The sequence below is a fragment of the Nicotiana tomentosiformis genome, chromosome 3, assembly GCF_000390325.3.
Source record: "Nicotiana tomentosiformis chromosome 3, ASM39032v3, whole genome shotgun sequence".
NCBI classification, from domain to species: domain Eukaryota; kingdom Viridiplantae; phylum Streptophyta; class Magnoliopsida; order Solanales; family Solanaceae; genus Nicotiana; species Nicotiana tomentosiformis.
The window spans coordinates 43,712,960-43,785,048 of record NC_090814.1 but is presented as its reverse complement, the minus strand read 5'-3'; the positions used below and the strand labels follow the sequence as shown (position 1 = coordinate 43,785,048).

The 72,089-nt window shown below is 38.8% G+C and overlaps 3 protein-coding genes across 4 annotated transcripts; 2 read left to right on the top strand and 1 right to left on the bottom strand.

Moving 5' to 3' along the window:
• Positions 1-35,933: 35,933 nt before the first annotated feature.
• LOC104093437 (putative clathrin assembly protein At1g03050) lies at positions 35,934-38,927 on the bottom strand. 2 transcript variants are annotated; one of them, XM_070196892.1, is made up of 3 exons: positions 38,740-38,927; positions 37,653-38,371; positions 35,934-37,334 (listed from the first exon to the last, which is right to left on the bottom strand). In XM_070196892.1, exons 2-3 carry the CDS (start codon positions 38,290-38,292, stop codon positions 36,226-36,228), a joined length of 1,749 nt encoding a protein of 582 aa, XP_070052993.1. In that variant the 5' UTR covers positions 38,293-38,371; positions 38,740-38,927; the 3' UTR covers positions 35,934-36,225. The 2 variants fall into 2 exon arrangements, with proteins under 2 accessions (XP_070052993.1, XP_009597476.1); XM_009599181.3 differs by having other exon boundaries at positions 37,653-38,351.
• Positions 38,928-49,852: 10,925 nt separating this feature from the next.
• LOC138907716 (uncharacterized) lies at positions 49,853-50,472 on the top strand. The gene is made up of 2 exons (XM_070198323.1): positions 49,853-50,093; positions 50,318-50,472. The coding sequence occupies exons 1-2, from the start codon at positions 49,853-49,855 to the stop codon at positions 50,470-50,472; spliced, it is 396 nt and encodes a 131-aa protein (XP_070054424.1).
• Positions 50,473-63,455: 12,983 nt separating this feature from the next.
• Positions 63,456-63,941, top strand: LOC138907715 (secreted RxLR effector protein 78-like). The gene has a single exon (XM_070198322.1). The coding sequence runs from the start codon at positions 63,456-63,458 to the stop codon at positions 63,939-63,941; it is 486 nt and encodes a 161-aa protein (XP_070054423.1).
• Positions 63,942-72,089: the final 8,148 nt, after the last annotated feature.

Genomic DNA, 72,089 nt, shown 5'->3' with positions numbered 1-72,089 from the left:
GTTTCAAGGAACCTTTTGATTCGTGGTACCACGGCTTACCATCTGGCTCTTCATCTACATGGAAAAAGTATGCATGCTAATCCCTGATCTCTATCTCAGTTGGGTCAATGTAATTCTTATCTAGATGCTGGACCATGGATGACAAGGTAGCGAGAGCATTGGCAAACTCGTTCTGGATCCTGGGAATGTGCTTGAACTCGATCTTTGTGAACTTCTTGCATAGTTCTTTTATACAGTACATGTACGAAAGGATCTTGACGTTCTTGGTAGTCCATTCTCCTTGAACTTGATGTATTAGCATATCAGAATCTCGTATGACCAGAAGCTTCTTGATGTTTATGTCAACTGCCATACTAATCCTGAGGATGCATGCTTCATACTCAGCCATATATTGGTGCATGGGAACCTTATCTTTTCTGATGCCGGATAATGTTGTCCTGATTCTGAAATTAAGACTGCCCCAATTCCTACTCCTTTAAAATTTGCCGCTCCATCGAAGAACATTCTCCATCCTGTGTATGAATCTACAATGTCTTCTCCGACAAACAACACTTCTTCATCCAGAAAGTATGTAGTGAGCGACTCGTAATCCTTGTCCATTGTATTCTCTGTAAGGTGGTTGGCTAAGGTTTGTCCTTTGATGGCCTTCTACATTACGTACACAATGTCAAATTCGCTAAGAAGAATCTGCCACTTGGCCAATTTTCCTGTAGGCATCGGCTTCTGAAAGATATACTTTAGCGGGTCGAGCCGGGATATTAAATGTGTGGTGTATGCTGGCATGTAGTGCCTTCACATCTGGGCTATCCAAGTCAAAGCACAACAGGTGTATTTGGATTCACATGGTGTAAACTTCTTACTTAAGTAGTAGATAGCTTGCTCTTTTCTCCCGGTCTCATCGAGTTGTCCCAACACGCATCCAAATGCATTATCCAGAACTGATATGTATAACAACAACGACTTCTCGGGATCAGGAAGAACCAACACTAGTGGATTTGACAAGTACTCCTTGATCCTGTTAAAGGCTTTTTGACACTCTTCTGTCCACTTTGTAGTGGTATTCTTTTTCAGCAGCTTGAAGATAGGCTCATAAATTACCATGGATTGGGCTATGAATCGGCTGATGTAATTTAGCCTACCAAGAAAACTCATCACATCCTTCTTGATTTTAGGCAGCGGCAAGTCTCGAATGGCTTTAATCTTTAAAGGATCAAATTCTATCCATTTCCTGCTTACGATGAAACCTAGTAATTTTCCGGTAGGGACTATGAATGCACATTTTACAGGATTCAACTTCAAACTATACCTCCACAAGCATTCAAAAAACTTCTTCAGGCCGTCAAAATGTTTTGCACTCTTTCGAAATTTGATAATGACATCATCCATATATACCTCGATCTCTTTGTCGATCGTGTCATGAAAGAGGGTTATCATGGCCCTCATGTAAGTAGCACCAGCGTTCTTGAGGCTGAATGGCATGACTCTGCAGTAATAAACTCCCTAAGGTATAGTGAATGCTATCTTCTCTGCATCTTCTTCATGCATCAGGATCTTATGGTACCTGGTAAAACAATCCACGAATGACTGCAGCTCATACTTCGCACAGTTGTCAATGAGGATATGAATGGTTGGTAAAAGGAAATCATCCTTTGACTGGCCTTGTTGAGATCTCGATAATTCACACATATCCTGATCTTCCCATTATTCTTTGGTACCGGTACAATATTTGCCAACCACGTGGGATAATTGGTGACTCTCACCACGTTTGTCTTTATCTGCTTGGTTACTTATTCTTTTATCCTCAAACTCAAATTTGGCTTGAACTTTCTAGGTTTTTGTTTGACTGGTGGTCTGGCAGGATAGGTAGGCAATCAATGCGAAATGATGTTGGTGCTTAATCCAGGCATGTCATCATACGACCATGCCAATACATCGATGTACTATCGGAGGAGCTCGACCAATTCTTCTTTCTGCTCTACTTCTAAATGGATGATGATACGAGTTTCTTTCAGTCTTCTTCGCTTCCCAGGTTTACTACTTCTGTCTCTTCAAGGTTAGGCTTTTCCTGGCTTTCCAACTGTTCGATCTCTTATGGGAGATTATCTACCATCATGCTTTCGTCGTATTCTTCATAATCTAGAATACTTTGCTCGAGGGTTTTGTTACATGTCATAATTGCGGAACGCCGGTTTTTATCATTTTTATCGGTTGTCATAATCGCGAAACACCGGTTTCAAGGAGGCAATTGACAAAAGAGTTATGGCACGGTTCAAGACTCAATTGACCATGCAGTTTTTTACAAAATATTTTACAATTACACACTACCAAGACTCCTGTGAACCAAAGGCAGGCTGGCGGTCCAATTCTGCAAGTCCTTTCCTGGTTTGGCATTCTGAGTGGTTAGTGTCTTGATTTCAACTTTGTCGCATCATTCTTTGATCATGGTCACGAACAGCCTTCACATCCCATCGACGATGTCGTCCTCTAGTGTTGAGCTTTGACCCGGACCCGGAATACGCTCTGGCACAAAAGCTTTCTTCCCGAAACCATTGGTATAAGTCTTTCTAGTTGGAGGCTAATACCCTATGTCGGCTCTACCTTTCTGCCCCCTTGGCTCAATTGGCTCTGTTATCCCATCTGATCGGGCTCCGAGCCCGGTCCCTTGTCGGTACCCGTATTTCATCATTTCTCTCATAGCCATCTTTGATCTGTTTGGTGACTACATACCCAGATTTTACTCGGTCTCCTCTATTTCCATGGTCTACATGATCTCAACCGCATGAAAAGCGACCCCGTCTAATCCTTCTATGAATGGAACTACATGTTCCAGAGAAGCTGACTGACTCCATTCGCTGTGAACTACAATTTTTTGACAACCCTACTCGAACTTTATGCACTGATGAAGGGTAGACGGGACTGCCCCTGCCACATGTATCCAAAGCCTTCCCAACAACAGGTTATATGAGGATGAAATGTCCATTACTTGGAACAATACAGGAAACTCAACTGGTCTGATTTTCAGAGCTAAATAGATTTCCTTAATGACGTCCTTCTGTGACCCGTCAAAATCTCTTACCCTCACATGTCTTTCTTTCACTTCTCTCGGATGGATACCCAACTCTTGTAGAGTAGAAAGCGGGTAGATATTGACTCCAGATCCTCTATCTACAAGTACTCGGGACACCACCTTATCTCCACATTTGACGGTGATGTGTAAAGCTCTATTGTGACCCACGCCTTCTATGGGAAGTTCATCTCTTCGCAAGGTAATCATGTTTGCTTCGACCATTCAATAGTCATCGCCAATGCCTCGCTGGTAGTGTTACTCGGCACTCTCACTCAAATTAACACTTTCATCAAGGCATCTTTGTGATTGTTAGAATTCATTAGCAGATCCATGCTCGATATATGCACAGGGGTTTTCTTCAATTGTTCCTACATGGAGTATTCTTTAGTTGACATCTTCTTCCAGAATTGTACAGCCTCCGTGTCTGTTATACTCCTCCACTGAAGTTGTTCCCTTCTCGGATTCCCTCAGTTTACCTCCTCCGGAGCGTAACATCTCCCTGACCTAGTCATTCCATGAGCTGTTGTGGAATCTGTCAATTTGCCTTTCCTTTTCTGCTGATATGTCCACGGGACTATTTTGTATTCCTAATCCTCCTCATCCCTGATAGTAGCGGTGCACTGTTATTGGTATGTGTGGACTATCACTGGAGGTTTTTACTTTGCAGTGATAATCAGAGTCTTTCTGGGTGGAACCCTTGCAGCCTCAATATTTCCTATTGTGACGATGTATCCTTTCAAGTCATACTCTTCATCCAGGATGATCACATTAGCCCCTTGATTTCATGGTTTGGCAATGGGTTACGGTTCACATTGGGCAGAGTTGGGTGCACTGAATGGCTCCACTTTTGATCAGTGACTCAATTTCATTTTTCAGTCTAAAACAATCCTCGGTATTATGCCCCGGTACGCCTGAATGGTAGATGCATCGTTTGGTTGCATCAAAGTATTTTTAAGGATGCTTAGGAATCCTCCCTTCTATCGTCTGTATCAAGTCATCTCTCCTCAGTCTTTCAAATAGTTGAGCTAAAGGTTCAACAATCAGGCTGTAGTTTCTAGGACCTCTTTCTTCAAAATTTGGGTGTGGTCGGGGTACATAGGTGGGTCGATTTTGATGAGTGGTAGTTTGAATTAGAGCGTATGGTCATGGTGGATTTACATGTGTATGGGCACGAGGTGGGTTATATTGAGGTTGGGGATTATAGTATGGTTGTGTGTTGTACACTAGAGCATAGGTAGGTGGATGTGGGGAATGGGTGTTTAGAGAGTAAGAGTTGTTTCCATGGTGTGGATTTGATTGGTAATAGGGAACGATTGCTGATACCTCTTTTTTTTTCTTCTTTCCACTGCCTATTGAACCGGATTGAATTGCCTTGCTAGCTGCTTGCAATGCGGCCATAGATTATACCTTGCTAGAACTTATGCCTTCCTCTGAAATGTTTCCCATCTTAACAAGTTCGGGGAACTTCTACCCCATTATACCCATTATTTTTTGAAAGTAGATTCCTTCCTAAGCTCTGATGAAGTATTTAGTCAACTCACTATAATCTAACGGGAGTTATGCTCTGGCATCCTCCTACCTCCATCGACGTGCATACTCTTGAAATGATTCTGACGGTTTCTTCTGTAAGTTTACTAGAGCGAACCTATCAAGGTTAATTTCTATGTTGAACCGAAAATGGTTCATGAAATCTTCTGTCATATCCTACCACTCCCTCTAGTTTCTGGGATCTTGGTGAGTGTACCAGGTGCGTGCCTCCCCTGTCAGACTCCTTATGAATAGATTCATCCTCAACTTCTCATTCCTTCATACTACCACTAGCTTATCGCAGTATGTTCTCAAGTGTGCATGGGGATCACCTGTCCCATCAAAGATGTCAAACGTTGGAGGCTTGTACCCTACCGGCATGTCCATATCAGGGTGTATACATAGATCCTCAACGCTCGCAACTGTTCGAATACCGGCTCTTCCTCCTTATACTTAGCTTCCCTTTCCATTTCAGCATATTGATCAACTTAATAAGGCAGCTTGACCATGATGGCCCCTGCGAAAGCGGTTCTGAAATGGCATACATGGGAGGAACATATCGCTCGTGTGTAGCGGTATGTGCCATAGGTATGTGTTAGTTTTGATTAGTGGTGAAGGTGACGCCATCACGAGGATGGGTATGAACTGTGTTGGTAGCATTTGGTGGGCCTTGCGATGTCTGAACATAGTTTGGTACATAAGGAGTGTGTATAAAAGGGTTTGGTGGGTTTGTAGGTGTTATTGGGGCTATAATTTGGGTTGTGGAGATTGAAGTCGGGGTATTGTTTGCTTGGCGAGTAGTTGAAGGAAAGTGACCGGGGATCGAATCTAGAGCAAAATAGGGTGGTTGTGGGAGCTGCGTCACGGCCAGATGTGCCAATTCCCAAATGTGTTCTACTTTTTTCCTCAATGATTCCATCCCTTGGGCCATCCTGGCACCATGTTCGTCATTTCGAGTATCATCCTTTTCTCCTGATCGCCCCAGGCTATCAGCTATTTCCAGAGCATGTTCGGTGGAGTTATTTGTCGCAGATATCTTCCCTTTCATTCTCAAGTTGTATGGTGGTTCCGCCAGTTTTCGGGTCAACACAAACCAACTTCTTCTTTTGGGGAATAATAATAAAGTGATTAAGAAAGGAAAAGAAAAGAAAAGAAAAAAGAACAGAAGTCAGTTTTAGTGTTTGCACAAATAATGGGCGCACAGAGTTGTTAGTTCACGTATTAAAGCAAATGTGTTTACTAATGTTCGAGGGACCTCACTTTACCGGAGTTAGGCCTATGTCGCGAATTTTGACAAATAATTAGATTCAACACATTCAGAATCGATGCAAATTTGGTTTTCACTGATAATATTTGGATTGTAACAGGTGGGAGCAAAGGTTACGACATTGTTTTCAACATTTATAAGATTACATGGGCTCAACAGACTTGCTCCTATTCCAGCTCCACTTCTGGATCTTCTTCAAATTCTTCATCTTTATCATCATTAAACTCGGACTCCTCTTCCGGATCATCTTCTGGTTCTATCTCAAATTCAATTTGTATATACTCGATCACTCGATCATCATCTTCTTGAGGTGGCAGCATATGGTCAATTGACCCTGGGACCACTTGGCGGTGCATGGAGGTAGTCACAAGGTAGTGCGGCAGAATCTCATGATAGATTTGCAAGGCTGCCACTCTATCTTCCAGCCAGGCAATTCCTTCTCTACTTGGTCGGGCCAGCTCATCCTCTTCATTGATCCATACATAGTATTCTGGAGTGCACCACGAATTTTGACCCATTGGCATCATAATCAGATCATTCCACTCCTCCTGAAGCCTCCTTATCCTTGGTATCGGGATCTGCCCATTGTACTTGTCTTCATACAGTGTCGTCCTCATAAAGAGAGGTACAACCTGAATCAACCGAACTGACTGAGAACTCATAGGGGTGCATATGGCTGAATACCCTCGAGTCATATCAGCTCGATGAAATACTTCTGAGGAGTCCTTAGAATTGCCATGCCTCTCAGCCACGATAGCTTCCAGTTTATCCACTCTCCAATTAAGTTGGTCAGCATCTCTCTCCATTCTTCCTGTCCGTGTGGGGAGACCCAATGCCTCATACTCTCACTGTAACTTCGAATCATGTTGCTAACGCCCACAAAGTAATCAATTGTGGCCTCTCGTTCAAAGAAGTGCTCTGTGGCCCATATTTGGAGCAACAAGTTGCAGCCCTTGAAGAAATCGTACCCCTGGGAACATGCAGACAATGCTCTGAGAATTTCTGCTAACACCATAGGTACCAAGGTAGCTTGGAGGTTACCCCGGAATGTTGCCAAAACCACAGACAACAAGTTGATATTGATCCGTCCTCTCCTTTGTGGGAAACCCAGCAGTCCTAGCAGCGCCAAAGAGAAGGTTATGGGTCGGAGACCTTCCAAGGAATCTTGACCACATTGAAACTCCCCTAAGTACCATTCATAGCTCTCACGATGTCCAAACCTGTCGACCAATTGGTTCAGGCTTACCCATACATCTTTAATATTTCTCAAATCTCGATTGTTTGCTAGACCCAAAGCATCAAGAAACCTGTAGCCGGGCATGGTGACCGGAAATATCGGCTTCCTCCCTATAAATGGCAGCTCTGTGAAGCTGGTAACTTCTTCCAATATTGTGACCAACTCACGGTCAACGAACTTGAAAACCACTTTGGCTGGATACTAGAATTTTATCAGCAGGCGGGTAAGCACCCTATCACCCCGGATGTTCAGTATGGCAGTCAATGCGCCAAGGTGCATCGTGATTTTGTCTCCATGCTCTTGACGGATGTTCTTCCACCATTGCTTTAGCTTGGACAGTGCTCCCATGACCATATTGATTTTGGGGATGTTGTGGTTGATTTCCATTTCTGAAGAGGGTAGAGAAAAGGGTTTGATAAGTGTTTGCTTCGGATATATAGTGTCTTATCAAGGTTGGTTCGTCGTTCCACAAAAGTCATGTCGTTGGGTGCATGAGCCATTGACATTAGGGTGGCTTTCCTAATTGTATGTCGATACAAAGGACCGACTCACCTAAGGTTTATGCAATATGACCTATGTTTACTAGAGTAGAGTGATTCTTAATTTTGAGTTTGACTGACTACTACGAGCAATTATGTCAGTTGACCTGATAAAGACATTCTCTAAAACTAAAGAATTTTGAGAGGGTTCGGAGGGGTGTAAAGACAACCCTCGTATTCCATTATGTGTGATAGTGTACGGCCAAGACTCGATAGGAAAGAGTGTGATGACAACATATATAAAGCGGTAACAGATAGTGAAATGTTAGTAATAACATTAAAGCAAGCTGATAAGTACATAAGGAACAAGTAAACACATAGTTGCAAATTAAGCACAGTTAAAGTAGTATATAAACATTCCTAAATTCCAGTCTAGTCTAAGTCTGCTAAGGTCAGAACATAAGGGGTTTCCCCAGTAGAGTCGCCTTGTTGTTGCACCCTATTTTGCACGAGTCAAAATAAGATTCAACTAGTGATTTCTATATCGATGATAAAAGAGAATCACCACCTAATATTTAAAGGTATATTAAGGTACCTATTTAATTACTACGATCATTATCCTATTAGTCTGCTAGCTAGCGAGATTTGGGTAAGGGTTCTTGTTCTTCTAAGAGGAAGGTGTTAGGCACCCCCTAAAATCTACCTGAGGTAGCTCCATAGGATTTAGACTATGTTTATGAAATTAGATGTCTATATTCTGCTTAATTAGTGCTTAAAGGTATGTGGCTTACCTTATGTTATGTTTTAAAACCTATTAATTTTGAAAGAGAATTAGTATATATGCTTTGAAAAGGTGTAAACTTTATTTAAGAGGAAATGCCTTAAAGAATATCTATACAATTGAAAGAACATTTAGAGGAATGAGTTTATAACACTTGCTTTACTAATAATTGGGGGGGGGGGGGGGGGTAAGTTTAAGAACATTTGACGTTCAAACAAAGTGGCTATTTGTATAAAGTGAGGACCATTTGAGAAAACGGGGTTTAGATATACCTTGGAAATTTGATTTTAAACCTCATACTTGAATTCAAAACATTTAAAAGATCCTTAACTGCAGCAGTGTTTGATTCGCAGAAATAGCTAGCTATTTTTTGGAAATCATTTCTGGTTTGCTTCAGTTGTCTTCTTGTTTTTAAAAAGAGAAAGTTGTTGACTTTTTGCAAATCTATCTTTATTTTCAAAAACTTAAAAAAAAATATTGTTAGTAAGAGTTAAGAACTAAATAGAAGTGATCGACAATTCGAATCGCTTACTACTAGGTATCATTACTACTTTCAGTTTTACCTATGTTTTAAGAGCTTGCCAGGTTGTTGATATAACTCAAAGAAATAAAGAAAGCATTTAATCAAATATCGTCAGTGTTGGATACATAACAAACAACAGCAAACTATTAAAGCGATAGAGGAAAATAGATGGACTCTTGCTTTGGGCCTGAAGGAAACTAGGCCCAGCGGACAGCGAAAACAAACAACAACGGCTCCAATGACTCCAAGGTTCAGGCTAAGAATTTGGGCCTGAGTTCTTTAAGAACTCGGCAGGCCCAATTTAGACACATGTACAAAAGAAAGAGAAATTCATTAGATATGTGGCCCAATATACTATTTAAACATAAGTAACACCAATATAGGCCCAAGATAAACTGTAACAATCCACAGTAATTAAGAATGCAAAATTATTGTGAAGTCATATATAGTAAAGCAATTTATAGTGAAAACCTTTGTTTCCATTGAACACTAAACCTAAAGAGATTATCAAATGTCAATTGATTAAAGGCTTAGTGTAAAAGTCCGTTCATGCCCAAGATACCCTTTGGATCCCTGACACTTCAAAGTTTACAAGGGTCTCAAGGACCCTGAGCAGTGCTTGTGTCAGGGAGAGTATCTCAATCAAGAAATAAATTCTACTCCCAAATACCCCTTGACTACTCACACTTACTCTTCCCTGCAGATTTAGGTGCTAATGAGGCATTCAATGTAAACCTCAATGCCACAGTGGTAACCATACATAAGGAAAGATATATTTCTTGCAAATAACTGTTCAGAACACCAAAATATCATCAAACATATCATGGTTTGCACACAAGCATATGATACACTGTCATGTACTTTTATCAAGCTTCAGAGTACTCAACAGAATCAGTTATAGGTGCTAGCAAGCAATGAAAAGAGACCAACACGTTAATATAAGAACTCAGAATAAGTAAGTCATGTAGTTCAAAGAAGTATAGGAGATACCAGGAACCTCAATAATCCTACTAGCACGTTCATACTTATGAAGATCATTAGCTGTAATCATATACTTAATCATGTATACACTTAATGGAAATGTATGCACAGACTAGCACTCCACTTCTCACTAAGTGTGAGGGTTAACAATCCACTTCAAGGTTCTTAAGAGACAGGGGCAGGCAAATACATTAACAAGTGACCTCTAAAGAGATTTGTCATTCCATCTAGGTTGGTTAAAAGTTAAATATACAATCCTACATTGAAACAACATAGATAAACATCAAAGGGCCTCTCCTAAGTCCATGGGTAAACTGCAATAAACTTTGTAGGTTTCAATGATATGGAAACACAGTCACAAACATGATATACAAGCAGCAGTTCCCTTCTGAGACTGTGATGAGTACAGAACTTCAGATGGATGACATTCAAATATGTACATGTTACATTCTAATCAAGCTACAACATACAATATGATTGAGTACCAAACAATATGGGATTAGACTAATATTGTCATTATAGTGGTCCACACTAGTGAAAGTTTATACCAGGTAAGCATGTTTCAGTTATAAGCTAAGTATATTAGTCTATCATGATGAAGTTCTGTAACACTTGATTCAATCAGATGGAATTCAACTATAGCAGGTGCAATTTCAATCAGGTTTCTAGACATGACTTCAACTAAGTAGATAGCAGCAGACAAAATACAGAGGTTCATTAGAGCATAATCCAGTTATATTAAGGCATTATCTCATACAGTAAAGCTCACATATGTGATCAAACAATTATGGGAGTTGACAGAAGGTTCTTCCACTGATTTTCTAGAGTTATAGAATCACAGAAGAACACATTAAAGAAGAAAACAATGCAAGCATTAGAAACTGCAATGCTTAGATTAAATGATAGCTCCGTACTTAGCGTCATGTGTACATATCCACTTAGGCCAGGTATCAAGTGAATCATACCAATAACACTAAGGCAAACTAATATAGCACACATGAGATCTACAATAGAACACCAGAATATTAAGACAACTATTAAAATCATTTGAAAGTTCTTTTGTTATTCTTAGAAGCTTAACGATATATATATATATATATATAAGTTATCCAAAGACATGTTGATTAAGATTACTAGAATAACTAATTAGTACGTGACCCTGATTTCAGAATATTAAGAAGCTTATAATTCTAGAGTTCAGTGATCATTTATGGGTTAATGACGACATTGATGGTAGACTATAATTATGTGTTTGAGTCGGTTAGTGAACTCTAATTCACTACACTTTATTTGTGTTTGAGCTTTAATTGGCAGCGTTTTGCACTTATTATGTGTTTTATGCCTTGTAGGAGTGATTCCGAGCTATGTAGATATTGTGGAGCTAATTCGAGCTATTTGGAGCTTTGAAGTCTGAGTAAAAGCCCAATGGATTAAGTCGGTATCATGTTCGGGGGTCGAGGACCAAGTCTGGACATCAAACATCAAGCAAATATCTGTACTCTAAGAAAACTCCATAACCGCGGCGCGTGGTGCGCCGCGGCTTCCCAAATCCTGCTACCTGTCAATTGTTGAGCTCTCTGGATTTCTCCACTAATTCCCCGTATGGTGCGTTGCCCCATGCGGCGTGCCTTTGAAATTTTTATAGAGCCAATGTCCTATTTCAGCTAGGAGAAGGTGGTTTCATCTGGGCCCGACCCTACTTGGTATATATATATGGAAAAATATTATTTTCTGGACGTTTGACATACTTTCGACCTAAGGAGGCCAAGGAGGAGTTGGAAAAACACAAGCACAAGGATTTCATCATTCCTTCCTCATTCAAGACCCAAGTTTGGATTGAAATTATATTTTCCTATACTTTAATTTTATTTGTGATGAATTGTTCCATATCTATAGAGTAGTTCTCTTTAGGGTTTGATGGATTTGGTGTATTGATGATTGTTTGTGGATTATAACTCTAGTTTTATGTATTGAATCACTTTGGATGATTTAATTGTTGTATCTATATTCACTAATTCATGTAATCGAGAGAGGATCTTTGCATTATATTGTTGGTTGAGTTCATTAATTCTTCTTAGTAATCTAAAGAGGCTAGTTAAATCATTGATTAAACCTAGTTAGGAGAATAATTGAAAGAGGTTTTCCTAAAGACCAATCCACTACGCATTCTGGCATATCTTCACGTGCTGAAATTGGTTCATCTTGTGATATTAAGACTTAATCGAGAGGGGAGTTTTTGCTGAACGTTTGAACTAATAATTGAGTGAATTCGAGAGACTCACTTGAACATTAGAAGTGAATTATCTAGAGTTAGATCCCGAACAATTATCTTGCACCTATCCTATCAAAAGCCTATCTTCCCCCATTGATAACCTTCTTTGCTTATTCCTTGCTTCGATTGTCATTATTCAATAGCTTTAGATTCTTAGTTAATTTTAGTTAGACATCTTATTTTCATGACCTAATTTTCCCTCCGCTGGGTGTCATGATGGCACCTAGTCTTAGGGACTAGGTAAGCCTAACATTAGCCGAATAACAACAATAATTAAATAACATCTAACAATTTATGAAATATAAACCGCTATAAAATTTATAATTCCCAAAACTGGTAGTACATGTCATAAGCTCTACAGAGTTTGCTACAATTTTCTAAATACAACTGTTTGAAATAAAGTAAACAGCGTGAATACAAATCAGAAGGTGAGTCCAAAGCCTATAAATGCAGCATCAGGTTTACCTTGAGTCTCCATAGCAATAATCCACACAGCTAGCTAATGATTAACTGACTTCGAAATACCTGGATATGCACAAAAATGCGCAGAAGTGCAGTATGAGTACACCATGGCGGTATCCAGCAAGTCTCAAGACTAACCTCAGTAGAGTAGTGACGAGGTACAGTCAAAACACCTACTGGACTAAATAACCTTAAAAGGTATGAGCATAGGAACAACATAGTATGATATCTAAATAAAGACTACGCGAAATGGCAAATAATACGGTAATTGCAATAAGGAAGGAAAATAACTACTATCAGCGAAACACAATAATAATGACATAGAAGAATGAACGGAAACACAACCTAAATTCGATAATCACAGATAAAGAAAGGGCAAGTAAAAGCTCAACAAAATGACCGCTTTCACACCAGGTTTTAGTCAATAAACTCCACGAGGTACCAAACCTCATACTATTCACAACTCACGGGTCCCAATACCTGAACCCTAACACTTGGCATCTTGTGCCCTCATTACACTTCATAACCGCACTGACAACTCACGTGCCAAATAGAGCCATTCTCACACAAAATGCAAGTAAACAAGGGTGTGTATCTATACTCAGCAATATCAAGAAAACCTCTTAACCGATAAGAGTGCTCAACTACGTGTATGCTTGTGCAAGTGTCCTAACATGGTTCATGCCAGCTAGTAAGTATAGGAAAAGGAATGGACACCACGTAGAATGTTTTCTCATAATTTTCCACAAGATAAAGCTCACACAGGTAAGTGTACCACTACACAAACATCAACAACAACAATGCCGCCAGGCCATCACAAATCAATCCCTGACATAGCCCACCTTGTCTCGCCACGTGTGCAATAGTAAAGTAAATGCCCGCCTTGTATCGCCACACGTGCATAATAATGTTACCATCTTGTCTCGCCACATGCGCAACCCACATATATATAGCACGCCTTGTCACGCCACAAATATAAATATCAATATTAATAATAGCACGGCAGAAACCTCGTGCAACCCAATAAAACTCGCACGCCAGAAACCTCATGCATCACAATAACAACAACTGCACGGCAGAAACCTCGTGCATCACAATAACAACAACCGCACGGTAGAAACCTCGTGCTTCATAATAGCAAGTACAACATCAACAATGAAAATAATATAAGGGTACGACAATTAAGTCAACTCAGAGATACCAGAACTCAAAGAAACGGAGGAACTATGACACAAGGAGTAGCCACAATAGAGAATACTAGTCATAATAAGAACAGCTCAACAAGAAAGGAAATACTATGTAACAACAGTCCACAATATACAGTTCGACAATGAGGGAGCTAACACAAGTCGAATAATTCCAAATCAGGACAGTCAACTAAATTATAGGATATCTAACTTCTTTTAAGGTTGGGAAATTAGGAAAGAGATACAACAAATTCAATAAGGATAAGCAGTTAGGAAAGGATAACATGGCAATATAAGAGATAACAATTTCAGTTAAGGCACTGAAGAATCAAATAAGCAACAATAGTGGATCATGAAGCAATTAATTCTAATTAAAGCATATAGAGGTGAAACTAGCAATTAAGAGACGTATTCATAACATAACAACTGCATAATCAGTGAATACAAGGACCTAAGAATCCTAAAAGGCCAATTTTCCACAAATAAGTCCGAGCACGTACTTGTCACTTTACGTACGCGGACTACAATTGGCATAGAAGACTCAAATCCTAAGGGGTAGTTCCCCCATACGAAGTTAGGCAAGATACTTACATCAAAGAAGGAAGACCGATACTCAAAAATAAACTTCTCGAGTGAAATGGCCTCCAGACTGCTCAAATCTAACCAAAATAACTTCAAAGCACAAATAAAACTCATAAGAAACTATTCTGGATCATAAAGCCTCATTCTTTATCGAAATCCAAAAATCGACCAAAAAGTCGACCCTCGGGCCCACACCTCGGAACCCGACAAATTTCACAAAACCCGTACACCCATTTCAATACGAGTTCAACCATACTAAAATTATCAAATTCCGATACCAATTCGTCCCTCAAAACATGATTTTTCATTTTGAAATTTTTCTTCAAAAATCCCCATTTTCCTCACTCAAAAACACTAATTAAATAATAAAAATAAAGACATGATAATGGAATATAATAAATTCTAGGTGAAGAACATTTACCCAATCGATTTGCTTGAAAAACCCACAAAGAATCGCTCAAAACCGAGCTCTACAAGTCATGATATGATAAAAATGGCTTAACCCTCGATTTGGAAAATATGTTCTGCTGCCGAGGTGTTTGTACATCGTGATCGCGGAAGAGGAGCTGCGATCGCGAAGAGGAAATGGCTACTGCCCGGAATTGGTGTTGTGCGATCGCGAACAAGGAAAATAATGGCCCAGGAACTGGGCTACGCGAACGCGTGAAGCGGCACGCGAAGGAGGGAAAAGCACACCCACGCATTCGCGGATAGAACAGTGCAAACGCGTAGAGGAAATGGTCACCAGCTCCAAGCTCCTAGTTTCTACTACGCGAACGCGATGGAGCGGATGCAAACGCGAAGAAGGGGAAGGTAGGCTTCCACGATCGTGAAGAAAAAATAATTCATCCTCCAAAATTAGACTACGCGAACGTGGAGGAAGTGACGCGGACGCGATTAAGGAAACCAGATGACAAAAAATAGCAGTCCAAAAATAGGAGGAAATGGCCCGTAGCCCATCCGAAACTCACCCGAGGCCACCGGGACCCCATCTAAACATATCAACAGGCTCCATAACCTAACACGAACTCGCTCGAGGTCTCAAATCACATCAAACAACGTCGAAATTACAAATCGCGCCAAGAATCGAACTTATGAACTTTCAAATCTTCCAACTTCAAAAACGCGTGTCGAAACCTATCAAATCAACCCGGAATGATGTCAAATTTTGCAGGCAAGTACCAAATGACATAACAGAGCTGTTCCAACTCTCGGAATCGCATTCCGACCCCGATATAACCAAAGTCAACTCTTGGTCAAACCTCTCAACCTTTAAAACTTCAACTTTTCCAACTTTCGCCGAAATGCTCCAAATTACCCTACGGACCTCTAAATCCAAATTCGGATGCACGCCGAAGTCCAAAATCACCATTCTAAGCTGTTGGAATCATCCAAAATCCATTCCGGAGCCGTTCACACTAGAAGTCAAATTCCGGTCAACTCTTACCGCTTAAGCTTCCAAAACTTGAATCCTCATTCCGATTTGACTCTGAATCGTCCGGTAACTAAATTCAACCACGTGCGCAAGACAATACTCATAATACGAAGCTATTCAAGACCTTATGCCGCCGAACGGGACTTAAATTCTCAAAACGGTTGGCTGGGTCGTTACATCCTCCCCCTCTTAAACAAGCGTTCGTCCTCGAATGTGCCAAGAATCGCCTTGACGTGTTCAAATCACTGAATGCACATATCCAACATACACCCACAGGTGACCCCACGTCACCCCAATCCATATAAGCCTGACGACACCATCTCAACTGTAATTTATCCTTTCTACCAATACTGATAAGCCTTAGAGTCAAAATTCTCACCTTATGTTCATCTCCAAAGGACCCGATTCTAAATCCTTACCCGGTATCAGTCTCAACCTGCTGCAACAACTCATGCCTACAGCCACAAGGTACGACCACCCAACATGGCACACCACACATAGGCCCATAATGTTATTTCTGATCACAATAGCTGCCCGTAATCAAAACTAGCACCGGCAATTAGCCTCATATCTGTTAGAACCCTATTTCAAACCTCCACAACACTGACAATGATGTAAGCAACATGAAGACCTCTTAACTATACACTCGAATCAACAAGTCACAACTAACACCACCAGGCATATACCCGCAAGCTAAAACTCAAGAAGCACATAATGAAAAATGACTGAATATGTAAAGAAAAACACATAAGAGAAATATCAAAGCCCAACAGGCACAACTCTCTATGAGTACCATCCTACAAATCAATTTAAAAGGAAAAATTAAAGTATATGAACAAATCACAAGGATCTCATCCTGATATAACTTCCACCACGGCACGCAGCCCGACTCAAACATAACAAATCAAATGGAATCACTAGGGTCTCACCCTCAACTCTGAATCATAAGTCGAATACACATCATACCAATGGAAATCTTCCACTAACTCAATTCTGCCAATAAAATCACAACACTTACTAAACTCTCACCCCGGTAGAGTATCAAATCACAAATCGTAACCAAATTACTCAAGAATCACATCAAACCTACCATAATGGACAAGAGAAATTCAATTATAGCCTCGTAACTCTCAATAATGAATAAAAGCAAATGATAGACACGGGCTACCACTCATAGAATCTCCCAACAGGGGTAAACACATATATAGAATACTAAGTCATGAATTCACCCATAGGTGGAATCAATAAATAAGGGGACTCACCCCGATAAGAAGAACCGAATCAAAATGCAAATGGTGCCCCTCTATAACAAATCAAAAGCATACCTGTATGGCATCATTGAATACCCCGTTGTGACACATTTGTCTGGAGTCTGGGATAATCTCTCACCATGTGGATGGTATCTTTACACTCAAAGCAATCCCTCTGCTGATGTGGTTGTGGAAACTATGCAGTACGGGTAATCTGAGACCCATGAGTACCTGAAACACCGTGCGAAGCCTGAAGTGCAAGCTGAACTAGCTGACCCACAAAACCTCTACCATGCCGTACCCTGCCTCCAAAATAATGACCAGTGGATCTCTCCTGTCTACGAGGCCTCCTAGCCTCCCTATCCTCTCTCTCCTGACCCTGCCTGTCCTCTCTCTCCTGATCCCATATGCCTTCCACTCAGCAAGCGATCCCTACCACCTGCTGAAATGAAACATCCGACTCTAACTCCCGAGCCATGCTGAACCGAATATCATGCCTGAGCCCCTCAACGAATCTACGGACATGCTCTCTAACTATAGCGACCAAAGCAGTTGCATGTCCAGCCAAATCATTGAATCTAACGACATACTCTAACACTGACATAGTGCCCTGGCGCAGCTGCTCAAACTCCGCGCGCCATGCATCTCGAAGGGACTGAGGTACAAACTCTCTCAGGAACATCTCTGAAAACTGAACCCATGTAAGTGAAGCTGACTCGGCCGGGCTACCCAACTCATATGCCCGCCACCACTGATAAGTCCCCCCCTAAGCTGGAACGTAACAAAAGCAACCCCGCTTGTCTCCACAATACCCATAGTACGAAGAATGCAGTGACACTCCTCCAGGAAACCCTGGCATCGTTTGTCGCCAATCCACTGAAGGTAGGAGGGTGGTACTTCTTATACCTCTCAAGTCTAAGCTGTTCTTCCTCAGATGCTGCTGCCCTAACCACGGGCTGAACTGGGACCACAGGCTGTGTCGCAATGACACCTGGAACCTGAACAACATGAACTCGCTTCTCTGGAGTGTGGGCGGCAGGAGTTTGAGCTCCTTCCCCGGTCTGTGAAGTAGCTGGTGTAACCGGAATCAACCCCGCCTGAGCCAATGTACCAAATATGCTTAGGAACTGTGCTAAGGTCTCCTGAAGTCTGGGGGTAATAGCAGGCGCCTCTGGTACCTGTCCCCTAACCGAAGCTACTGGCGGCTCCTCAACTGCTGCTCTGGTGGATGCTCTAGCTGTGGCACGTGCTCCTTTTCGGCCTCTGCCTCTGCCCCTAGCGACACCTGCTCCGGGAGCAGCGTCATCAGTAATTGTAGCTCGTGTCCTCACTATCTGTGAGAGAATGGAATGATAAAAGCTTCAAACTTAGAGATCACTAAACTCGCACGATAGGAATGAAGGAAATGAAAATGTCCTAATAGTTCCATAGCTTCTCAAAGATAAGTAGAGAAGTCTCTGTACCGATCCGCAAGACTCTACTAAACTCGCTTATGACTCGTTGCACCTATGAACCTAGGGCTCTGATACCAACTTGTCGTGACCCAATTTTTCCTTCGTTGGGTGTCGTGATGGCACCTAGTCTTAAGGACTAGATAAGCCTAACATTAGCTGAATAACAACGATAATTAAATAACATCTAACAATTTATGAAATAGAAACCGCTATAAAATTTATAATTCCTAAAACCGGTAGTACAAGTCATAAGCTCTACAGAGTTTGCTACAATTTTCAAAATACAACTGTTTGAAATAAAGTAACCAGCGTGAATACAAATCAGAAGGTGACTCTAAAGCTTAGGAACGCAGCAGCAGGTTTACCTTGAGTCTCCACAACAACAATCCACACAGCTAGCTAATGATCAACTGACTTCGAAATACGTGGATCTGCACAAAAATAAGCAGAAGTGCAATATGACTACACCACGACGGTACCCAACAAGTATCAAGACTAACCTCAGTGGAGTAGCGACGAGCTGCAGTCAAAACACCTACTGGACTAAATAACCTGAACAAGTATAAGTATAGGAACAATAAAGTATGATATCTACATAAAGACTACGCAAAATGGTAAATATTATGGTAATTGCAATAAGGAAGGAAAACAACAACTATCAGCGGAACACAATAATAATGACATAGAAGAATGAACGGAAACACAGCCTAAATCCGATAATCACAGATAAAGAAAGGACAAGTAACAACTCAATAAAACGACCGCTTTCACACCAGGTTTTAGTCAATAAACTCCACGAGGTACCAAACCTCATACTATTCACAACTCACAGGTCCCAATACCCGAACCCTAACACTTGGCATCATGTGCCCTCATTACACTTCATAACCGCACTGACGACTCACGTGCCAAATAGAGCCATTCTCACATAGAAGGCAAGTAAACAAGGGTGTGCATCTATACTCAGTAATATCAAGAAAACCTCTTAACCGATAAGAGAGCTCAACTACGTGTATGCTTGTGCAAGTGTCCTAACATGGTTCATGCCAGCAAGTAAGTATAGGAAAAGAAATGGACAGCACATAGAATGTTTTCTCACAGCTTTCCACAAGATAAAGCTCACACAGGTAAGTGTACCACTACACAAACATCATCAACAACAATGCCCCCAGGCCATCACAAATCAATCCTTGACATAGCCCACCTTGTCTCGCCACATGTGCAATAGTAAAGTAAATGCCCGCCTTGTATCGCCACACGTGCATAATAATGTTACCACCTTGTCTCGCCACATGCGCAACCCATATATATATAGCACGCCTTGTCACGCCGCAAATATAAATATCAATATTAACAATAGCACGGCAGAAACCTCGTGCAACCCAATAAAACTTGCACGGCAGAAACCTCATGCATCACAATAACAACAACCGCACGGCAGAAACCTCGTGCATCACAATAACAACAACCGCACGGTAGAAACCTCGTGCTTCAGAACAGCAAGTACAACATCAACAATGAAAATAATACAAGGGTACGACAATTAAGTCAACTCAGAGATACCAGAACTCAAAGAAACGGAGGAACTATGTCACAAAAAGTAGCCACAATAGAGAATGCTAGTCATAATAAGAACAGCTCAACAAGAAAGGAAATACTATGTAACAACGGTCTACAATATACAGTTCGACGACGAGGGAGCTAACACAAGTCGAATAATTCCAAATAAGGACAGTCAACTAAATTATAGGATATCTAACTTCTTTTAAGGTTGGGAAATTAGGAACGAGATACAACAAATTCAATAAGGATAAGCAGTTAGGAAAGGATAACATGGCAATATAAGAGATAACAATTTCAGTTAAGGCACTGAAGAATCAAATAAGCAACAATAGTGGATCATGAAGCAATTAATTCTAATTAAAGCATGTAGAGGTGAAACTAGCAATTAAGAGACGTATTCATAACATAACAACTGCATAATCAGTGAATACAAGGACTTAATAATCCAAAAAGGCCAATTTTCCACAAATAAGTCCGAGCACGTACTCGTCACCTCGCGTACACGGACTACAATTAGCATAGAAGACTCAAATCCTAAGTGGTAGTACCCCCACACGAAGTTAGGCAAGATACTTACCTCAAAGAAGGCAGACCAGTACTCAAAAATGAACTTCTCGGGTGAAATGGCCTCCGGACTGCTCAAATCTAACCAAAATAACTTCAAAGCACAAATAAAATACATAAGAAACTATTCCGGATCATAAAGCCTCAATCTTTATTGAAATCTAAAAATCGACTCAAAATTCAACCCCTGGGCCCGCACCTCGGAACTTGATAAATTTCACAAAACCTGAACACCTATTCTGATACGAGTTCAACCATACCAAAATTATCAAATTCCGATACCAATTCGTCCCTCAAAATATGATTTTTCATTTTGAAATTTTTCTTCAAAAATCCCCATTTTCATCACTCAAAAACACAAATTAAATGATAAAAATAAAGATAATATCATGGAATATAATAAATTCTAGATGAAGAACACTTACCCAATCGATTTTCTTGAAAACCCCACAAAGAATATCTCTAAGCCGAGTTCTACAAATCAAGATATGATAAAAATGGCCAAACCCTCGATTTGGAAAATATATTCTGCTGCCCAGGTGTTTGTACATCGCAATCGCGGAAGAGGAGCTACGATCGCGAAGAGGAAATAGCTACTGCCCGGAATTGGTGATGTGCGATCGCGAACAAGCATGTGTGATCGAAAAAGAAAAATAATTGCCCAGGAACTGGGCTACTCGAACGCGTGAAGCGGCACGCGAACGTGAAGGAGGGGAAAGTACACTTACGCGTTCGCGGATAGAACAGTGCAAACGCATAGAGGACATGGTCACTAGCTCCCAGCTCCTAGTTTCTACTACGCGAACGCGATGGAGCGGATGCGAACGAGAAGAAGGGGAAGGCAGGCTTTCGCGATCGCGGAAGGAGTTATGCGAGCGCGGAGAACAAATAATTCATCCTCCTAAATTACACTACGCGAATGCGGAGGAAGTGACACGGACGCGATTAAGGAAACCAAATGACAGAAAACAGCAGTCCAAAAATAGGAGAAAATGGCCCGTAGCCCATCCAAAACTCACCCGAGGCCCCTGAGACCCCGTCTAAACATACCAACAGGTTCCATAACCTAACACGAACTTGTTCGAGGTCTCAAATCACATCAAACAGCGCCAAAACTACAATCGCGCTAAGAATCGAACTTATGAACTTTCAAATCTTCCAACATCAAAAACACGTGCCGAAACCTATCAAATCTACCCGGAATGACGTCAAATTTTGCAGGCAAGTCCTAAATGACATATCGGAGTTGTTCCAACTCTCAAAACTGCATTCCGACCCCGATATCAGCAAAGTCAACTCTTGGTCAAACCTCTCAACCTTCAAAACTTCAACTTTTTCAACTTTCGCCGAAATGCTCCAAATTACCCTACGGACCTCAAATCCAAATCTGGGCGTACGCCTAAGTCCAAAATCACCATTCAAATATGTTGGAATCATCCAAAACCCATTCCGGATCTGTTTACATAAAAAGTCAAATTCTGTCAACTCTAACCGCTTAAGCTTCCAAAACTTAAGTCCTCCTTCCGATTTGACTCTGAATCGTTCGGTAACTGAATTCAACCATGCACACAAGTCAATACACATAATACGAAGCTTCTCAAGACCTTATGCTGCCGAACGGGACTTAAATTCTCAAAACGACTAGTCGGGTCGTTACACTTATAAATCTCAACTATTGATTATCTTGGATAGCAACCAAGCTAGAAATTATGAGAATACTGTTTAAATCCAATCCATGTGGATACGATATTATACTATACAATATTTGATTAGCGAGCAGAATTTAAGTGTGTGTTTTGCGCTCATCAAATTTTTGCGTCGTGCCGGGGATTGGTAATCGATAGTGTTTGAAATAGTTTGTAGTGCTAATTTAGGAATTTTTTCTTTATATTTTATTTTATTTTTCCCTTTTTACGTTTGGTATTCGTTGATTGTGCGTAGGTTATAGGTTTAGATTGGTGCATGACTCGAGCTTCTGCGAAAGAAGTGCTACCATACGAGCCCGAGATAGAAAAACAACTGCGACAGCTGAGGATGGAAAGAAATCTCACTGAGATGTTAGAAAAGGTTGGGTAGTCCTCAACCAAGGAAACTATGGCTGGAAATGGTGATGATAATGTAGATTTGGCTGCAAGAGAGGCAGCCCAACAACGGGAAAAAGATGCACGGGATGCTGAGAAAGCAGCCATTAGAGAAGCACAGATCATCTATGAAGAAGAGAGAGGTCGGAGAATTGCTCAAAATCAACCCTTGGCTGCAGACCAGTTCTGAATGTAGCTCCCATGCCTAGGAGATCATTGGGCGATTATGCTAGACCGGTCTACAACCAAGGATTATCAAGTATGAGACCACCTCCGATTGCAGCTAACAATTTCGAATTGAAGCAAGGGTTGCTTCAAACCCTTCAGAATTATTATGTCTTCAGAGAGAAGATGAATGAAGATCCAAATACACATCTAATGGACTTCGAAGAGATTATGAACACCTTTCAATATAATGGTGTGTCACAAGATGCAGTGCACTTAAGGGCATTTCCATTTACACTCAAAGATGATGCAAAGCAATGGCTTTGAAGCTTACCCACGGGATCGATTAGAACATGGGATGAGATGACCATAAAATTTCTTGATAAATATTTCTCATCAGCTAAGACGGGCAAGTTTAGAAGAGAAATCCATAAGTTCTGCCAGAAAGAGACCGAGACTGTTATTGAAGTATGGGATAGGTTTAAGGAGATAGTTAGAAAGTGTCAGCATAGTGGAATTGAACTCTGGATGCAGCTCCAGGACTTTTGGGGTGGATTGACATCATCCTTACGTAGAATATTGAGCAATACAGCTGAAGGCCCGTTGATGAAGAAGACTCCAGATGAGATAGTTACAATTCTTGATGAGCTGTCTGAAGATGCAAATCAGTGGCCCTCTGAGAGTGCTGAAAGACGAAGATCAACTAGTGTTCACAAAGTTGATGCTAATACATCTGTGTAGGTACAACTTGATGCTATGGCTAAAGAAATAAGGAAGTTGACCTTAGCCTCGATACAAAATGAGCATCATGCAGCCTGTGATATATGTGGAAGATGACACCCTACTCATGAGTGTCAAGCCTCAACTGAGGAAGTGAATGTTGTGGGAAATAACAACTTTAATGCAATAGGTCAGAAGCACCCAAATTTTTCATGGACTTCACTTGGGGGTACCGCTAATGCATGGCAACAAAACAACCCCAGATTTCAGGGACAAGGAGCTCCTATTTTATGAATCAGTAGAGGCAGCAGTTTCAGCCTCAATAGCCAATCAGCCTAGTCTAGAAGATGTCATGAAGGCCTTCATTGTGAAAACTGATGAAAGATTTAAAGTACAAGGGGAAGCAATTCGAAATTTAGAGAAGCAAGTGGGACAGATTGCAACAATATTATCTGAGAAGGTTCCAAGAACTCTCCCTACTGATATCGAAAGAAATCCCAAAGAAACAGTGAATGTTGTAACTTTGAGAAGTGGTCAAGTATTGAAAGACCCTTCCCTAATCCAAAAAGATGTGATACTTGAAAAAGAAAGTGGGGAGTAGCTGAAAAGTGATGATGACAAGAAGAAGAAGAGCCTAATGAAATCTGAGAATAAGAAGAAGGAAGAAAAATTGAGAAGGGAGGAACATGAGGAAGGCAAGCATATGTCTGCGCTACCTTTCTCTCAAAAACTATGTAGAGAAAAGCTAGACAGGCAGTTTGGGAAATTTCTGGATATGTTGAAACAGGTTCATGTGAACTTACCATTCACAGAAGTGCTCTCACAAATGCCTTCTTATGCTAAATTCTTGAAACCTTACGAAGAAGAGGAAAGTAGAGGAGACCTCAATGGTCAAGCTCACATAGCATTGCCGTGCGATATTGCAAAATAAACTCCTACGAAAGTGTGGAGATCCAGAGAGTTTTACTATACCTTGCTCTTTAGGAACTATTAATTTTGATAAGTCTTTATGTGATTCTAGTGCCTCAATTAATTTAATGCATCTATCTATTTACAGGAAACTAGAGAAGGAGATTTGAGAGATAAGATCTGCACCAATATCTTTGCAATTAGCAGACCAAACAACTTTAATACCCGAGAACATAGTGGAAGATGTGTTAGTTCGGGTGGATAAGTTCGTATTTCCTGTGGATTTTACAATGGTAAATATGGAGGAGAATAAGAAGGTCCCCCTCATCCTAGGTAGACTGTTCTTAGCAATGGGCAGAGAGATACATGATATACATGAGAGAAATCTTATGCTTAGAGTGGGTGAGGTGACTGTGACTTTCAAGATGGATATAGAAAAGGGGGTGCAAAAAGGAAAACCAGCTGCAAGTGTTGAATGGAATGTGAAGGGCTCGAAAGAGAAGGCTGCGGTGAGTGAGAAAGATAAGTGTGGGGTGTACCCCAAAAAGGCTGAGAAGAAGTTGTCTGTATGGATGTGTGAATTAGTTCGAGCACGAGGAATGGAGCCCGACTTCGACTCAGACCCCGACTAGATATTTAGGGAAGTTCCTTTACCTTATGCTTTTTAATTGTGTGTCATGGGGACATGCCACAACTTAAAGTGTGGGGTGAGGGATATTTGTATGTATGTATGTATGTATGTATATTAGTTTTATTTTTGTAGTTTTCTTTTTGTTTGTTGTAGTAGTTGGAGATAGAAAAAATTGAAAACAAAACATAAAAATTTTAAATATCCCGATTTTTGTATGTATGTATGTATATTAGGTTTCTTTTTTATAGTTGTAGTAGTTGGGGATAGAAAAAATTGAAAAAACAAAACATAAAAAAAACTTAAAAAATTTAAATATCCCGATTTTTCCAAACGATGGATATCATCGACAGGTTTCTTGAGGGATTAAAGTAGAAAGAAAAAAGACAAAAAGATTTTCTTTTGTTAGGTAGTGTAACAATTCTCCCTTGGTTTTTCTTTGTGCCGTGGTTCTTTTTCAAGGGTTTTGTTTGAACCGGGTGTAATTAGTTTTTATTTTTGTTAGGAGTAGGAAGCCTTGTGCTGTGATTTGAATTAAAGCCAATATCTCTTAACTTTATTGTGCCTTAAGAATAGTGAATGCTTTAGTGTGAGGCTTAGGCTCAGTTTTTGAATCTTGTATGAGTACCTTAAAGTGTATGATCTTAACTTTGCTTAAGTGCTTTGACTAGAGTGTCTTGATAGTCTAATCCTGAGTGAGTTATGTGCCATGTGTGTGTGAGGTCTTGTGCTATTATGTACATTGCAGTTGATGTCTAGAAATTGCCCCGTGTGTTTGCAAAGCGAAAGTAGTTTTATTCAGTCTTGGAAGTGATATAGGCATTTCTTTGTTGAGCTAGATATATGTTTTACTCACCTAATTGTTATGTATCTTAGTTAACCCCTTTGAGCCTATGATCCTATTTCTTTGGCAACCACATCACAAGCCTTACCCATGTGTTTAAATTGACACTATTTGAACCTTGTACCTTTAGTGAGCACTTGAATTTGTTATGAACTTTGTAAAAGTTGAAGTGTGGGGTGGTTGGTTTGGTTTTTGAGTGGAACTATTGAATTAAGGAAAAAGGTACACTGTTTTGAAAAAGAAAGAGCCGCTTGAATTGAAAAAGAAAGGAAAAAATGAGTATATGATTGTGAAAAACAATATTCCTTGATAGTGGTAACTTGATGTAATTGTTCTTAAAGAAGTAGGGAATTAATGTATATTGATGTGAAGGTGGAGTTATGGTTTGACATAAGTATGGGGTTTTGAATGGCAAATTGTATGTGCTAAAGTGCTTAGGGAGGTGTAGTCACACTTATATCTAAATGCATCATACCCATCCCACAACCTACATTACAACCAATTAAAGTCCTACTTGATCGTTGACTGAATGAGCTCATTTAGTAGAGTAGTACACTACGGTCAAGCCTATGGTACGTCGTTTGTGGCATACGAATGTTATTTCTGAGAGTGAGTGAATTCTTTCTATCTTGAGTTCCTGATTGTTCTTAAATTTTATTGTTTTTGGTACTACTCTCTATTGTTGTGTGGGGGCACTTGATTCATGAAGGAAAGGTAATGTCGTTGACCTCTGTGTTAGAGTAAGTGAGCAGGTTGTGAAAAATTGCATGGTGCTTTTGAGGCAAATCTTGACGCGAGGATGTTATGGTATTGTGCTTAATATGTTTTAAATATTCTTGGTATGATGAGTTATTAGAGTTGTTGAAAAAAGTCGTATCTATATGAAGTGTAGTTTGATTGCTCGAGGACGAGCAATGGTTTTAAGTGTGGGGTGTTGATGGTAGGCTATAATTACGTGTTTTAGTCGCTTAGTGCACTCTAATTCACAGCACTTTATTTGTGTTTGAGCTTTAATTGGTAGTGTTTTGCACTTATTGTTTGTTTTCTGCCTTGTATGAGTGATTCCGAGCTATGTAGATGTTGTGGAGCTAATTCGAGCTATTTGGAGCTTTGAAGTTTGAGTAAAGGCCCAATGGATTAAGCCGGGATCGTGTTCGGGGGTCGAGGACCAAGTCCGGACGTCAAAAATCAAGCAAAAATCTGTACTCTGAGAAAACTCCACAATCGCGGCGCGTGGTAGGCCGCGGCTGCCCAAATGCTCTCTAGATTTCCCCACTAATGCCCCGCATGGCGTGTCTCCCTATGCAGTGCGCCTGTGTAATTGTTACAGTGCCAATGTCCTATTTCGGCTAGGAGAAGGTGGTTTCATCTGGGCCCGACCGTACTTGGTATAAATATATGGAAAAACATTATTTTCTGGACTTTTGACATACTTTCGACCTAAGGAGGAGTTGGAAGAACACAAGCACAAGGATTTCATCTTTCCTTCCTCACTCAAGTCCCAAGGGTGGATTGAAATTATGTTTTCCTATACTTTAATTTTATTTGTGGTGATTGTTCCATATCTATAGAGTAGTTCTCTTTAGGGTTTGATGGATTTGGTGTATTAATGATTGTTTGTGGATTATAACTCTAGTTTTATGTATTGAATCATTTTGGATGATTTAATCGTTGCGTCTATATTCACTAGTTCATGTAATCGAGAGAGGCATAACTTGCGATATCTTTGCATTATATTGTTGGTTGAGTTCATTAATTCTTCTTAGTAATCGAAAGAGGCTAGTTGAATAATTTATTAAACCTAGTTAGGAGAATAATCGAAAGAGGTTTTCCTAAAGACCAATCCACTATGCATTCCGGCATATCTTCATGTGCTGAAATTGGTTCATCTTGTGATGTTAAGACTTAATCGAGAGAGGAGTTTTTGCTGAACGTTTGAACTAATAATTAAGTGAATTAGAGAGACTCACTTGAACATTAGAAGTGAATTATCTAGAGTTAGATCCCGAACAATTATCTTGCACATATCCTATCAAAAGCTTGTCTTCTCCCATTGATAACCTTCTTTGCTTATTCCTTGCTTTGATTGTCATTAGTCAATAGCTTTAGATTCTTAGTTAATTTTAGTGAGACATCTTATAAATCTCAACTGTTGATTATCTTGGATAACAACCAAGCTAGAAGCTACAAGAATACTATTTAAATCCAATCCCTGTGGATACGATATTATACTATACTATATTTGATTAGCGAGCAGAATTTAAGTGTGTGTTTTGCGCTCGTCGGACATCTAGAGATAATCAACCATAACGTATTAGAGATAGAGCCATTTAACAAAAGATAATAGAACAAATATGCTTTCAATTAAACAATTAAAAAACAAGAAAGGTTGAGGTTCACTGACCTTCTTTTGGGCAGCAAACCAAAGAAGAGTCTTTCTCAGCCGTTAAGAATCGGAAAGAATCAGAAACTAGTTCGAAAGCCCTAACTTGATTTTTGCTACTCGAGATTAGAAATTGATATTTCTATGTTTGTTAAGTGATTTCGTATGTCCCTTTTCCTTTTAGGTGAGAGCATTAAAGCCCCTATTTATAGTGGCATTAAAATGTCTCTAGGGTTCAACATGATTCAAACTGGTAGAGGAAGGTGACGGAGGGGTGGTGATGCGAGCATAATCGAGTGAAAATCTAAGAAGACAAAGAGAAATCAGCGAGAATTATTACCTAAGAGGGGGAAAGTTGACCGTTGAAGGCAAGAACCATCGGGTAAGAGCCTCAATGTTCAGAGGTCACTTTGCTTGACTTCTGGACCAAGAATAATCATGATAACACTGAGAAATGTTCATGCATGCCACGGATTTAACAAAATATAGAAGGATCTTTGAAGACTTGACATTGCATTGTTTGGTCTTTTTTTTTTTGGGTTTTGGATTTGGGGATTCTAATCTCCAAAATGAAATGAGCAAACATTCGGCGAGAATCGTGGATAAATAGGACAAAGGGGATGATTTCTGGTCATGATTCATGACCTTGCACTAATTTGTGCAAGGTTCTTTGATTGATGGGGTATGGTGAGTTGAGATAAAATGAGAGAGAAGGGGGAAAGGGGGCGGCCGAGTCTGGGAGACGAATGATTAAGGTTTGAGAGGATTGGGTTGTCTCTAGGGGTTTAAACAGGTTGGAGAGATCTGGGCCATTGGATCTTTAGATCAACGGCGCTGATAAATCAGGGATTAAATAATTAAATTAGTGTAATATGATAACCGTTGGATTATTGGATTTGGACGGTTAAGGTTGAATCTGATGGAGTATTAAAAATAAAGGGGAAAACGAGGATAAACACGGGCCGTTGATATGAGGGATAGGCGGCTGAGATTGATTGTGCTTCTTTTGTGAGTGGTGTGGAAGGGGCGACGTGGAAAGTACGGACTGGTTCATTGAGAGTGGACCGGATTGCCAAGGTGGATAAGATGGGTTTTTTACTGGATCAGATTTGTTTAGGCTTGGGTATTGGGCTAAAAATGATTTAATAGATAGCCAAATTGTATTTAATTAGGTATTTTCAATTGTAGCCATTTCGGTCTTTAACTCCTTTTATAATTAATTTAATTAAACTTAAATAATTTTAATAAAATATAATATAAATTAAAATTATCAAATACATTACTAATTACTATAATTAGCTAATTAATTACTAAATATCCTATTTTCTATTTGAGGTACTAATTAAGGGTTTATTTTGAAATAGTAGGCTATTTTACCAATATTAAGATGTAACCTTATTAAATTAATTATAAACCTATGTAAAAGTTATTTTAATTGTTTAAAGGATAGTAAGAGTGATATTGTCATGACCCAATTTCTTCTCCGTATGACATCGTGACGGCACCTAATCTCTATGACTAGGTAAGCCTAACATTTGCGAAATAATGAAATGAAAACATGAATTAAACAACTAGCTGTTCAAAATACACAGTAATCCCAAAACTCGGAACATCGTAAGTCACAAGCTACAAAAGAAAACTAGTATCTCTATACACCAGAGTCTAATAACAGAAGTAAGGAAGGTAAATGACATAGGAGGGAATAGAGGAGGACTCCGAGGTTTGCGGACGCGGCAGATATACCTTGAAATCTCCGTACAGCAGCAAGCACTCTCAGCTAGTAGCGGGGCTGATAAGAAGTACCTGGATCTACACACAAAATATGTGCAGAAGAGTAGCATGAGTACACCATAATCAGTACACAATAAGTGCCAAGTCTAACTTCGGTAGAGTAGTGACGAGGTCAGGTCCGGGCCCTACTGGAATATGATAATAAAGCAAGGCAAAAATGAAATATTGTAGTAAAATAAAGACTGAAATTTAACAAGAAAGAATTTATAGAAGGTAACAGCTCAATACACAAAAATACAACAGGGTATCTCCCGAGATACCGTCTCATAGTTCCAAACGTAAATGTGTAGGGGATCTCCTGGAATACTGTTCCGTAGTTCCAAAGTAAATATGCAAGACAGGGGGATCTCTTGGAATACCGTTCCGTAGTCCCAAAATAAATATGCAATACAGGGGGATCTCTCGGAATACCGTTCTGTAGTCCCAAAATAAATATGCAGTACAAGGGGATCTCCCGGAATACCGTTCCGTAGTCCCAAAGTAAATATGCAGTACGGGGGGATCTCCCGGAATACCGTTTCGTAGTCCCAAAGTAAATATGAAGTACAAGAGGATCTCTCGGAATACCGTTCCATAGTCCCAAAGTAAATATGCAGCGCAAACAATAGAAATACAACTACATCACAAAATCTTACGATTTAGACTAAGTACCAGTCAAGGAAGAAGCAGAAAATTCACTAAGCATGCTGCACACAGTTCACATAAGCAGTTAAGACACGTAGACATGCTGTATTAGACTAAACATGATAGCTACACATATTGGAATGACTTAATTAAGAATGAAAATAGATTAATACTCATTAAAATAGTATAACTCAAAATAAAAGGAAAACAGGTTGCTGCTCAGTAAGACAATCGATTTTTTTTTCACAACTAGCCCGTGTACGTACTCGTCACCTCACGTACACGACGCTCACATATCACAATAGTTCCAAATCTTAAGGTGATTTCCCCCACACAAAGTTAGGCAAGCCACTTACCTCGAACCAAGCTCAATCAATCGGTAACAATGCCTTTTCCACGAATATCTGACTCCGAATGGCCCAAATCTAACCAAAAACAATTACATATCATAAATACAACTATAATAAACTAATATAATTAATGAAATCAAAATTTTAATAAGAATTCCGAAATCCGTCCTAAAACTTCGACCTGGGCCCACGTCTCGGAATCGGGTAAAAGTTACCAAATATGAACACTCATTCACTCACGAGATCACTCGTACCAAAATTAACCAAATCCGATGTCTAAATCCCAATGAAAACTCAGAAATTCGGTTAGGGAACTTTTTCCCTATTTTCCCAACTTTTCAATCCCAATCCAAAAATAAATGGAGAAAACAACTATAGATTAATGAAATACAACCAAAAACGAGTTAGGAATCGTTACCCCAAAGCTCTCTCTCAAAATCCCTCAAAGAATCGCCAATTTCCGAGCTCCCAAGTCCAAAAATGGAGAAATGAATCAAGCCCTCGAAACTCTCTCTTCTGCGGCTAGGACGCCGCACCTGCGAGTTTTTCATTAACTCCAGAGTCCGCACCTGCGCGCCAAAGTCCGCATCTGTGGATGCGCTTCTGCGTCTACTCGTCGCATCTGCGACCACTGACTCCCTGGCCTAAAGGCGCACCTGTGATCCCAGCCTCGCTTCTACGGGGCCGCACCTGCGGACTTCTCACCGCAGGTGCGAAAATACCAGAACCAGCAACTTCAGAATTCTTCTAAGTCCAAGCTTCCACCCGTTAAGCACCCGAAACTCACCCGAGGCCCCCGGGACCTCGACCAAACATACCAACCAATCCTAAAATACCATAATAACTTAGTTGAGCCCTCAAACCACATCAAACAACGCTAAAATCACAAATCATCCTCCGTTTCAAACCTAAAGTACTTGAAACTTCCGAATTTGACAACCGATACCGAAACCAACCAAACCACGTCCGATTGACCCCAAAATTTTGCACACAAGGCATATTCAACATTATGGGCCTACTCCATCTTTCGGAATCGGAATCCGACACCGATATCAAAAAGTCCACTACCGGTCAAAATCTCCAAAAATTCGACTTTCGCCATTTCAAGCCTAAATAAGCTACGGACCTCCAAAACACAATCCGGACACGCTCTAAGTATAAAATTACCTAACGGAGCTAACGAAACTGACGTAATTCCATTACAGAGTCGTCTTCACACAGTTTTGACTACGGTCCAAATCCTAAGGCTTAAACCTCTATTTAGGGACTAAGTATCCCAAAAAACTCCAAAAACCAAAACGAAACCTCTCGGCAAGTCACAATAGCAGAAATAGATATGGGAGAAGCAGTAAATAGGGGATCGGGGCTATTACTCTCAAAACGACCGGCTGAGTCGTTACAGATATATTTATAATTATAATACTAAATTATTAATTAGACACCATTAATTACTTAATTATAGGTATTATTAATCAGAAAATATCTTTAATATATTTATTGGAAATTAATAAGTGTAAATAAATTAATTTTTAATATGAGGATCAAAATTAGTCGTCAACAGAGCAGAACACAATTTTTCTTTCAATAAGATAAAAGCAACATCTTTTTCTTTTCGATGGGAACAGAGTTGTAATGTCCCGACCGTCGTTTTGAGCATTTGCCTTCAGTTTGGTGATTTGAGGTCATAAGTAATTTTCATATGGTGTATTATGACTTGCGTTTATATAAATAAAGTTTCACACTCAGAATAAAAGCTCGCAATTTAATGGTTTTGCATACACATAAAGGTAACTTTAGCAAATTGAAAAGACTTATAAACACAAGCATAAGTCCTAGATTCAAAAGTTTACTACGTTCTCAATCATCGTATATGGATATATGTTAAATGAAAATTAAACATATCAACTAAAGCCAAGTCACCAAATAAAAATATTTTAACTAACATTATTCACTGGGTTGTTCTCTTACCAAGCAATTGCCCGCTGCTCCTGCCGCCCGCTTGGCAGCAGAGTGCACATTATCCTGACTTTTCTCTTTGCCGGGGCTTCTCAATTAAACAAGTGGTATATGCACATAATATACACCAAATAAAAAAATTTAGATCTCATTTTATATACACTTATATATTAATGGAATAATTTTATTTGATCTTAAAATTAATTTTCATATCTTTCCAAGAACAAATCAATGAGAAAATTAATATTTATGCCTAATTTTACTTTAAAAATATGATATATATTTTCATAGACTTATAGGGAGAATTAGTCACATAAAAACGCTTTTTGAATCAATTAATATTTTTTACAAATTTTTTATTCTTGAAAAATACCTCCAAAAATAATTAATATTTTCAGAACAATATTAATTAAAAGAAAAATAATTTCAGTATAAAAAATTATAAGAAAATCAGATAATTAAGTACGAGCAAAAACAATTCATAGAAAATGGCCGGGGGGGGGGGGGGGGAGGCGTACTCTCCACCATAAGTTTCTGCCGAGAGTGGGCTTTGCTAGCATCCAAGGTTGGTCATCTTCTTCACTCAATGGGTCAGAAATACAACATCTGTCTAGAATACAAATTAGACAGGAAAAATATAAATAACTCTGAAGGAGACTCTGATGGCTGTGGATCGTAATACAGAATGCAGGTCACCTATGTCCTCACAATTTTAGCCGCACCTCTGTGCCCAGAAGGCCGCTAGACATATATGTATCTGCACAATAAAATGTGCAGCAAGTGCAGCATGAGTACGAAAAATAACGTGTACCTAGTAAGTATCAAGGCTAATCTCGAAGAGGTAGAGACGAGATGATCGACTTTGACACTCACTAAAGGTTAATAATAATAAGTAACATAAAAATAGAAATATTTTTATCAACATGATTCACAGAGCTAACAATAATTTTATTAAACCAGAAGAAGTAATTAAATTCCTTCAAATGCAATAATTACCAATATATTAATTAAATTCCTTGAAATGCAACAATTCTCAATCTATTAATTAAATTCACAAGCTGCAATTACATATCAAGCATCGTGCAATTATTATTATTAGGCACGATTTCTGCCGAGGTCGTACGGCCCGATCCAGAGTGTCGTGTACACTGCCGAGTGACGTGCGGCACGATCCATAGATGCATCTATCCTGCCTAGGCGTTCGGCCCGCTCCACAATAAAGGAGGACATTTTCTTATGTACCTTTGGAAGGAGAGTATATTTATTATAAGATAAATTCGAGAGAATGAACAATTTCTTTTAACAATTAATTAATTTAAAAAAAAAAATTAAGTATATGAGATTTCCATCTTTATTATATTTTCTAACAATTCCCAATATATATAACATAATCTAATTAAATAAAGAATATAATTTACACAAGTAATTTATGATTTAAGTCCTAAACTACCCGAACTTTAGCATAAATAGTAGCTACGCACGGACTCTCGTCACCTTGTGCGTACGTAGCCCCCACAATTAGCAATATTTATTAATTTAATCACCTATGGGGTAATTTCCCCCTCACAAGATTAGACAAGAGACTTACCTTGTCTCAAAGTCCACTTTCCGATCACCACATCGCGTTAAATTCTCAATTCGATGCCGAACATTCCGAAACTATCCAAATGTTATACAAAATAATTAATACATGTTCAATAATTACAATCCAGATAGCTTCAAAATGGGTCCAGCGCGACTCGTTTTTTATTTTTTCTCAATTTTGGTCATTTTGATCTAATCAAAGCATAATATTTTGCCTAAACATATTTTAGGATTGAATTCTAGCACAAATTGTTCAAGAAACCATCGAAATCTTACCGCGAATTGAAAGAAAATCATTGGGTGGGTTCATTAAGGGTTGGTTCGAGTTTCCAACCAAATAACGTATTTTTCAGCCAAGTCTCTTCAATTATAACACTAGTAAATATTTTTCTTGTATTTTAGGATTGTTTTGGACCATCAAATCCAAATAAACCCGTTCAAAAATTGATATGATAAAGAATTGATTATTTTTATTTTGAACAAACGCTAATGATTTTCTTTAAAATCTGACCCAAATGTTCGATCGTAATCACAATTGATTATATAGTTTTGCTCAAAAATATGCGGGTAACTGAACCCAACATAATTTGCACAAAAATTTCACGAAAAAAGGATTATTGAATTTTTGAAGTTTAATTTGTGATAATTAAACCCTAAAACTTTAAAATTCAGTATCTCACCAATTATAGGGCCAAAAATATTACCCACATATCGATGCAAAAGCTCACAATGAGGTCTACAAAATTCCTAAGGTTTCATACAGAAATATGCATTTACAGACATGAAATATTGCAATTTCCATTTAGGGTTATTCAAATAGCTAAAACCTTATAGCTTTGATACTAATGAAGTATTTAATTCAAAAATACTAGTTAGGAGACTTATAGATTCTCCTTTGGGAAGCAAATTTTTAGCAACCACGACTTATGTCGCTCGTTGCTGGGAATTCTCGCAAAACAGATTAATTCCCTTGGTTCATAACCTAAAAATGCCATCGATGCAGAGATTAATCTTTTTGTATGTACCGTAGTCGTCTCTAGTATAATGAAAAGCCTGTCATTTTAACACGCATAATGGTGCATATATAGACTAGCACTACGGTTTTAGAGGTATAACACCATTTACCAATAGTCACTTCCGCCTTCCAAATATAATAACTAAACCACCATTTTCCATCAGTGATGGTTGTGATAAGGTTTTACTTGTCATTTCGATATTATATACAAAAAAGCACTGTATGCCATATATAGAAAGGACAAGAGGAAAATGACACAAGTGAAAATTGCAAATTATTACATTACATACTGTGATATAAAATCTTCTCTAACATGTAGTTCTGCAGCTGTTGTATTTCATATTTGGAAAATTGTTCCTAACTCGTGGAGCAGGCAATCAAGACATAAATTAAATGTGAACCTATATAGTTATTTTGTCGTTCCTTCTTCCTGAATGCCTCTTTTGCTCCTTACAATTTCACGAATTTCGTCTTCTTACTGAACATTGCAGACCACAAAGAGAACGATCACGGGTCGTTCTTCTGTATCTAATTAAGGGAACCACTAGAAGGTTTTTGTGTATCCTCCCATGTTGTATGCACAAGGGTTTGGTTGTGCCCTTGCTAATCCTACTTGTCCATGCATTCCATCCCTTTGATATTGTTGCCACATTACCTGCTCTTCTACTAACAGTCTCTGTTTCTTCTCCATTTCTGACATCTGAACATATGGTGGTGGAGCTATTGCCAGTGACGCTGCAAAAGGGTCAGTGCTTGTCCCGGCTGTGTTAGCTCCACTACCTGCCGATGGAGGTGCAGGCAAGGCTAACATTGCCGGCCGACCGGCTGATCCAAACGCGACGCTGCTAGCACTTCCAGTAGCTACAACACCTGAGCTGGCTACCACCTGAGCTACTGCTCCTTGTTGATACATTCCGTCTAGCATTAATGTGTCGAAGCCTCCAGCAAGGGAAGCCTTCTGGTTTGATAAATGGCTCGTGTGCTGAACTAGTGCTGTTTCCCAATCCCCTGAATCTTTAAACGCTTCCCATGGTGAAGTTGTAGAAGAAGCAGTAGTTGCTGGACCACCATCAAAGAGGGCTAAAGCCAATTGATTTCCATGCTCTTCCATAGTTGGTGCATCTTCACCCAAGTTCAACAAGTTGCCTACTTCTTGGGTTTTTGGCACCTCTGTCTTTTCTTCTTGATTTGTTTCTTCAGGAATTCCCTCTGGTGGTGGTAATGCCTTAATTGCATTCATGTCCTGTTCCTGTTGAGGCTCTAACTCTGGCTCTGGCTCTTGAGTTTTTTCAACCAGCTCTCTCTTTGGTTCATAACGCATTGCATTCCCATTCTGTTCCAATATGGGTTTCTCCCGTATAAATGCATCGATAAGGTCAAGTTTCTTCTGTGGAATATTCTCAATATCTGGATATTCAGAAGAGCGTCCAATTCCAACAGTTTTACACCAATTGTAGAATTGTCCAAGCTCATGGTATTGCTTGTTAATACGGCAGAAAATCTCATGAACCTTCACAGAGTCGGGGATTGATAGTTCATGGAACTTATCGATCAAGATAGTTATTATTTCCGTCATTTCGTAGTATAGCTGAAAACTTTCCTTCACAAGTGGATAGAGAGCCACGAATACAATTCTGTTGGTCTTTGCCAAACCTGCTCTTACAACAGGGCAAACATAAATTAGAATCATGTACGAAAGACATGTTTTGGATAGGGGTGGCTGGGAGAAGAGGTAGAAAAAGACCAAACTAAAGCACCGATTTTGTTAGAGCCCTTTGAATGGGTATCGCACATGGTATGAAAATTAAAATTCTTCAAATTTCATATTCCTCACGTATTATTCTCATCTTATGTCATTTTATGATTCGATCTTTTTTGTTTTGTGCGTTTGAACTCAATAGTTGGATAGAAAAATGAATTATTTTTTAGTAGAAGGGAATTTAAAGCAAAATAAAGTAGCTTGAAGCAAACCTGCGGGTCTACATGCTAAGAATCGGTCAAGGAGTTGCATCAGGTATTGGATTCTTGAGAAAATGTCCTCATTCTTCATTTCCCTCAATGGAGTAGGTTTCACAATGATGGCATTAAGACCAATTTCCTCTAAATCTTCATCGTAGGCATAGGCGCTACGCTTTCCACGGCGGCTTTGCATCCTATACTCAAGTTGTTCATCAAGGTACAATGAATAGGTACGGACAAGTGCAGAATAGTCCCATGAATTGGATTTGGAGTCTCGAAACTCAGACATGTTAAGAAGCCTGGTTCCCCTTCTCGTGGCGAAGAAGATCTCCTGTTCATAAGAGGGATCACCATCGGAGAGCAACCTATGGATCAACATTACTGACTTGAGCGCCACAACCCAGTTCTTTGTCTTGCCAAGACGTCTAGAGATGTTATCAACGCAAGCACTGATGTTGGCTCGAGAATAAGCAGTCAAGCTTAGAATCTCTCGAACGTGCCTCTCCTCGGGCGGGTACTCTTCGTGTCTAGTCGCCTTGACAATGGCAACTTCTAGGTCAGACAAGCAGTTGCTGCCTCCAACTTTGGCCAAGCTTATGCTTGTCCGGTCCTTGACAGCGCCAATAGCTTTTCTAAGCTTGCTTGGTGCCATGAAGTTAGCTTTTCAAAATACTTTCCTCTTCAGTTGTTCAGCAGGGTGGCAGTTTTAACCTGAAAAAAACAACAAATACCTACTATTAATTTGTCATATTATTGGCACACAAAGATGCTGGTCTCATGGTTAATTAAGTGGGTAAAAGCTATGGACCGGAGTTATCATAGAAACGACAAAAAACAAATATAGAAAGAAGAATCGTTGGGTGAATTTTATCCATCTGCAAAAATTTTGGTGGGCAGAGTTACTCGGTAAATATGCTGGTGGGAGAGGGCAGATACCAAGTACCCGATGAAATAGTTGAGTTGCGTACAAGTTAGTCTAAACATACCGTTTAAGAAAAAATATTGTAATGATATTAAACATGCATGCATGAGATTTTACGTTAAATCTCGAATGTAGAACATGATGTGCCACATACTGTACTTATATCTGTTATGATACCTGCCACACAACTGAAATTATTGGAAATTTGTGAGAAGACAATCACAAAACTGATGAAGAGGTTTGTAGGATTCTCTTTTGAAATGAAAGGATAAATTGAAAGGAAACAAGAACCGAGAAAAGAAGACAAAGAGAATGATGTACAACTTTTTCTTCTTCCCTCTTCTTCTCTTCCATAAAATTAAACTTTTAATTTCTCCCTTATGTGTTCTTCCTCTTGACTTGCTTCAACAACCGTACAAATATCCTCCATTTTAGCACCATAATACGGATCGCTAATGGAATATTTTCCAAAATAAAGCTACAGTTTAGTTAAACTTTTTAGAATCATTGAATTTTTGGGTGGAAAAAGATTAATATTCTTTTATTTTATTTGACTTATTCCCGTGGAGGGGTTCGTTAATTGCCGTAGAAGTTGTTACTCTGTTGAATTGACATTTCCGCAGTTTAAAAAGCACAAGAGAGAGCTAAAATTTTAATAATAAATAATACGGACTATTATAATAATACATAAATGTTTGTGAAAGTAATAGTCACTTTTAATCCCATGTATTAGAGTTTCGCCGGTATTTAAAGAGCTATTAGCATTAAGTCACTCTTTTAATTACAAAAAAAAAATATATGGACAAAAATATCCTGATACGAAAAATAATATTTGAACAAAAATATCCCTACTTAATATACGGAAGAACTCCAGAAAAGATTATTGGATTTTGAAATTTTTACAAGTGTGTCTCCATCGCATTGTAATGGAGTTCAAAAATTAAGTACAGGTTATACTCCACTAACGTATGTTGAACTTTGGAGCATTTAAAGGTAAAACACTAGCATTATATGCTGAACTTTGAAGCTTTTAAAGGTAAAACTCAAGAACATTATGCTGGTGTTCAAGCCAGTTGAAGGAAGGTCGCGCTAGCGCCCCTTATTTCACTAAAGCAAAAAGGAAAAAAGTTGACTTTGAGAAAGAAGGCTTCTATTTAGATTAGCTTCAAACAAATGAATTGTTGAATTCAAAGTTTAGTTGCAATTTTTGGTCAAACCAATCTAGACCTCCATAAAATAACTTCAAATTTATGTACAACCTCCTGATACTATATCCTCGTACAAAAGTTAGATCCCGTTAACCTATAACGTCACGAGTCAATATGTAATTAGTTTTTAAATTCGAGTCGAATCAGTGTTCAAAATCCTGAAATGCACTATATTAACTTTTAAATGAAAAACTCCCTTTTTTTAGATTCCTTGATTTAGATTCAAAATTAATAATAAATCCAAGTTATAATCATAGATATAAGTTAAAATTTCTTATCCCAATGATATAGATGAATTATGATGTTTGGCTATAATTTCATATTTTTAGTGCATTACTTACCTTATATTTAGGTACTTTACTGCTAAATTGTATTATATGTGTACTTAATTGAGTTTATTTTATGTGTAGTTACTTTGAATATGAAATGAGAAGCGAACTAGAGATTTTATGTATATTTTATATACTACAAGAATGATTCATGATTATTTATTGATTGAAAATATTATAATAACATAATTAGACAATGATTGAAGACAAAAAGAAACAATTCCAAAGGATTTGAAAAGAAAACAGAAACGAGAATTGGAAAGTTAGGCACAGCAAATCAATGGGGAAAAAAGTGAGACGTCAAATTCAGCCGCCATATGCCAAGCGACACGAGAGTGTTAGTTCGCGACAAGCCTCGCGAGGCGCAGCCTAACGCGTGAAACACGCCAGTGTTCCGGTCCGAGATTATTTCTTTTCTTTTTTTGTTTTGGACTTGGTTATTTTCTCTAGGCTTTTCCCTACATCTATAAATAGTCCTTAAATATAATTTTTATAGAAAAAACTTTTGACCAAGGGGAGAGCACGGAGCCACCGTGGAGACCGGAATTTATCAGATTCCATCTTTCTTCCATCAAACTTAGTAATCTTTACGTTTCTTTGGATGAATTGTTGTTTTGCTACCATGTCCATGTGGAGCTAAATTTCGCGTTTTTGGGTTGTGGTTGTCATGAATATTGAAGTTTATTAATTATATTACCGTTAATTCGAGTTATCATCTTTGGTTGTTTCTCTAATTCTAGGCATAATTGCTTAATTAATTGGCTAGCAGTTGAGTTCTATTTACTATCTATGCTATGCTTGGGAAAGTTGTGTTTAGATTAGAGTAGAATTAGAGAGAGCTTGTTTCTGAACTCGTGGCACAGGAAAAGATTTCGCGGTTAGGATAGGAATATACCTAACAGTCTTGCTTAGTTGAATGTCGTATTATATCCATTCATGATAGATTCAAGACCATAGGAATATATGGTTGATATATTATAGATAGACAAATAGTATTGTGGAAACATGCTATTTATATAAACGATCCGGTCAACTAGTAATCATAGATAATGTGGATTAACATGTGTAATTACGAACCCAATAGGATTTACAAACCGACCACAACCCTAGAATCTATATCTCCCTTGGTCACGTATTTAAATTTCGCAATAGTAGTTGTAATAGTAAAACCAAACTTTTGATTATCTTGGACAGTTAATTGATTTTAGTTTGCTTAGTTAACGATTAATCTAGGTCTCTGTGGGTTCAACATCTGACTTTTGAGTCACTTCATTATTTGACGGCCACGTATACTTGCATGTACTTGGGGAACCAATAAATTTTTGGCGCCATTGTCGGGGATTTAGTTATTGATTGTTTATCTAAGTTAAGATTTTAATTGATTTCTGTTCAAGTTTTTAATTTTGCTATTTAGTTAGTATTATAATTTCTTTTACAGGGCATCTTGGAATGAAAATTGTTTGAATGATGGTTATTATTCTTACTTTGATGATTCTTGTCCATATTGTGGAGGACCCCACCGATAGAAAAATTGTCCACATATTTCGGGGAGCGAGTTCGGTGCAAAATCTCAATCCTTTGAGTGGAATATTTGTAATATGTGTGGTGGTCAAGGTGGCCATTGAGATGACTGTCCTAATTATTTTTATCCTTATTCGAGCCATTATTATGATGTTTCTAATAAATTTTGTGAGTTTGATAGGAACAAAGTGAAAAATGTGGAATATGATGTCTCAGACTAAGGACCTGTTGAGGCAATTAGTGGAACAAACTGTTGAGTGCCGAAAAGATTTTAAAAATCTCAAGGGAACAATCAAGAGAATGGAGGCTAAAGCGAGTGAAATGGTTGAGCCTTGTATGGTCCAACAGTCAATTGTAGAGGATGGTGGTCATGAGTTTTGTGAAGTTGAACAAGAATTTGAGAGCCTATCTGTGGTGCAAGAAGTAGAATACCAAGAAGTACAGGATATCGAACATGATGCCTGTATTAGGGATATACTGAATCCAGTAGAAGAACAACAGGATGAGCTCAAGGAAGCTATGAAAAAAAATGAGTACATCAATCACCAAGGCCAATGCAGAAGACTTTGCTGAAGAGAGTGAGTTCCATCAAGAGGAAAATTTTGAAAAAGTGGATATTTTGAGCCAGACTTGACTAATAGAACAAACTGAACGATTAGAAATATATGAGGCTCAACGTGAGAAAATTACTGATGGGATGAAACACTTCATAGAAGGAATAGCTGAACTGGGACAAGAGATCGAATAATTTGGCACTTCTATTCACGACTTGGGAGCTCAATTGAGTGCAAAGGTTGATGCGTCTAACGCCCAACAAAATAGTTATCCTAGATAGTTTTCTTGAGAAAAATCCAAAAATATGTCTTTAATTTCCTTTAGTTAGTAAAACTCCCTCGTGGTTTTTCTTTATGCCTCGGTTCTTTTCCATGGGATGTAGTTTGAACCGGGTAGTATTTTTTTCTTTTATTTTATTATTTTAGAGTAGGACTTAGAAACAAACGGAGGAAGAAAGATGAGATTCCTGAGCACCCTTGACTTGTTTGATAGTAGCATATTTAAGTTTTGGCATGTGTAGTATCTTCCCTATGTGCTAAAATTGCTTATGATGCCTTGGTTATTTGGATAGCATGTTTTGTGACGTCTATGTTTTATTTTCTTGACTTATGTTCACTTTGTGCTTAATGCTTAACATCTTGTGGCTCCGTGAATACTTGTATTAGTTTGAGAGTCGGAATGAGACCGTCCTTAGTGAGTCATGTGTCATGTGTGAAGTGAGATTTTTGTGTAGTCCATGTCATAGTACTTGTGTCTAGAACTTGCCCCGTATGTAAGTCAAAACGAATTTTTAGGTGAGGCTCGGTTCGCAAAATGATTTTAGGCTGTCTTTGTTCTTTTCGAACGTTATTGCTATCACAAATAAAATCTATCCCTAGTTAACCATTTTGAGCCTATAGACTTTTATTTGGCCCCCACATTACAAGCCTATTCCCGTTTGTTCTTGATTGATATTGTTTTGATCCTTTTACTACTTAAAGCACTTTAATTATGAAATGAGCGCTAAAAGAAGTAAGGAGAGAATTTGGGTGGCTTTCGAGTGGAACCAATGAAAGGAAGAAAGGTACAGTTATTTTGTAAAAGAATACACCACTATCGAAAATTGTAAAGAAAAAAAGAAATCTGAAAAAAGAGAAGGAAATATTTAGATGAATAAATTGATATCTTAATCTTGCTAGTGGGTATGAATTAAAGTGGTGCCTAAAGAAAGAGGGAACATTGTTAGGGATAATTTTAGTTGTGAAATTAAAATTGGGATTAAAGAATTTGCGCTTACAATTGATTATGTGATGTGTTAAAGTGCTTAGGAGGGCTAGCCACTATTCCTAAATATATCCTTCCCGTCCCTTAGTCTACATTACAACCACGAAAAAGTCCTATTGATTTTAGATGGAGTGAGCCTATATTAGTAGAGATTTACATTAAGGGCAAGCCTATGGTACCAATTGCATGCACGTGCCTTCTTTTGTGAGAGTGAGTGATATTCTTTGATATATATGAGTCCTTAAAATGTATTTGATCATTTTATTTAATTGTGTGGATTCAACTAACTTTTGTTCTTAATTAGTTTTTAAATCCGAGTCGAATCAGTGTTCAAAATCCTGAAATGCACTATCTTTATTTTTATATGAAAAACTCCCTTTTTTTAGATTCCTTGATTTAGAGTCAAAATTAATGATAAATCCAACTTATAATCATAGATATAAGTTAAAATTTCTTACCCCAATGATATAGATGAATTCTAGTTTTGCCCAAATTTTTGCTTCAGTCTGCCATAGATCTGCGGTCCGCAGATCAGTTCTGCGACCGCAGAAATGCCCTGTACTTTCAAAATTTTTCTTCAACTCCCCAACGCATTGTTCAACCCAAAATGTCTGAACCGCGGCGAGCTCGCCGTGAAGAATCTCTACAATCATCAACACATAAGTCCACTTCAGCAACACGAAACCTCGGATTTTAGGTAAAGTTTTACGGGGCCTTACATCCTCCCCCGCTTTAGATCATTCCTCCTTGAATGAGGGCCAAAATCCTCCATTAGAAATCAATGTGACTCAGCTGCTATAACACACACCAACAGTTCCAAACTTTTGACTAACTCCCCTAATTTCCAAAATTTTCGTAAGAGTTTCTCTTGTAACTGGGCCTATCCACCTGTAAGAGAATCCCAGAAACTAACCCTAACAACATATACATGAACTAGTGACGCAACATAACATAAAAACAACGCCGTGGCCTTACGAGCATTATATAACCAAAAAGGAACACCCTTAACATCAACCGTACAAATGATACATAATTCATAGAAGGTAAACTCTTAGCATTTTCATAGAACACAACTTTATAAATACATGGTGATTCAAACAAATGAGGGTATTTTTTCTTCATTTCTTCCTCGGCCTCCCAGGTGGCCTCTTCATCCTGCAGGTTTCGCCATATTACTTTCACGGAGGCAATTTCTTTATTTCTCAGTTTACGGACTTGCCTATAAAAAAATGGCAACTGGAATTTCTTCATAAGTCAATTTTTCATTAACCTCAATAGTCTCAACCGGAACAATAAGCGGCTGATCTCCAACCACCTTCTTTAACATGGATACATGAAACACCAGGTGCACTAAAGACATCTCTGGAAGTAGTTCTAGCATGTAATCCACCTGACCAATCATCTGAATGATTCTGTACAGTCCGACATACCTCGGACTCAATTTCCATTTCTTACCAAACCGCATTATACCCTTCATAGGGAAAACCTTCAAGAATACCCAATCATCTTCTTTGAACTTCAAATCCCTATGACGAACATCTGAATAGTACTTCTAACGACTTTGAGCAGTTTTCAACCATTTTGTAATGATCGTAACCTTTTCCATAGCCTGATGCACGAGGTCTGGCCCTATCAACTATGCTTCCCCAATATCGAACCACCCAATGGGAGATCTACATCATCGACCATATAAAGCCTCGAACAGTGCCATTTGAATGCTAGCATGATAACTGTTTTTGTAGGCAAACTCTGTGAGAAGCAAATGATCATCCCAGCTACCCTTGAAGTCAAGAACACAAGCGCGCAACATATCCTCAAGCATCTGAATAGTCTGCTCTGCCTGCCTGTGAGTCTGCGGGTGAAAGGTTGTACTAAGATTCACCTGAGTACCGGTTTGCTGAAATTTCTTCCAAAACTTAGCCGTGAACTGTGCCCCTCGATCTGAGAAAATAGAAATTGGAGTTCCATGTAACCTGACTATTTCCTTGATATACAACTGAGCATATTGTTCTGCTGTGTCGGTAGCCTTAACAGGTAAGAAGTGTGCTGATTTCGTGAGTCGGTCCATAATTACCCAAATCGAGTTGAGCCTACGAGGCGTGCAAAGTAGTCCTACCATAAAGTCCATATTGATCATCTCCCACGTCCACATTGGAATTTCTATGCTCTGTGCCAACCCACCGGGCCTTTGATGCTCGACCTTCACTTGCTGACAATTTGGATATCTTGCCACAAAGTCCGTTACATTCCTCTTCATATCATTCCACCAGTAGACTTCCCTAAGATCATGATAAATCTTTGTAGAGCTCGGGTGCATGGAATACCTAGAAGTGTGAGCCTCGATCAAGATTCTTTCCCGGAGACCATCTACATTTGGAACACATAGTCACCCTTGATACCTTAGTGTACCATCATCCATGCCAAGAGAAAAGGCCATGGTCTTATGTTAATGAATCCCATCCTTCAATGTACCAACAATTGATCGTTGTATTGCTTCTCCTTGACTTCAACCACAACCGACGATTCAGCCCTATTTTGCACAATCACCCCTCCTTCACTAGAGTCCTCAAGACGAACTCCCAAACTAGCCAACCGATGTTGATATGCCTCCAAGTGAGCTAAACTACCCATAGAGTTCCGGCTAAGAGCATCTGCCACAACATTAGCCTTCCCCGGATGATATAGGATATCGGTGTCGTAATCCTTGAGTAACTCCAGCCATCTTCTTTGCCTCAGATTCGATTCTTTCTATTTGAAAATATATTGAAGGCTCTTATAGTCTGTGAATATATCCACGTAGACCCCATACAGATAATGACGCCAAATCTTCAATGCAAATACCACTGCCGCAAGCTCTAAGTCATGTGTTGGATAGTTCTTTTCATAATTCTTGAGTTGACTAGAAACATAAGCTATCACCTTGCCATGTTGCATTAATACACACTCAAGTCCGATCCTTGAAGCATTGCAATATACCACAAACCCATATGTACCTTCTGGTAGAGTCAACACTAGTGCCATAGTCAATCTCGATTTCAACTCTTGGAAGCTCCTTTCACAAGCATCTGACCATTGGAACTTAACTGCCTTCTGCGTTACATAACAAGAACAATGGAATACATATTGAACATATATCTTTCAACACAAGGCTTATTCGGAATAATTAATTCATAATGAACAACTCGAGACTTACAAGGATATTGTGGGGTTCAATTCTAAGAGATGAGTTTAGCCAACATACCTCGCCTTGAGCTTTTTAAATTACTACAATATTCCGGAATTCTTAGCCTCTTCGATCTATTTAGAAATATAAGAAAATTGAATAGAAATTAGGAGAGAGTTTATGGTTCCAGCTCATTTGAGCATTTTATCAAACACTAGGTGGGTATTATGATTTCAAAGTCCTCCTATGGTGGATACCTCCATCTCACTACCAAAGTCTACCCAATTTAGCTCAACATTCTTCCCCCAACCCTTGATAGTACATGCATGCATAATGGACAACTCCCACACCCAAGAATTTCTTTTCTCATTACCTATTTCCAGTAAAAATCACGAAATTGAGGGCTAGGGAGTAGAATCTTACCTCTAGGATGAAGACCTAGTGACGTTTCTTGTGAATTCTTCAACTTGGAGCAAGAGTTAATGATCAATAAGCTTAGGAACTTCCCCTCTCACTCTATGGTAATCCCTCTCTCTAGAAATATCAGATTTTTGCTTCAAAAGTGACCCTTTGCCTTAATATATCAAAATAGGGTCGGGTCAAAAATTAGAAAAAATGAAGCCCCGATGCAGGTCTAACGCTTCTGCGGTCTGCAAAATGGACCACCTAATGGCCCTCCAGAACTGGACACTCCTGCCTCACTCTGTGACCGGTTTGAGGTCGGATAATGCGCCGCAGAACTGCCCTCCGGAATATTTTTGTGCTGGATCTGCGAGGGGTTATGCGGCCGCATAATGGACCGCATAATGGTCCAAACATTTTGCCCCGCATAATGAATCGCATAATGATTCACTTCTGCACCACGAAACCCTGTGTTTTAGGTAAAGTTTTACGGGGCCTTACATTTGTATTGAAGGTTTTAAACACAATAAATTCTTTTCCAAAGAATGGAGCAAAATGACTAGCAATTGAAGCACAAGTTAAAATCATAAACGAGTGATACACCACTTATTCTTGAAATACTTTTTCCCAAAAGGTCAATACACAATTTTAACTCATTAGTATGTAAGAACTCAAATCACATTGGAAATATTTATAAAGGAGAGCATGGTGATTTACGATTGAAACACGAATTCAACTCAAATGCACTAGTTACAACAACCATAGCCACATTTTATATCTCACTCTCACTTCTTTCACTTCCAAACATTAACATAGGTTATCAACAATTAAGGGCATTTGGAATCAAGACATCAAACATGTATGTGGGCAATATGAGTCTTAAGCACAATGTGTTTTCTTTCCATTTTAAGCATAATAGACTTTCATTTTAAACACTAGTTGAAATGATAACATTTTAATATACCACCCTTGCTTGAACTCATTTTTGAAAGAGATCATGATACGATAGGAGAAATTGGAACACGTTTTAGGTATATATATCTTTCAACACAACACTTGTTTAGAATAATCAAATTTATTAGGAACGGATTTAGGAACTTAGGTCAACCATACTTGAAACTTATGGGATCATCATGGATTTGACTCTAGAGAGACGTTTAGCGAACATACCTTGATTGAGCTTTATTTAAGTTACTACAACATCCCAACATCTCTAACAATATCAATCTATAGGAAGATAGCAAAAATCGGATAGTAATTAGAAGGATTCTCATGGTGTAACTCTCTTAGAAATTTTGTCAAATACCTATCATGCAAAAATTGACTACAAGGCTCTACAATGGTAATCCCTTCCTCCCTCAACCAATTTCAACAAGAAATTACCCAAAATAGTTCAACAACCCCACATACTACCACCTAATATCACATGCATAGCCTATCTCCAACTCCACAATCTACTTAGACACTAAACAAACTTGCATGGATGATGTAGGACAATAACTTACCCGGATAAATAGTGGTCTAGTGAGTGGCTTCCATGATTTTTGAAGATTGGTGCAAGAATGGGTGATTAGAATGCTAGGTATTCTCCTTCTCTCTCTAAAATATTCTTATTTCTCTCTAAAAGCATCAGACATTCGATTCAAATGGAGCCCCAAAGGCTATTTATAAAATTGGGGTCGGGTTATAAATATAGGAAAATGGACCCTCCTAACTCAAGTTTGCGGTCGCACAATGGACCGCAGAAAACATATGCGGCCCGCAAAATGGATCGCGAAAGTGATGCCAAAAACTGGGCAGGTCTGGACAGGTCTACGGTCAGGTCTACAGTCCGCAGACCATTTATGCGGCCACGAAATAGACCGTAGAACCACCCTTCAAAATTCTTCATGCTAAATCTGCGACGGAAGTGCTGACCGCGAAATAGGTATGAGATCGCATAATGGACCACAATAAAACCTTCAAAATTCAAGAAATTTTCTGCTCAAATCCGCGATGGGTATGCGGCCCGTAGAACCGATTTGCGGTCACAAATCTGACCGCATAATTGGCCCTTCAGCAAAACGTTTCCACCAATACCTTGATGCATTTTTCAACCCAAAAAGTGTACCTCTGTACACATTACCCTACCTCGACACCACAAAACTTGAATTCCTTGGCGAAATTTTACAGGGCCTTACAAAATGTAGATGGTCTCCGGGAAAGAATCATGACCGAAGCTCACAATTCTAGGTATTTCATGCACCCAGGTTCTACAAAGATGTATCATGATCTTAAGGAAGTCTACTGGTGGAATGATATGAAGAGGAATGTAGCGGACTTTGTGGCAAGATGACCAAATTGTCAGCAAGTGACGGCCGAACACCAAAGGCCCGACGGGTTGGCACAAAACATAGAGATTCCAATGTGGAAGTGAGAGATGATCAACATGGACTTTGTGGTAGGACTATCTCGAACTCCTTGCAAGTTCGACTCAATTTGGGTGATTTTGGATCGACTCACGAAATCGGCACACTTCTTACATGTTAAGGCTACTGACACAGCGGAAAAGTATGCTCAGTTGTATATCAAGGAAATAGTCAGGTTGCATGGCACTCCAATTTCTATTATCTCTGAACGAGGGGCACATTTAATAGCTAATTTTTGGAAAAAAACGTTAGCAAGGTTTGGGTACTCAGGTGAATCTTAGTATAATTTTTCATCTAGAGACCGACGGGCAAGCAAAGCAGACTATTCAGACGCTTGAGGATATGTTGTACACTTGTGTTATTGATTTCAAGGGTAGCTGGCATGGTTATTTGCCACTCGTAGAATTTACCTACAACAACAGTTATCATGCTAGCATTTAGATGGCGCCGTTTGAGGCTCTATATGGTAGGAGATATAGATCTCCCATTGGGTGGTTCAAGATTGGAGAAGTGGAGTTAATAGGGCCAGAACTCGTGCACCAGGCTATGGAGAAGGTTGAGATCATTAAGGAATGGTTGAAAACTGCCCAGAGTCATCAGAAGTCCTATTCATATGTACATCATAGGGATTTGGAGTTCCAAGATGATGATTGGGTATTCTTGAAGGCTTCCCCCATGAAGGGTATAATGTAGTTTGGTAAGAAAGGAAAATTGAGTCCGAGGTATGTAAGACCGTACAGAATCATTCAGAGGATTGGTCAGGTGGCTTACAGGCTAGAACTACATCTAGAGATGTCTTTAGTTCACCCGGTGTTTCATGTATCCATGTTGAAGAAGATGGTTGGAGATCCGTCGCTTATTGTTCCGTTGAGACTATTGAGGTTAATGAGAAATTAACTTATGAAGAGATTCCAGTTATCATTATTGATAGGCAGGTCCAGAAGCTGAGAAACAAAGAAATTGCCTCCGTGAAAGTGCTATGGCGAAACCAACAGGTTGAAGAGGCCACTTGGGAGGCCGAGGAAGAGATGAAGAGGAAGTACCCTCATTTGTTTGAATAATTATGTATTTAGTTAGCTGTGTTATATGAAAATGTTAAGATTTTACCTTCTATGAATTATGTTTCTCTTGTATAGTTGCTGTTAAGGGTGTTCGTTTTTGGTAATATATTGCTTATGAGGCCACGGTTGGTATTTTTTTGTGTTATGCTGTGTCGTTGGATTTTGTATATGTTGTTAGGATTGGTTTATAGGATTCTCTGATAGGCAGATAGGCCCAGTTATAGGGGAGAATTTAGCAACATTTTTGGAAATTTAGGGAGTTAGTCAAAACTTAGAACTGCTGGTGTGTGAAGTAATTGTTGGGTCACATTGGATGCTAATGGCCCATTTTTACCCTCATTGAGGATGAATGATCCTAAGCGGTGGAGGATGTAAGGCCCCATAAAATTTCACCTAAGATCCTGCGTTTCGTGGTGCCGAGGTAGGCTAATGTATTTGAGGGTTGTAGAAAATCTTTGCGGCCAACAAGCTCGCCGTGGTACAGATTTTTTGGGTTGAACAGTGCATTAGGGATTGAAGAAAAATTGTTGCAGAACATGGCATTTCTGCGGTCTATTATGCGACTACAGAACTACTTCGAGGGCCGCAGATCCACCGCGGAGTGAAGTAGAGAAATGGCCAATTTTGGAGGTCGTTATGCGGTCAACTATGCGATCGTATAAATGTTTCGCGGGCCGCATATCCGTCGTAGAGCCATCATGAGAAATTTCGAAAGGAGGTTCTGCGGTACATTATACGACCATAGAATTGATCTGCAGACTGCATACCTGTCACATACCTGCACAGAAGTTCCCAGTTCCGGAGGGCCATTATGCGATCCATTTTGCGGACCGTATAAGTGTTATGCGGTCGCATATGCAACCATAGATCTACATCGGGGCTTCATTTTTCTAATTTCATAACCCAACCCCATTTCGTTTTATCTAGCCATAGGGGTCATTTTTGAGGGATTATCTGATATTTTTGAGAGAGAAAAGAGCTATTCTAGAGAGAAAGGGGAGGATCCAAGGATTTCACTACTCAACTCGAATCAAGACTTGGAATTTCATCAAGAGGAACTTGCTAGGGTTTCTAAAAGGTAAACATTTCTTCCCCCAATTCTCCAATTTCGGATTTGGGTTGGTTATGGGTAGTGAGAGTAGACTTATCACATACATCAGCTAATAGGGATTGTGGGGAAGTTGTTTGACAATCCTGGGTGGTTTTGTTGTTGAATTGGTTGAGGAAAGGTTGGGTTGTCATTGTAGCAACTCTTTCCATACGAATTCCTCTAATCATGCTTGTAATTCTCCCCTCTTCTATAGATTGGCATCGTTAGGAGTGTCGGAACGTTGTTGTTACACCACGGAAAGCGCTTTTGAGGTATGAAGGCTAAACTCTTCTTCTAGTATCAGAACTCCCGTATTCTTACAAAACTCTATCATGTGTAGTTCGAATTTGAAACACCATTGAGGTGGGATATTCAAGCTAGTAAATTGATTTCCAAATTGCAAAAAGTGTCATAACCCTCATGTGTTAATGATTCTCTATTTTGACTTAATTATGTTGTATCCCTTTTGGGAAGAATGTTTTGTACGAAATCAATGTGATCAAATTCTTTTATCTCATATGATGAAATCTTATTAACTTATATTTGTTAAGGCCAAAGGTGCCAAAGGGTTTGATTTGAAAGGAAATCTCTTGTACAAACTATTATCGTTTTGAGAATTCAAATTGTGGCATTGTGATTACAACTCCACCCGCACACGTTGGGGTGAGACGGCAGGGCCACTTTGTGTAGAGATTATGGTATTGTGATTACACCTACACCCGCACACATTGGGGTGAGGCGGCAAGTCCACTTTGTGTAGAGATATTGGTATTGTGATTACACCTCCACCCGCACACATTGGGATGAGGCGGCAAGGCCGCTTTGTGTAGAGATTGTGGTATTGGGATTACACCTCCACCCGCACACATTGGAGTGAGGCGGCAGGGCCGCTTTGTGTAGAGATTGTGGCATTGTGATTACACCTCCACCCGCACACATTGGGGTGAGGCGGCAGAGCCGTTTTGTGTTGAAATTGTGGTATTGTGGTAGAGGTTATTTTAGAGGATCCCCAACTTGAAATTTATAAATGTTATTGAAAGCTTTAAATGAATTTGCTATGGTTTTAATGGCTATTTAAGCTCTTTTATTGCTTCCATGATTGGTCACATTCATGTCGTACTTCCAATCCTTGAAGGGGGTGTTTGGTTTTCATACTAGAACTATTCGACATGTACTAACACCCCCTTTGCCGAGGGCGCTACGTCTTTAATGGATGCAGGTGGTTCCACAGTAGGCAGCTTTGATCAGAGATAGCGGTACACCCTCTTCCCAGCTGACTTGGTGAGCCCCACTTCATTCGAGGTCGTATATCTTTTGTTCCTTGTGCATTATGTTTAGAGGTATAGCTGAGGCATTGTTACCGGTACTATCATAGTATTCTTTTGTATCTATTAGCAGCCCCGTAGACATAGTGTGGGTTGTATGTTGGTATTGGGAAAGTCAGACTAGTAATACTGTATTTGTACCACATGTTCCACTTCAAACTATGAATGTATGTATTTTGAGACTTATAAATGATGTAACTAATGGTAATGAATTGGTGTTGCTCACATGATCTTCTCCTGGTCTAATTAATGAAATACATCATCTCTTCATTCATGGGTGAGTTCGGGTATAAGGTATTGTACATGCTTGCTCGGTCAGGTTATCTCGGTTGAGCGTCGGTCGCGCTTCCTGAGGTCGAGGCATGACATTTCTATCCCAATCCTCCCATCCTTTTGTTGTTAAACAAACATGCTCTCTACTTAGTGCTTTACCACATCATCTCCCCACGTAGGGAAATAGTTCAATGTTTCACGCTTGAAGTCCTATTTGTCTTTCTGCCTTCTGTAGGTTCGTATTCCTGGTAGTTTACGATTGACCTATGGGTAACCTTTCTCCCTTTGAGACAATTTATAGGGGTCTATATACGTAGCGAGTCATATGTTCTTGCTGGCATGCCTTCTTTCGACGAGTTAACTTTATTTCTCATGGCTTATCATGGAGATAATAATAAATTTCTTTCAGGGTTCTTCTCCCACTAATCCTCTTCCTCCTTCTGCTCACACACTCATTCTATCACTGCAATGCTAGCTAGTGTGAGAGTCCTTTGAATCTCTAATCGGTACCTTAGTTCTAGTTCATCCTAAGTCATCCCCCGATATTGGCACCTCTCATCTGTATAGTCAAATTGACGTTCCGATAATCTCCGTTAAAATATCTATTCCACTTTTAAAGAAAACGTGGCCCATACTGCTTTATAACATTAGAGCTTACTTTCCTACGAGTCAAATTGTACTTCCATACTGTAACTTACGTCCCTAAATAGTCTTTCCTATTCATTCAGATTGCTCTATTTTCTTTCGCACAAACCTTTCACAACATTCCACTTCTCGTTTCCTTCGATGTAGTTTAAACAAAACATCCTTGATTCTTGTTGCCCTTAATCGCACACGGAAGTATACGCGGTCAATCAAGTAATAAAGAGTGAGTAGAGTATCGTTCCCACGAGGACTTGTGATTAATTATCAACTAAATTAAGCGAATTCTAATTTATCGAGTCAAGAACAATTTCAAGGTAGTTTTTGTTTGATTAATTCTACTAATTATAATTGCAAGTAAACGAAAAACAAATGAACTAGCACACTTAGCACGAAGGATTTTAATTCAATGAGAAATAATGTTCCAGGGTCATGGTTATGTTACAATCCTGTTGAATTCTTCAATCAACTCGACTTATTAATTTATCTGGGTTATTAACCCGCAAGGACAATAATACTCGTAGTAATTTGATAACTTCTACTCGCCTATTCAATTTATTCTAAACCATATATTCCTATAGGATTAGAGATAAAAAGAACGCATTAACAATCTCTTGAATAATTGGCTAAGAACGACAAATAGATATATTTCTATCCGTATTTGGAAATCAATTCTCCAATGGCTACGTTCAAGATCGTGCCCTATTCAATCCTATTGCAATCAAGAATGACCTTTTTCAAGCACAACTCAAGATTCATACATAGTATTTCACTGTTAGCTAGACAGTAAAATAATTAAACTCAGGATATGAATAAACAACCGAATATGATAAATTAACTCGTCAAATCAATATTCGAATATCAACATTTATGTAAAACCATAACCACAGCATAATTTAGCCTTACATAGTCATGGTAGATATCTCAAATAATTTCCAAGAATACGTAAAAATCAATAAAAGAAGGGAAAATGAAGAACTCAAGACGAATTCCACGGTCTCCAAACTCTGTGATGGCTTTTCCCTGCTTTCAAGTGTGTTAGATGACCTAAAAGAGGCATTTTTGGCTTATATATTACGTACAAAGGTCGTGGGCCAAATGTTTCCTTTTCGTATTCCGACTCAGCTTTAGGGATTGATGCTGGGGTGGATGCTTCGCATCCGCCTCAGCTTCAACTTCTCAGCATCATATGCTAGGGTGGATGCTTCGCATCCATCCTCTATTCCTTCATCCCTGCTGTGCCCAGGTGCGGATGCTAAGGCGGATGCCTTCTCCCGAAGTCACTGCCAAGGATGCACCAAATACACTTTTTTTCTAGATTGGATGCAACACATCCACCCTCTTCTCCTATAGCTGGAGCACATTTTCTTCATATTTTTGCAATCCAAACATCCTAAATCATCACACACAACTCAATTAGTCATAAAATCAATACTTAACATATGTTGGGCATTTTAAAGATCAAATAGCACCAAAAAGTGGTTAAAACATGAGAAAGGTAATATTCAAACATATAGAAATATGCCCAACATCACCACCCCACACTTAAACCTTTGTTCGTCCTCGAGCCAAGTAGAATCAACCTACAATAGATCGAACAAAATTAAGCTTATCGCTATCAAGCCACACCTTTCAATTAAGCTTAAGCACCCATGACTTCCGTTGATACCAACAATTATCTCTTTGCATATGCATTCTTGGACTTTCTTCCCCATGTTAAAACCATGCCTAGCACGCTATTGAACAGTTCAAACCAATCAAATAGCAAATTCGGGACATCTCAATCTCAGAAACTGACTCCGTGGCATAACTACTTTCAGGCCAACTTATTCACTCTGACTGAAGAGCTTAATACAGTCATGTATCCATCATGAAATATGTGCCCTCACCAAAAATCAAAGAGAGAGAGTCCACACAGTCAAATAAAATTTGAACGTAATTTAAGAACTTCAAACAATAGAGGAAATCATTCACTCTCTCAATGAAGTTCACATGCGCACAAAAGGTACCATAGGCTTGCCCGTTATATAAATCTCTACTAATGTAGGCATGCTCAGTCTAAAAACGTGGGCTAAGGGACGGGTAGGAAATATTTAAGAATAGTGGTTCATCCTCCTAAGTACTTTAACACATCACATAATAAACTTTAAGCTCAATTCTTCAATACACTTAATTTTCACAAACAAGACCACTCCCAAATATTATTCCCTCTTTCTTTCTTTAAGCACTACTTCAATTTATACCCCACTAGAAAGAACAAGACAACAATTTATTCATCTCTATTTTTCTTTCTCTTTTTTTTTTAATTTCCGCTAGTGGTGTATTATTTTACAAAACAAGTGCACCTTTCTCCCTTTCATTGGTTCCACTCAAAGGCCACCCAAATCCCATCCTTACTTCTTTTAGCGCCTATTTCATGATCAAAGTGCCTTAAGAGATACAAGGATCAAAAGTTTCAATTAAGAACAAAAGGGTATAGGCTCGTAATGTGGGTGCCAAATAAAAGGTCTATAGGCTCAAAATGGCTAACTAGGTATGATTTTATTTGTGGTAGCATTAAAATTCAAAAAGGATCAAAGAAGGTCTAAAATCATATTTTGAAACCGAGCAAAACCTAGGATTTCGCTTTAACTCACATGCAGGGCAAGTTCTAGACACAAATGTACTACATGGAACTATACAAAAATCTCACCACACAATGGCACATGATTCAATTAGGATGACTACATTCCAACTCTCAATCAAAACAAGTACAGAGTTAAGCCACAATTTTAATGCACAAGGCACAACAGTTAGAACACGAGTCAAGAAAATGAGCCTAAGCGTCTAAAAAAAAACTATTCTACTTTTCAAGGCAAAAATAGTTCTCAAAAACTCACGGAGAAGGTTATAATCCACGTGCTCAAGTGTAACTCTATTGGTATCAAACAAGTCATTAGATGTGCTGAATTTAGTCTGAGTCTTTATATCCTACACTACTCTAAAAAATAAAAAATAATATCAGGTTAAAAAATTTATCCCTTGGCAAAGAACCGATGGCCAAAGAAAAATCAAGAAGGATTATTGCCTAATAGATTAAACTTACTAACTACTCAAAGCAAATAAAATATTTTTGTGCTTTTCTTTATTTTTCTGTCAATTTCCTAATACTAACACTAATTTCAAGAATCAAATGAAATCTTTTTTGTATTTTTCCAAGGACCTTAATCCCTCGAGAGAACTGTCCAGGTAGTCCGTCGTCAGAAAAAGTTCGAACTTTTTTCTAATTTGTTTTTTGTATTTTTTTTTTTTTTTTTGCAAGAAACTACTCTAAATTAGACTACTTCTAGCTATGGGTTAACAAAAATAATAAGAATTGTTTATACAATTACACTCAGAAAGTAATTCTCCCACCTCACACTTATGTTATGCATAGTCCTCGATGCATGATCACAACGAAAAATATTAAAACAAGGATGAGAAATATTCCCTGAGACCCTCTAGGGCCTAGCTAGCAACATGATCCTCAATATTTAGGGTCGGGACGACCCCACACTTAAGCTCAAACATGCTCCTCATCTTCAACTTCGGGTACTCAGATTTTCCCTAATCTGCAAAATAAAACAAAACAAAACGATACTCTATAAAAATAAAATCAAAATTAAAAAAGCTGAGTTGCTCCCAACAAGCGCTTGATTTAACATTGCGGCACAACGCCATCAATTTCACCACTCTTTATTCCACTTTGAGGATATGAATGGCGCCCCCATTTTTGTATCATTTTTTCTGTCACGTTCTTGAGGCGGTGATGTGAAAATAAAGGAACCAATCAATAGATATCACTTCTTGCACTTCTTGTCCCTTAAATGAGGTATGTCGTTTTGCCTTTTTGGCATCACAAATTTCAGAATATATGCACTTTGTTCCTCATCCATTAACTTCTCCATACGCTCGAATGGATCAATTCTCGTGTCACCAACCAAACACACTATTGAAAAATGGTTAGAATGAGGTTCAATGCGCTCCAACTCTAGAATCGTTTCACTTTTGACTTCCTCACTTTTGCACAACCTGCGCATCATTAATAATATTGTGGTCGAACAGTTGGAATTCCTCTTTTTTCTCCACAACTTGGACAATATCCACAACAATTTGTTGTAGGGCATTAGGCGCCTCAACCTTTTTATTCAATCGAGCCTGCATGTCATGGATATCTGATCCAAATTGGCCTATCTCTTGCCTGAGCTTAGTTCTTCCTTCTATGAGCTGTTCTACAATGTTTGAAAGACCACTACGTAGAAACCTATGAAATTTTATTAGCTGAGCTTATTCCTCTAGCCAAGATTGGTTCACTATATCTGCTTTTAGAAAGTTATCTTCTTGTAGGATCTCGCTCTCGTCAGCCAATTATTCCACCTTGGCTTTCATTCTCATGATTTCTACACTAATTCTTTTTATTGCTTTTTGATTTTCATCTTGTTGCTCGGCTACTTGCCTCACCACGTCCATTATATGGGCAGTACGTTCCATATCCTCCACTTCATTTCTCCTATAAAACTCATAAACATTATTCGAAATATCATAATAAGTGCTCAGAGAAGGGTAAAAAGAATTAGGACAACTATCCCAATGGCTACCTCCACAACTACACACATTACAAAAATTTCACTCATAAGATTGAGATTCACAATTTTGCCACAAGTGTAGTCCTTCACAATATGGACAGGGATTACCAAAATAAGAATAACCAATATTCGACCAAATTGTATTAAAAGATTCCAACTAATACAAGTAACAACATACTAAACTATACTAAAACTAGAAAATACAAAAATAAAAATTAAAACTTGACTTGATAAGTAATAAAAGCTTGATCTAGTGAAACAATTAATTTTGAAGTCCCCGGCAATGGCGCCAAAGACTTGTTGCCCTTAATCGCACACGCAAGTATACACGTTCAATCAAGTAATAAAGAGTGAGTAGAGTATCATTCCCACGAGGATTTATGATTAATTATCAACTAAATCAAGCGAATTCTAATTTGTCGATTCAAGAACAATTTAAAGGTGGTTTTTGTTTGATTAATTCTACTAATTATAATTAAAAGTAAATGAAAATCTAATGAACTAGCACACTTAGCACGAAGGATTTTAATTCGATGAGAAGTAATATTCCAGGGTCATGGTTATGTAACAACCGTGTTAAATTCTTCAATCAACTCGACTTATTAATTTATTTTGGTTATATCCTACAAGGACAATAATACTCGTAGAAATTTGACAAATTCTACTCGCCTATTCAATTTATTCTAAACCCTATGTTCCTATGAGATTAGAGATAAAAAGAACGCATTAACAATCTCTTGTACAATTGGCTAATCTGGGCAAATAGGTATATTTCTATCCGTATTCGCAAATCAATTCCCCGATGGCTAGGTTCAAGATCGCGCTCTATTCAATCCTATTGCAATTAAGAATTACCTCTTTCAAACACAACTCAAGATTCATACATAGTATTTCACTGTTAGCTAGGTAGTAATATAATTAAACTCAGGATATGAATAAACAACCGAATATGATATATTAACTCGTCAAATCAATATTCGAATATCAACATTCATGTAAAACCATAACCCCAACATAATCGAGTTTAGCCACATATAGTCATGGTAGATATCTTAAATAATTCACAAGAATACATAAAAATCAATAAAAGAAGGGAAAATGATGAACTCAAGACGAATTCCACGGTCTCCAAACTCTGTGATGGCTTTTCCCAGCTTCCAAGTGTGTTAGATGACCTAAAAGAGGCGTTTTTGGCTTATATATTACGTACAAAGGTCGTGGGCTAAATGTTTCCTTTTCGTATTCTGACTCAGCTTTAGGGATTGATGCTGGGGTGGATGCTTCGCATCCATCTCAGCTTCAACTTCTCAGCATCACATGCTAGGGTGGATGCTTCGCATCCATCCTCTATTCCTTCATCCCTGCTGTGTCCAGGTGCGGATACTAAGGCGGATGCCTTCTTCTGACTTCACTGCCAAGGATGCACCAAATACACTTTTTTTAGGTTGGATGCAACGCAGCCACCCTATTCTCCTATAGCTGGAGCACCTTTTCTTCATATATTTTCACTCCAAACATTCTAAATCATCATACACAAGTCAATTAGTCATAACACCAATACTTAATTTAACACATGTTGGGCATTTAAAGATCAAATAGTACCAAAAAGTTGTTAAAACATGAGAAAGGTAACATTAAAACAAATAGAAATATGCCCAACATCACCACCCCACACATAAACCTTTGTTCGTCCTCGAGCAAAGTAGAATCAACCTAAAATAGATCGAACAAAATTAAGCTTATCGCTATCAAGCCACACCTTTCAATTAAGCTTAAGCACCCATGACTTCCGTTGATACCAATAGTTAGCCCTTTGCATATGCATTCTTGGACTTTCTTCCCCATGTTTAAACCCTGCCTAACACGCTATTGAACAGTTCAAACCAATCAAATAGAAAATTCAGGACATCTCAACCTCAGAAACTAACTCTGTTGCATAACTACTTTCAGGCCAACTTTCTCACTCTAACCGAAGAGCTTAATAAAGTCACCTATCCATCATGAAACATGTGCCCTCACCACAAATCAAATAGAGAGAGTCCACACACTCAAATAGAATTCGTACGTAATTTAAGGACTTCAAGCAATAGAGAAAATCACTCACTCTCTCAAAGAAGTTTACATGCGCACAAAAGGTACCATAGGCTTGCCCGTTATGTAAATCTCTACTAATGTAGGTCTGCTCAGTCTAAAATTAATTAGGACTTTATCTTGGTTGTAACATGGGCTAAGGAACAGGTAGGATATATTTAGGAATAGTGGTTCATCCTCCTAAGCACTTTAACACATCACATAATAAACTTTAAGCGCAATTCTTCAATCCACTTAATTTTCACAAACAAGACCACTCCCAAAAATATTTCCTCTTTCTTTCTTTAAGCACTACTTCAATTTATACCCCACTAGTAAGAACAAGACAACAATTTATTCATCTCTACTTTTCCTTCTTTTGTTTTCCAGATTTGTCTTTTTTTTTAATTTCAATTTCTGCTAGTGGTGTATTATTTTACAAAATAAGGGCACCTTTCTTCCTTTCATTGGTTCCACTCGAAAGCCACCCAAATCCCCTCCTTACTTCTTTTAGCTATTATTTCACGTTCAAAGTACTTTAAGAGGTACAAGGATCAAAAGTTTCAATTAAGAACAAAAGGGCATAGGCTTGTAATGTGGGTGCCAAATAAAAGGTCTACAGGCTCAAAGTGGCTAACTAGGGATGATTTTATTTGTGGTAGAATTACAATTCAAAAAAGATCAAAGAAGGCCTAAAATTATATTTCAAACCGAGCAAAACCTAGGATTTTGCTTCAACTCACATGCAGGGCAAGTCTAGACACAAATGTGCTACATGGAACTATACAAAAATCTCACCACACAATGGCACATGATTCAATTAGGATGGCTACAATTCAACTCTCAATCAAAACAAGTACAAAGTTAAGCCACAATTTTAATACACAAGGCACAACAGTTAGCACAAGAGTCAAGAAAATGAGCCTAAGTGTCACAAAAAAAAAACTATTCTACTTTTCAAGGCAAAAATAGTTCTCAAAAACTCATGGAGAAGGTTATAATCCACATGGTCAAGTCTAACTCTGTTGGTATCAAATAAGTCACTAGATGTGCTGAATTTAATCTGAGTCTTTATATCCTATACTACTCTAAAAATAAAAAATAATACCCAATTTAAATATTCATCCCTAGAAAAAGAACCGATGGCCAAAGAAAAATAAAGGAGGATTATTGCCTAATAGATTAAACTTATTAACTACTCGAAGCAAATAAAATATTTTTGCGCTTTTCTTTATTTTTCTGTCAATTTCCTAATACTAACACTAATTCCAAGAATCAAATAAAAATATTTTTTGTATTTTTCCAACAACCTTATTCCCTCGAGAGAACTATCCAGGTAGTCCGTCGTCAGGAAAAGTCCGAGCTTTTTTCTAATTTCTTTTTTGTATTTTCGTTTTTTTTTTTCAAGAAACTACTCTAAACTAGACTACTTCTAGCTATGGGTTAGCAAAAATAATGAGAAATTGTTTTATATAATTACGCTTAGAAAGTAATTCCCCCACCTCACACTTATGTTATGCATAGTCCTCGATTTATGATCACAGCAAAAAATATTCAAACAAGGATGAGAAATACTCCCTGAGACCCTCTAGGTCCTAGCTAGAAACACGATCCTCAATATTTAGGGTCAGGACGACTCCACATTTAAGCTCAAACATGCTCCTCAGCTTCAACTTCGGGTACTCAGACTTCCCCTAATCTGCAAAATAAAATAAAACAAAACGTGACACTATAAAAATAAAATAAAAATTAAAAAAACTAGGTTGCCTCCCAACAAGCGCTTGATTTAACGTCGCAGCACAACGCCATCAATTTCACCACTTTTTCTTTCACTTTAAGGATATGAATTGCGCCCCTAATTTTGCATCAATGTTTCTGTCACGTTCCTGGGGCGGTGATGTGAAAATAAAGGAACCAAGCAATAGATATCGCATCTTGCACTTCTTGGCCCTTAAATGAGGTATGTCATTTTGCCCTTCTGGCATTGTAAATTTCAGAATATATGCACTTTGTTCCTCATCCATTATCTTCTCCATACGCTCAAATGGATCAATTTTCGTGTCATCAACCAAACACACTGTTGAAAAATGGTTAGAATGAGGTTCAATGCGCTCCAACTCTAGAATCATTTCACTTTTGACTTCCTTACTTTTGCACACTTTACCAGCTTGGCATCATTAGTGATATTTTGGTCGAATAGTTAGAATTCCTCTTTTTGCTCCACAACTTGGCCAATATTCATAACAATTTGTTGTAGGGCATCAGACGCCTCAACCGTTTTCTTCAATCGAGCATGCATGTCATGGATATCTGAGCTAAATTGGCCTATCTCTTGCCTGAGCTTAGTTCTTCCTTCTTTGAGTTGTTCTACCATGTTTGAAAGACCATTACGTAGAAATCCATAACATGGCATGACTTGGTTTAAAGATGGAGACAGAAATACAAAACTATTTCATGCTCATGTTAATGGTAGAAGAAATAAATTTCATCTTAAAAGAATTCAAGATACATATGGTAATTGGATAGAGGAGGCTGAGGGTATAGCCAATGAGGCAGTACATTTTTTCCAGCAGCAGTTTCATGAGGCGAGTGTTCCTACTGACTTTATGATTCTAGATCATGTACCATCGATGAGCAGAATCACAAACTGACTATGCAACCTACGATAGAGAAAGTAAAGCAGGCAGTGTTTGGATTGAATGGAGACAGTACCGGGGGACCATATGGCTTTAATGGGAATTTCTTCCATGCTTGTTGGGAGATCATTGGTGAAGATATAGTAGAAATGGTGCAGGCATTCTTCAGTGGGTAGGAGCTTCCTAAGTTTGTGACTCACACAAATCTAGTTTTGTTGCCTAAGAAGAAAGAGGTGAAGACCTTTTCAAATATGAGACCAATTCGCTTGAGTAACTTCATCAACAAAATCTTTTCGAGGGTCATTCATGAGAGACATGTTGATATACTCCTCACTCAAGAAATATGCTCCTTACTCAAGAAATAATCAAGGACATAAGACTGAGAAAAAAGGCAGGGCCTAATGTGGTGATACAGCTTGACATGATGAAAGCATATGATAGGCTGTCTTGGCTATTTCTCACTAAAGTCTTAAGGAAGATGGGGTTTTCTGAAAGGTTTATAGGATTGATCTTTGGTATTGTGTCTATTAATTGGTACTCAGTCCTTGTCAATGGACAACCACATGGATTCTTTAAATCAACTAGGGGTGTGAAACAAGGTGATCCTTTGTCACCTTCGCTATTCATTTTAGTAGCAGAAGCACTGTCTAGGGGGCTAAATGCACTGCACTTGAACTTGTACTTCTGTGGTTTTGGCTTGCCAAAGTGGAGTCCTAAGATCAATCACTTAGCATATGCAGATGACACAATTATATTTTCATCTTCAGATGCTACTTCATTACAATTAGTCATAGAGGTATTGTATGCTTATGAAGTAGCTTCTGGCTAGTTGATAAACAAATCTAAATCTGCTATATACCTACATCACTCAACAACTAACGAAGTGGTGAGGAAAGTTGAAAGAATAACTGGAATTGGGAGGCAGGAATTCCCATTTACCTATCTTGGTTGCTCGATATTCTACAAAAGGAGAAGGATGGATTACTATGAGGGGATAATCACTAAGGTGTTGGACAAATTACAATCATGGAAGGGGAAGCTTTTGTCAATTGGAGGAAGGGTAGTTTTGATCTCTAGTGTGCTTCAAAGTATGCCCATTCACTTGCTTTCAGCAGTGAATCCACCTGCCAATGTGATCAACAAACTTCTCAAATTGTTTGCTAGGTTCTTTTGGGGCAATTCCATTGATGGTAGAGCTAGGCATTGGGCGTCATGGGATACTTTATGCCTGCCGTATGATGAAGGAGGTATAGGATTTCGATCTTTACATGACATGTCTAAGGCTCTCTTTTGTAAATTATGGTGGAACTTCAGAACTAAGCCATCTTTGTGGAGCGCTATTATGAGCCAAAAATATTGCAAGAAGCTGAACTCCATGGTAGTACCTTGGAGGAATGGATCGCATATATGGAGGAATATGTTGGAGTGCAAAGACCTTGTGGAGCACCAGATCTTATGGAAACTAAAAATGGGATCCTCCCTTTTTTGGTTTGACAATTGGACAGGCTTGGGATCTCTTTACTTTGTCACATCTCCAGATTTCTTTTGTGATGAAACATTTCATAGTGTGAATGATGTTGTGGTGGAAGGAGGGTGGGATGAGGAGAAAATTAGAGAAATACTTCCAGAAGACTTGGCTTCACATATTCTAGAAAATGTAAAATGCCCAGCTATGCAAGAGGAGCTGGACAAGCCGGTTTGGACCTTAGAAACTATAGGGAATTTCACAGTTAAGTCTGCTTGGGATTACATAAGAAGGAGGAGAGATCTAACTATCACTTATGCTAATATGTGGGTTAAAGGGCCGCCTTTTAAAATATCTTTCCTTGTGTGGAAGTTATGGAAGGTCAAATTACCACTTGATGATACATTAAGGAGAATGGGATACTTCATGCCCTCAAAATGTTGGTGTTGTGTAGCTCCAAAGGAAGAGACAGTGGCTCATGTGTTCTTTAGATCATTTACTGTTGCTAGAGTGTGGTCATACTTTTTCTCGTATGCAGGTTTATCCATTGAAGGGTTAAACTTACATCAAGCTATTGTTAAGTGCTGGACAGTAGAGGTAATTCCTAGACTGAAGCCTATCTTTCAAGAACTGCCTAGTATCATTATTTGGGAGCTTTGGAAGAGGAGAAATAGCTACAAACATGGAGATGCTATGTATACTAATCGAGTTGTGTATCAAGTTTGCACCACAATTCAGTCACTTATTAAGGTGAGGAAGCCAGGTATTATCAATGTTCCATTTAGATTGCCAGATATACTACGAATGATGGAAAACTATACACCTATGTTGAAGTTTAACAAGGTGTTATGGGAATCTCCTATGCCGGGGTGGACAAAAGTCAATACGGATAGGGCATCGAGGGGTAATCCAGGTAGGAGTTCAATTGGATTTTGTTTGAGGAATGAATATGGAGATGTGATTTATGCATGTGGGAAAGCAATTCAAGAGGTATCAAATACTCAAGCAGAAGCTATGGCAATTCTGAAGGCATTAAACTACTGCATTACTAATGACCTATCAAATATTTGGCTGCAAACGGATTCTATGTTGCTTAAAAATGTGATTGAAGGGATTTGGAAGCCACATTGGGATATTGAGGAACAAGTAGAGGAGATAAAGTTGATGTTGTCAATGTGCAATGGTAGAGTATCACATATATTTAGAGAAGGGAATAAGCTAGCAGATCATTTGGCAAACTATGCCCTTGATCAAGGGTTCATAGAATGCCATGCTTTTCATCATCTAGACTCACAAGGCAGGAGAATAGTGAATGGAGATAAGCTTCAATGTCCATATTTGAGAGTCAAGGTGTCAAGGAGCTAAGAGGGGAAGGAGTAAGAGAAGAAGAGGAGAAAACTGGAGCATACACAAGGAATTACCATGTTCAAATCCAAAAAGGAGGAGAGCATGGTGATGCATTTTTTCACTAACATTGTTTTCTTTTTTGCAGGAAAAGTCATTATCTCTATGCTCTATTTTTGAGGAACTTCCAGTTGGTGGTATTAGTACTTAGTACTCATTCCACTAGAGGGGAATCAAAAATAGGCATAAGAATAGAACCAAGAAGAAACACACTGTTGTCCAGTATTAGGATGATATGCAGCCGTTTTTGGCAAACAAATTTGGTAACAAAGGAGGCTTTTTGGGATGATACTACAACACATATCAGCACATCAAGGATTCAGAAAGGGAGTCACATAAAGTTTCACTCAGTTCAACAGAGGATAACACACGCAATCTTCATAGAAACGTGTTGGTTCAGCTGTATACAGCACTGGTACATAGTGGAAACTATTAAGCACTCGTGTAGAGTAGCTGGTTTTTGGATCATAAATCCAATTAACGTTGACAGGCCAGTTGAACATACATGGAGTCAGGAAAAAAGCAATGAAGAACTCCTTAGTTTTGAGGAAGTTTTCACAGTCATCTACCATGTTCAAATCCTTAGGGAGGAGAACATGGTGATGAATTGTTTCACTAACAAGGTTTTCTTATTTGCAGGGAACATTACTATGGCTATACCTTATCTAATGACGAACCTTCAATTGGTGGTATTAGTACTTTGTACTCATTCCATTGAAGGGGAATCATGAATGGGCACAAGTATAGTAGCTAGGACAGGAAGGGGCAAATCTGCTGCCCAATTTTTACACATACATGATCTTTCAAGATGCTGGATTTGGCGAAGATTTCTGGAACAATGGATGCATTGAGGTGCAAAATCTCAGTGCAACACTCTAAACCAACAATCCAGAAGCTAAACCATGCAAAGGTCTCAACAAGAAGGATAGATATGGAACACTAAATTGTATACGAAAATAGTGTAGTTGATCACAGCTGGATAGGGCAAACGACAGGACATTTTTGGCAAGATATTGCGGCTTCATTAGAGCCAAACTGGGTTTATATCTGGATGCAATATTATAGTAGGACAACCCAGCATGGACTCCATGCAAAGAACGCAACAGAAAACAGAAGGAGTTCATATAACAATGAGTGCAAACATAGTGTATTTAAACATTTCTGGGCTGGGCATTTTGTTCAGAGATGCTCAAAGCAGTGTTACATATGCAAGTGTTACAGGGAGAACATAGTGGATAATTGGAGTGAAATGACACAAGGAATGACATCTCAATATCAAAATAAGGAATTCCATATCACCATGATAGGGACAGTGCTAAAATTGCAAAGTGAAACGGGCTATCTAGGCAATCAGCGGAGCTGGGCTCTGCTCTTAATGGAACTGGGCTATATTTGCAAACAACGGATATTGTACATCACTATGGGCTATTTGTTTATTCAGCGGACCTGGGCAGTGCAAAGAATACGGGGCTACTGCTGCATGAAGTGCATTAATCAGTACAACAATTTGTATGGGCTTCAATGGCTAGTTTTATTTTTAATAACTACAGTAGAACTAATGTGATATCACTGTTGAGCATATTACTCAACTTTGATAATAGGCTATATGTAGTTTGAAAAGTTTATTTATTTCATTTCATAGGATTTCATGACACTTTATTTTATATTTCCTTATATATATAAAAACTAGCCGTAGGCACTACCTAGTGGATTCAAAAAAAAAAAGATTCATACATAGTATTTCACTGTTAGCTAGGCAGTAAAATAATTAAACTCAGGATATGAATAAACAACCGAATATGATAAATTAACTCGTCAAATCAATATTCGAATATCAACATTCATGTAAAACCATAACCCAGCATAATCGAGTTTAGCCACACATAGTCATGGTATATATCTCATATAATTCCCAAGAATGCATAAAAATCAATAAAAGAAGGGAAAATGATGAACTCAAGATGAATTCCACGGTCTCCAAACTCTGTGATGGTTTTTCCCTGCTTCAAAGTATGTTAGACAACCTAAAAGAGGCGTTTATGGCTTATATTGCATACAAATGTCGTGGGCCAAAGTTTTCCTTTTCCTATCTAGGTGAGGATATTACACCCCCTGTTCCTTCATCCCTGTTGTGCCTAGGTGAGGATGTTAAGGTGGATGCCTTCTCCCGACTTCACTGCCAAGGATGCACCAAATACCCTTCTTTCTAGGTTGAATATGACGCATCCACCCTCTTCTCCTATAGCTGGAGCACCTTTTCTTCATTTTTTATACCCCAAACATCCTAAATCATCACACACAACTTAATTAGTCATAAAATTAATAATTAACACATGTTGGGTATTTTAAAGATCAAATAGCACCAAAAAGCGGTTAAAACATGAGAAAAGTAACATTAAAACATATAGAATTATGGCCAACATCAATTCTCGACATCCCATACTCTAACTGGCCTCTTTCTTTAGTCGTATGATATTGCTTTACTTATCTGATAACCCCATAAGCTGTAAAACCTCCCCGATGATATCTTTCGCATTATGCGCTTATCGTCTATCTTTACTACATTTTCATATACAATAATTTGTCCATAAGTGTCAAAAACTATCCATCTAAGATTCCCCGCACTGTCAGGTAACATTCTACTAATCAGTATGAACTAATAAAAGGAATTATGTCGTGTATCTATACTCAGAAAGTAATCTTTGAAGCCCAACGCTTCATCTCCACTCCCAGCTTGGTCTTTATACTTAAGAGTTGGACACGTTTATATAATGTGGCTCTTGCTACCACACCAAAAACAACCTCCCGTACCTACATGACATGGTCAGGCATGCGCCCGACCACATTGATGACAGAATGGTCGGGGCAACTCTACTCTACCCATGCTAACCCAGTCTGCTGCAACCTACCACCACCCAGTAATCCTTTGTAATCATCAACTATCCTGGCCCTCTTGATCCATACTATAGCTTCATCAGAATCGTCTCTTGAAAATATAGAAGGCTCTCATTCTCTAGACTTCTTAGGTTGTGAATCTACTGACCCTTCAAGGGCTATATCACTATCAAGTCCCCTCGGGTGACACCAATCCTGAGAGGCTACCAGCTGCGTCAACACCTGTACTGCTTTTCTCACATCCCGATCAGACGGAGTGATAACAATACGGATAGTGAAAGGGTTTTTAATTGAAAGATCGAAAGATAGAAATAAGGAATCATAAAAGAGATGAACAAAGATTCAAGTTAATGAAGCTTGAATCCTTTTTAATACTAAAAGAAGCAAGGAAGAAGTTCTTGAAGGAAGAAGAATAGGGGAAGATTTGATTCTTGAAATGAACAGAACACAGTCTCATGTATTTGAAACTTGAAGTAGTGAATCATACATAGAAGAAGAAGAATATGTGGGAGAGAACTCAAACAAGGAATCTTACAATTGAAGATATCCAAATGATGGTTCAAGATAGAACAAAAAGGGCAAACCCCAAAGAGAACCTTACAAGGTCTCTACAAAGCCAAAGGCTACTAATATAAATATTAATCTTCAATCTTAGTTACAATGAATAAGAAAACACTCCTTTATATAGGAGCAAACGGTGGCTTCCACCATAAAGAAAAAATCCCCAAAAAGAACATTAGAGGCTTTAAAGGTGGTCAAACTAAATTAAATATGTTGAAGTTTCTTAGGTGCATAGAAGACTACTCACTCTTTGTTCAATGTGGTCAATATTGAAGACTACCCATACTTTGTTCAAATTAGGCAACATTGAAGACTTCAAACACTTTGTTCAATGTAGTCAATATTGACTAAGAAGGCATTAATGAAAGATTCTAGAAACTAGGTTAAATTAACACTAGTTTGGGCTGCTAAGTTGCTCCTTGCTGGGGCTGATTTGGGCTCCATTTCACCTCCCTTTGGACTTTAATTTGGGCCTCCAAATAGTTGTAAGACTGGACCAAAATATCTTCATTGGGCTAGATCTCTTCTCTCAACATAAGACACCTTTTAATTGCTAATTGAAGTTCATTGAGCTTGTCTAGAAACTTCATTGTTTGAGATCTTGTCATGGACTTTCTTGGAACTTATAAAATATCATCCTTGTCCTTTAATGACGTTGAGCTTCCATGGTTGCTATCATTCTCCCCTTCTCATTGATGATTCATCCTCGAATCTTGATATGATAATATTTGCTTTTCCAATGAAGTTGATCTTCGATGGTTGCTATCACGGAGCCGGTGGTGGAATTCGTAGAGCTAATGATGCTGGAATCTCCATCAACTCCTCAAATACTAGTGTAACATGGTCTATCTGAGGGGGCGACTCGCCCTGGTCCTCAGACGGATCTATCTTAATAGAGGGCATACACCTCACACCCCCTCCCAGTCCTTCCTTAACATCCAGACTAGCTGCAACTCTTTTTGGCAATGACATCTCTATAGAACCTACATCAACATATACGATAGACTTGATTCCCTACAAGTCAGCTCTTTCGCACGATCTAGAACATGAAAGGAAAGTAACCATCCTATATGTCCTGCAACCTCCTGTTTATAAGTGTGGCGTGCAACACACTCATAAACAAGACTCTACTAGATACGACATGCAGACATCCCTATGATGGACCTACTCTGATACCATGTTTGTCACACCCCAATCTTGGGGATGGGGCATACACCTGGTTCCCTAAGGCCCGAGCGTACCAATCTTGATACTTGTAATATACTCAACCATACGTGGGCCGAAAAGGCCTTTAACAAGTGAATACTTAATCAAAAGACACAACCACCAGCACACATAAAAGGCCCAACATACGTATATATATACAACAAGGCCGACAAGGCCAATATAAACACAACGGATCCACTAAGAAAGACTACAAAGCCACACAAGACTATTATATACAAGACGACTGTCTACAAGACTCTAGAGAGTACATCATTAGCATTTTGTCGGGACAGGACCCCGCCATACCCAACTATGTACATACATACAACCACCATACCTATCATCTCACCAAATAACTCTGAAATAAGGGATTGTGACAACCTTCAGCTGAGTCGAGTCACCTACTGTGAGGTATCATCCAAATCTCTATCTTTACCTACGGGCATGAAACGCAGCACCCCAGCAAGGGGTCATTAGTACGAAAGATGTACTGAATATGTAAGGAAGGTAACACACATAAATAAAATATGGAATGTGAAGGACGAGTACAAAAGTCAACCTGAAACTCATAAAAAGCCTCTGAGGGCATACATTGTAACAATCACGGGTATATATGCATGTCTGTAAAAGTCAAGCCACCAAACGGGGTCATATAATATAGTATCAAGCCATTCTTTGGGGCAAATTGTCACGACCCAACTCTACTAACCGGCCGTGATGACGTCTAACTCTCTTGCTAGGCAAGCCAAGCATAACTAAAGAATGAAATATAAATACTGATAGGACCAAAAATGATACAAGTCTAATGTCACAACATAGCATAATATCGTCAATGCATGATAAATTCACAGAATTGGTAAATACGGAGTCATGAGCTCAAAAATAGAAATACAAGTCTGCAAGGCTAAATAATAATACTATCCAAAAATAAAGACAATAGTACAAATGGAAAGAGATGCCAGGACTGTGATCAGGATGCAACTCTACCTTGTCTCTCGTACAGCTCAGCAAGCAAAACTCCGCTACTGGTGACTGGGTCCAACACCTGAATCTACACAATTAAGTGCAGAGTATAGTATGAGTACAACCGACCCCATGTACCCAACAAGTATTATAACCTCGGTGAGGTATTAGAAGTAAGAATTATAAATGATACTCCCTATAACCTGTACAGTTCATAAATTCAACAAGTATAAAATAGTAATATGATCAAATCATGAAATCACGCATAAAAACGCCGTGGTGCACACATTTACTCAAGTACATTGCTCAGGCAATGATCCAGCATATAAAGATGATATGAAATGTAATCAGGTAAACAATTATGGAAATTGCAAGTAAAGATGAAATGCAATAACCAAGCAACACTAGCCAGATTTTCCTCAGAAACTCCAATACATTACCAAACCACAGATTAGTGAATATCAACTCCGCGTGTACACTATC

Coding starts and splice junctions, on each gene's coding strand:
- LOC104093437 (XM_070196892.1), bottom strand. CDS start 38,292: ATGGCACCAAGCAAGCTTAGAAAAGCTATTGGCGCTGTCAAGGACCGG. Junction 37,335..37,652: donor CTTAGCATGTAGACCCGCAG/GTTTGCTTCAAG, acceptor TTGTAAGAGCAG/GTTTGGCAAAGACCAACAGA.
- LOC138907716 (XM_070198323.1), top strand. CDS start 49,853: ATGGCGCCGTTTGAGGCTCTATATGGTAGGAGATATAGATCTCCCATT. Junction 50,094..50,317: donor GAAGGCTTCCCCCATGAAGG/GTATAATGTAGT, acceptor TAACTTATGAAG/AGATTCCAGTTATCATTATT.
- LOC138907715 (XM_070198322.1), top strand. CDS start 63,456: ATGCTCCTTACTCAAGAAATAATCAAGGACATAAGACTGAGAAAAAAG.